The 70,507-nt window shown below is 40.5% G+C and overlaps 4 protein-coding genes, 1 long non-coding RNA gene and 2 pseudogenes across 8 annotated transcripts; 4 read left to right on the top strand and 3 right to left on the bottom strand.

The window, feature by feature from the left end:
• Window positions 1-1,298: 1,298 nt before the first annotated feature.
• Window positions 1,299-5,385, bottom strand: LOC115752463 (protein SCARECROW-like). Its single transcript, XM_030690662.2, has 3 exons — window positions 3,224-5,385; window positions 2,680-3,098; window positions 1,299-2,024 (listed from the first exon to the last, which is right to left on the bottom strand). The coding sequence occupies exons 1-3, from the start codon at window positions 4,769-4,771 to the stop codon at window positions 1,553-1,555; spliced, it is 2,439 nt and encodes an 812-aa protein (XP_030546522.1). The 5' UTR covers window positions 4,772-5,385; the 3' UTR covers window positions 1,299-1,552.
• A 12,855-nt stretch (window positions 5,386-18,240) lies between these two features.
• On the top strand, window positions 18,241-22,872 carry LOC115752466 (bifunctional protein FolD 1, mitochondrial-like). 4 transcript variants are annotated; one of them, XM_048283170.1, is made up of 6 exons: window positions 18,241-19,025; window positions 19,218-19,222; window positions 20,769-21,085; window positions 21,849-22,085; window positions 22,180-22,347; window positions 22,509-22,872. In XM_048283170.1, the coding sequence occupies exons 1-6, from the start codon at window positions 18,823-18,825 to the stop codon at window positions 22,677-22,679; spliced, it is 1,101 nt and encodes a 366-aa protein (XP_048139127.1). In that variant the 5' UTR covers window positions 18,241-18,822; the 3' UTR covers window positions 22,680-22,872. The 4 variants fall into 4 exon arrangements, with proteins under 4 accessions (XP_048139127.1, XP_048139126.1, XP_048139125.1 ...); XM_048283169.1 differs by lacking the exon at window positions 19,218-19,222 and having other exon boundaries at window positions 18,241-19,021; window positions 20,735-21,108; window positions 21,830-22,085; XM_048283168.1 differs by lacking the exon at window positions 19,218-19,222 and having other exon boundaries at window positions 18,241-19,037.
• An 860-nt stretch (window positions 22,873-23,732) lies between these two features.
• On the bottom strand, window positions 23,733-32,831 carry LOC115752464. Its single transcript, XM_030690663.2, has 15 exons — window positions 32,489-32,831; window positions 32,163-32,290; window positions 31,878-32,010; window positions 30,550-30,706; window positions 30,388-30,466; window positions 29,741-29,781; window positions 29,502-29,618; window positions 29,272-29,352; window positions 27,263-27,325; window positions 27,128-27,179; window positions 25,640-25,714; window positions 24,579-24,626; window positions 24,397-24,432; window positions 24,228-24,302; window positions 23,733-24,035 (listed from the first exon to the last, which is right to left on the bottom strand). The coding sequence occupies exons 1-15, from the start codon at window positions 32,646-32,648 to the stop codon at window positions 23,961-23,963; spliced, it is 1,320 nt and encodes a 439-aa protein (XP_030546523.2). The 5' UTR covers window positions 32,649-32,831; the 3' UTR covers window positions 23,733-23,960.
• A 4,299-nt stretch (window positions 32,832-37,130) lies between these two features.
• On the top strand, window positions 37,131-45,751 carry LOC115752516 (ethanolamine-phosphate cytidylyltransferase). The gene is made up of 8 exons (XM_030690733.2): window positions 37,131-37,952; window positions 38,521-38,702; window positions 39,025-39,096; window positions 40,889-40,956; window positions 44,184-44,304; window positions 44,679-44,744; window positions 44,846-44,968; window positions 45,483-45,751. Exons 1-8 carry the CDS (start codon window positions 37,379-37,381, stop codon window positions 45,552-45,554), a joined length of 1,278 nt encoding a protein of 425 aa, XP_030546593.1. The 5' UTR covers window positions 37,131-37,378; the 3' UTR covers window positions 45,555-45,751.
• A 6,365-nt stretch (window positions 45,752-52,116) lies between these two features.
• Window positions 52,117-56,414, top strand: LOC115752515 (annotated as a pseudogene).
• A 1,527-nt stretch (window positions 56,415-57,941) lies between these two features.
• On the top strand, window positions 57,942-59,102 carry LOC125316084. Its single transcript, XR_007199403.1, has 3 exons — window positions 57,942-58,337; window positions 58,492-58,712; window positions 58,745-59,102. It is a non-coding gene; the product is annotated as an uncharacterized LOC125316084 (long non-coding RNA).
• Window positions 59,103-61,492: 2,390 nt separating this feature from the next.
• Window positions 61,493-63,395, bottom strand: LOC115752518 (annotated as a pseudogene).
• Between the last annotated feature and the right edge of the window lie 7,112 nt (window positions 63,396-70,507).

Here is a 70,507-nt window from a genome sequence, read left to right as displayed (position 1 = left end):
GGGGAACCGGACCGAAACCTAAAACCGGACCCGAGGGATTGGTCTCAAATTTCCTGAATCGGAGATCGGATTGGAGTTGCCCAAAATCGGACCGAACCAAAGAGACCGGCTCCCAGTTTCCCGAACCAGGGATTGGGCCGAAGGTACTTCAAATCGAACGCAAGACGGTCTAGTTATCGGGCGATTCATTGAAACCGATTGCATGTGTTTGAAACATATATTCACATTTTAAATGTGTAGAAGTACCCCCAAAAATTAAGAGTTGAAATAATTTCTTTAAAGATTTTTAAGAAATAAAATTAAAATTTAAAAAAATAATTTGTCCTGGTCCGAGCTGTCCGGTGGGTGGGTCCATCCTTAGAACCAGACCAACAATTATCGGTTCCGATTTTATGGAGCCAAGCTAGCGCTTCCTGGATTCGGACCGAACCGGCCAATTCAGTCCGGTCTACGCAGTTGTTTTTACTCACCCTAATTCATTTTCGGTTTATAGAGTCTCAGTGCAATTGCCCTAATTTGTGTGGTCACTATGCATCTATGTGTATATGAGATTAAACGAGAGACACGAAAGTAGAAATTGAAGTGAATGCGGAGCTTGAATATTGGTATCAATGTTGAAGCACGATGAAGGACGCAAAGGCGCAAGGAACAAGAAGATGAGAAGAAATTTGGGGTTCTGGACAAAATGTCCCTCTTCCCGTCGTCGGAAAAATCACTTACTTGTCGACCAGTAAGCTCATACCCTTATTTGAAACAATATCTACTCTATATCATTTTTTGAGAAATTAGTCTCCCTTCATGTCGTTATTTGAAATTTCTCCTGTTTCATTTGAGAGCATTAGTAAATTTTATCTTTATAAGTAATTTACACAATGTTAATCTCCTCTTGAATATTTGTTGTTTAAATTTAAAAGCTCATCAAGTTCATGGAAGTAACTCGAGGTTAAAACATGAAGATAAAATGACAAATGTACATACATGCAAGACAAATTGACATAAGATCTCCATTTCAAAAGATAAATGGGCATTTTAACGAAATCGAAAACTATCAAGGCAAGCTAAAATAGTTGAAATGTAGAAAAACCTAGTTGATTTCCTCTCTCTCCTTGAGTGCTTGGGATCATCTCTGCTTTCTTATACATAAATCTTCAAAGGAATGTCCAGTCACAAAACTCTTGCCAACATAATAAGTCTCTAACAATGTCGATGCAGTGACGGTCCTGAATTTGCTATGAGATTAACGGCCTATTCTAAATTCAAGTCTAGACAACAAAATTTAAGGTGAATGAGACGAAAAATGTAACAAGCATGCAGAAAATTTTTAGAAGGCCAAAAGGAGAGAACTCGTATTCGGTGCAACCCATTTTCCTAGCACATGATATCGCCTGGCTCACCTAAATCACATGGTCAACCATAGTCCCAGAAACTAGAAAATCCTCGCTAAACCCATGATAGTTCGATTTCCCACATCACCACCAGAATCATCATCATCCTCGTAATCATGGTCCACATCGGCGCCGCCGGCATCGTTTGCCCAAGCAAAGTCTCCGGCCTAGCGAGCGAAATGACGAATGAGCCCTGCCGAGGTGGCGTGCAGATTCAGCGGACTCCATGCCGATGCGGTGAGCAAGCACAGGTCCTTCCACCCGAGCTTGAGAGCCCCGTTGTCCTCCACCAGTGTGTACCCGTCGCAGGAGAACATCCCGAGGAGCAGCGACGCCTGCGTCGCAGCATTCCCAGCGAGGGAGACGCCCCTGAACCCTGCTTGCTGCAGCTTCTCCCTCCAGCTGGTGAACTTCGGCTCCCCGCTCCTCGATGGTCCGCCGCATGCCAGCACGTTCCGGATCTCTCTGGAGAGCAGCTGCTGCTCGACGGCATGCCTCTCCTCGCTCTCCTCCCCATAGCTCGCCCCTAGCGAGTCGAACAGGGCCGAGTAGTAGTGGATCGCCTCCACGAAGCGGCCGAGGAACGAGCCCGCATGGCTCAGGTCCTGCTCCACCACCGTGACCACCTTCGGCGCCAATCTAGATTTACAGGAAAAAGACGGTAAATGGTCAATGTTACGACCCAAATAATGCAGGAATTGAATCTCCAATGCCACCGCTTCTAACCATGACGCAAAAGATCAGACAATCAAACGTGGAGGACAACTTTACAGCTCCTTCAATGGAGAAAAACTAGGACCAAGTGGGCAATGATTTTTCGCTCCTCCTATGGAAGCGACTTTGGACATGCCTAATGGGAACAAAAAGGAACTTCCTTTTGTGGGGAAAAAGATGGTGCAACTATCTAAGCTGGGCTCGCTTCAGCCATTGCTTTCCTTTCACTGAATCCAGAAAAGGTGCGATCTTTCATCGCTCAGCCACCCTTTATCTCTTTGGAAAACAAAGGGAAAAAACAACTGGGTAATCAAAATCACACGTCCACTTCTAAATCTCGAATGATCGCCAGCCAAAACCCAGAATGTGAATAGTCAAAAGGCAAAAACCAACACAGCACATGAAATGGCGATGGCATGGCATGGTTACTTATGCAACTTCGATAGCAGAAAAGAGAAGCTACCCTACTTGCTAGACGTCTTCAGCTATATCTACGAAAGATAAAAAATTGAACTTGGGAGCAGATCCGTATGGGGATTGTGAAAAAGATCATTCACGCTTTTTTCCCTTCTTTTTTTACCTCTGCAAAAGCCAAAGCGTGTTGGTATCAGAACCCGTGACGTCGTACAGCGAGTGCTGCAGCAGGTGAACCGCCACGGCCTCCCTCTTGCTCACGTTCAGCCGCTCCGGATCCAAGTTCCCGACCTTCTCCGCCACCGCGATGAACTCGAACGGCAAGCCCAGCTTGTCGGCGAAGTCGGCCAGCCGCTTCCCCGTGGCCTCCAGGGCCTCCACGGACGTGCCCAGCCCCGTGAGCCGGACGTGCGGCGGGCCGCCGGGCCGCGACGCCAGAATGTGGAAAAGCCCCGGCCACTGCAGACCCTGCATGATGTCGAGGTCGATGATGTGGACCCTCTCCTCGCGCTCGAACGCCTCCTGGATCGCCTGGTTTGCCGTGAAGTGGGAGAACTTGACGAATGGGCTGATCCCATTGAAGACCTAAAGAGCAGCAACAAGACAAAGCAAGAGAACACGATTTAAACGCGACCGACCGAATCAAACACAGTGCAGACATTATGACTATCTCACGTTATGGATAATGCGACATGAATTGACGACTCTACCTGGAAGGCGGAGGAGATCTTGTGGCTGTACGGCACGGAGGGGAGCGTCGCGTAGATCCCCAGGCACGAGTTCACGAGCCGGGCCGAGATGGCCTCCGAGAAGTAGGCCGCGACACGCTGCGCCGAGGTGCCGTACGGCGTTGAGAGCTCGGAAATCTCCAGCAGCATCCGGTTCGCCTCCTCGAGGTTGTCCGCCGACACGGCCTCCGCGCACTGAAGCAGCAGGGTCAGCAGGTGCAGGCCTTCCTCGTCCTTCTTCTGGTTCCGCATCTCCTCCTTCCTCTCCCTCGCCAGGGCCGCGGCTGCGGCGGCGGAGGCAGCCGTGGCCGTCGGAGTCGGCGCCGTCTCGCCGGAGGTGGACGATTTCTCGTTCTCCCCCTCGCTGCGCTGCTGCTGCTGAGGTGGCGGTTGTTGCAGCGGCTCCGGCGGCTGAAGCTGCGGCGGATTATTAGGCGGCTGCTGCTGCTGCACCTGGTTCATCGTCAGAACCGGAGCCCTCGCGGACGAAGCGCTCGCCTCGTGCTCCTGCAAGCGGCGGCTGCTCCCTTGGCCGACGGCCGCCGGTAGCGATGCGAGGCCATAGTTCGAGTACTGAGTATGATGGATCGTCGAATCGGGGAGAGAGAAATGCTGGTTATTATACTGCCTCTGTAACTGCAAATCCACCGCCGGAACCGGCTCCTTCATGAGCGAGCGTAGCCGGTACTCGAGAACGGCGGCGAGGTTAGGGTTACAGGGGTAGATAATATCCCTCACGTTATGGATGAGCTGAGGGATCGAGACGGACGTGGAGTTCTGGATGAGATCCTTGATGATGCCGTCGACCCACGCCGTCGCCGAGCTGTCCTCCATGGGAATGCCACTAGCACCGATGCTAGGGTTTATCGCCGTTGGAGGAGGCGGTGCGAAACCGGAGGCGGTGCGTGGTTTCTCCGGCGGGAACAAGGGCAAGCCGGAGAAGACGCAGAGCGCGGGGGGTTGTGGCTGGGGCTGAGACGGGAGGAGAGGCGAGAGGGCGGTCTCGGCAGCGTAAGGCGAGGTCGTCGTCGTGGCAATGGTGGTGCATGGAGTGGGGGATAAAAACCCTGGCCCGAGTGACGTCATGGTCAAGTTCGTGGAAGAAGGTAACATGGTCATGGTGGAGTGGTTGGGGACGATAATATCTCTCGAGGGCACGAAGCAGTTCGCGTCAGATAGAGGGTTACTCATCAAAGAAGCGTTGGCGATGGCGGCGGAGGAGGAGGTGTTTCGCCGGGAAAGCCTGAGGTAATCAGCGGCGGGAGGCGCCTGCACCTCGAGCTCCGAAGCCATCCTCTTCCTAACCATCCTGTTACCGCTCTCCAAGAGCCGACGTTGCTCTTCTAGCAGGGGTTGCTGCTGGTGGTGCTGACGGCGGCGGTTGTGGTGGTGGTGGAGGGTGTTAAGGAGGTGGTCGCCGGCGCCGCCGACGTTGGAGGAGCTCATGAAGCTCGGGCTCTCGCGGCGGCCGTTGCTGTCCTCGTTGTTGCTGCCATTGTCGCCGCCACTCATCAAAGCGCAAGCAGCCATGAACACCAATTCTTCATAACAGGGAGAGAAAAGCGAGGGCGAGGGCGAGGGCGAAGTGATGGGGAGAGAGCGGAGGGCTGGCGGCGGGTGTAATTATATGCGAGGCGGAGAGGGAGAGTGCACATGAGGTGCTCGACGAAAAGGCAAAAACAATTACTCAAAATACTGCTTTGGGATTCTACTACCTTTTTCCCCTCCTCCCTCGTCGCTCGATCTCTCGATTGTGCAAGAGACCCAACACGGCCTTCAAGGACCCTTTTCTGCCGGCGGGGGGGATTAAGATAATGAGGGAAGCAGGTCGCAGCTATGGCTTTTGGATGGTTCCTTGCTGTAGTACGCAGAGACCAAGAAAAAGAAAAGGAAAGAGGAGGCGAGGAGGGGGAAAGGGGAGAGAGCAGGTGGTGGTTGAGGGTGACGGTGGCGGGTAGCGAGACGTCGGTATCCGGGTGGAGGAATGGGGAACTGAGCGTGGGAGGGGTGGTGGCAGATTTCAGACAGCTCGGTTGAATCAAATGTATTTATCAAGCGGACATCGGAGCACAGCCACGAGAAAGAGAGAAGGAGAGAAAGAGGGAGGGGTCGTGGAGGTGGTGGTGGTGGGCTGGCAAATGGGGTGGGGGAGTGGGGAGATGTGTGAAGCTGCAGGGGAGGGGATGCGGGGGGAGTGGTGGGAATTGATGGTTGGTTTTGCGATTCGTCGCCGAGCGTTTGACTTCTTCGCTGGGTTCCAGCGGCAACGGCCATTTACTGTCCCTCGAGTGGCGCTCCCGAGCTCTCGTTCCGTTTCGTCGAGCAATGCAAACATTGCAAAATGACAAGGGACAAACGAAAGCCCACCTCCCCTAATCTTGGTTTAAGTTCGATTAATCCGCCATTTGTTCCAATTAAGCCCCTAAGTGTAAGATTAACTATCTTTTAGGACCAATAAAAACTCAATAATAATTAACGAAAATTATTATGGGACCCGCTCTTTTAAGAATTTGTGGCTAGTAACGCACTTTTATTCTTACAGTTATCCAAAGGCGGTTATACACTAAACAAAAAGTCTAATGCTACTTGGATTAGAGAGGAGGACAGCACATCGCGCCTTGCGTATGCATTCCAATGCCGTGTGAAGCATATCGTTAAACCACATGCCATGAAAGCGAATAGCCGTGTTAGGGGCCACTGCTAAGATTAGTTTTGCTTTTGATTCATTCACGGACCTGACATCTTTTGCTTAATTATATAGATCTCTAAATTCGTTTAGATCGTTCTTAGCATATAGCGCCTAAGGGTGAGCATTTCCAAGTTCCTTGCGGGCTCCAATGGAATCCGAAACTTATCCGTTGTAACGGGTTCTTCACTTTTTGAAACTTGAAACCTACCATGTATATCTTGAAACTCGAAACTTACAATGGAACCCGAAACCTACCTTTTATATCCTATAACCTGGAATTTACCATGTTACAGATTGTAGGATCTACCCAAATTCCACTTGTATTCTTAATTAAATGATTGGAGTGAATCATCGCATTTAATGACCACCACTTTTTATTACAATCTATCGACCACAACTCATATTCACATACACGAATAAATATGAAACATAAATAAGGTAAAAATCCCAGTCATAAATATAGCTGAAAATAAAAATGTAAACTGGTGGTTCCAGATTACATACTCACCATATAACGTCATGAAATACCGCAAATCTCCATTTTTTAGAATCTGAAACCTACCGTGCAAACTTCGAAACCCGAAACCGGACAAATTCCCTATCGGTTCGATTCTAGATTTTAAGCTCTACCATAGAATCATGCTCACCCTTAATAGCATTGTTCGAGAAGAAAAACCGATAAATGGGTATTTGAGTTTCGGCCTTTTTCATATTCTAATCGACGATGCTTGACGTGCTGTGTATGCAAAATGTTTCTCTCCTGGAAATGAAGTCGACACAAGCATTCCGGATGCCTAATTTGATCGCGTTCATGCGGTCATCACAAGCTCGCCAAAGATAAAGAGTGCTTTTTCATCCTTTTCTTTTTTCAGAAAACACGTTCATCGCTACCGACTTCATAAAGTTCTGACCGATTGCGTAAAATTGTATAGGAAGTCTAATGAGATTCTCTTTTTTGCATCAAGGATATCATTTGAGAATAGCAGTCGCGCTAAGTTGGATACACACCTTTTTTCCAATACCAAATTCTCTTATATGTATAATACGAGCTATTCAAAGTTCGAATTCCTTTTGAAGAATCTACACGACTCGAGACAGGTCTAGAATTGATTATTAGAACACATTACTCGGATATCGTAACCAAAAAAATCCGTGGATTGTTGAAATACATATCATCGCTTACTTGAAAACTTTCCATGATAACCTCTAATCAATAATAGCTTCAATTAGTACCAAACAAATCGTAGCTTAACAATATTCGAATTACGTGCATTACATTCGTACATTGCATATTATAGTTGATCAAATCATAGCAGATTTTTGTAACGGTATACATTGCGCGAATAATTACGTCTCCTCGAGTGGCTCGACGCGTAAATTACGTGCATTACCTTGGTACCATTAATCTAAATATCCCGACCGGATGTTGCATTTGACTTAAACTGCCAAAAACCCTTTCTAGACATTTATTTATATAGGCCTGGTAGGGGGGCTGCACATTTCCACACATGGGAAAAAGGCTAATAATTAAAAAAAAACCCTGATTAATAATTTCTGAGTAGTTCATGCTTATGGTTCCGAGACACGTCACCTCATCGATAATCGCGAGGAACTTGGACATTCCTATTTAAGGATTATTTTATTTTTATTATTAACGTTGTCTCTAATAATTTTTGGACGAGGTTGTAAAAAAAATAAAAAATAAAAAAAATTCATGCAGGCCATGACAGCTCGAACGATGTTCGAAAGTCCTCGATTCTTGTTTTTTGGGGGGCGGGGGGGAGACTTGGGAGTTCATCTCGAGATAAAAATCCAGAATGGTGAGCATGATTTTTTTTTTTTTTTGGGTTGGATTTAGTCAATTTTGTTGATCGAGAGTTTCGTCTCTTGCCCGCCTGGTTGTACTGAGATTGGAATGAAGACGACCTTCTTTTGGTCTCCAATTTGTTGGCGGATCTCGACAACCATTTTATCGCGTTAATGTCTTTAGTGGGAAATTGAGAGGAAAATGGTGGTTTGGTTGGTTTGATTACCATTAATGTAGTTTTTCGTCTAATGACATAGTTCTTGATGATGGTAATGACTCCACATTTGGCCAAGACGATCCCCACCCGTTAACTTACATGGACTAGACAATGGTTGCACGAAACATCCGGGTGCTGTTCGATAGAATAGGATCCATATGAGTTTCACCGATCAAATGGTTTTATGTGCTTACTGCGAGTCCATCCGACTGTTCTGCGTTATGTTCTACATAGGACCGCTCTTAAGCTAAGATGGTCAAACTGTACTTGGATTTTTTACCATTTCAATGTTCTGCTTAAACTGGAAAAAAATGATGACAATTTAGATAATCTCTCAAAGGAATCTATAATTCTCTTCTTCTTCTTTTTCGTAATCAAAGCATATATATCTAAACATGGTTTGCCTTTTTAAAAAAATGACGATTTGATTACCATTAGCGTAATTTTTCCGTTTAAGAACATAGTCTCCGCCCGTTAACGTATGCAGACTCGGCATTAGGTCCACCGAACATCTTAGCGATATTTAATAGAACATAATTCATGCTGAGCAAAAAAAAAAAAAAAAATACTTGTATGGACTGCATTAGCTACCCGGAACATAAGAACGATATCCAATGGAACAGAATTCACGTGAGCTCCATTAATGGGACGGTCTTGTGCACGTACTATGGGCCAATCTGACTATTCCGCGTTGGGTTCTAGATAGGATCGCTCTAAGCTAAGAGGGCGAAATTGTATTTGGTTTTCCATTGGACTTTACTAACATAGCAATTTTTGGATGACTATAAGAATAACAATATATCATGGATCACGAATTCTTAAATGAGTTTACCCTACAATGACTTTCAATTATTCATTCTTTAATTTTTGTTGCCCATGTCACTTGTTTGAGCCTTTGAGGATAGGGGTGAGCAAACTGGATTAGATCGGGATCAAACTAGACCAACCGGATTGGTTCGGTCCTCGAGGGGACAGTTCAATCCTTCGAGGGGATAGTCCGGTCTTCGGTCCCAATAAATGAGACCGGTGATTGGGCGGTCTGCTCCTCGATTTCATAATGGATGGGACCGCACCAAATCGCCTAGATTATATATAATTATAACCTAGGTTTAAGTTTGACGAAAATAATTTTCTACAGCTAGCAATTCATTATATATATATATTAATTTATACACAATTAGAAAAAAAAAATAATTTTTTTTTGAAGAACTAGTTAGCATATTTTTCTTATATTGTGCTTGACACTCAATCCTTTCCTTTCTCTCTAAGCTCTCATCTCATCTTTGCAAAGCATCTTTTCTTGGCGCTCGCTTCTCTCGCTTTTGTCTCTCCATTCACTCCTCTCGCAGTCCCACCTCTCCCTTATCGGTGTTGTTGCTCTACTCGCGTCTTGCAGCCACCGGTATCGTCGACTCATCGCTCCTCTTGTTGCTTCCTCTCCTCGTCTCCATCCTCGCTCGATCGCTTTAATCTCATGTGATGGTTGTAAGATGATCATTTGTATGTTTGTTAGTTTAGATCCGAGGATTAGATTTTTATAAGATGCTGGTGTTAACGGTCAAACTGGGACCGGATCGGACCGCCGATCTAATCTGATCCCGGTCCGATTTTCGATCTTTGAAAATTTAAGGATTACCGAGACTACCGATTTGGTCCTCGATTTCATAGTGAGACCGGATAGACCCGGAACACCCCTATTTGAGGGGAGAGAAAAAGGGTAAAAGAGCTCTTTCCAAAAAATGGGCGTGGTCAAAATCCAAGGCAATAAATGAATTTTTATGACATAGGAGGTAAAAAAAAAAAAAAAGAGAGGGGTTGGTCCCATCATAAATTGAGAATCCTTTTTTTGACTTTTCATGCCTGAAGGGGCGCTTTCGAAAGATGCCCCTTCTTCTTCAAGTCCTTGGCCAGAAGAAACAGCAGAGAATCAAATAGAACAACCAAAAGGGGAAAAGAGCTACGAGCTAAGACTAAGACTAAGACAGACAGGCAAAGAGAGTCCAGAACGAAGCCAGCCTCTTCATTACACGACCCCGAGCGCCAACCCCAACACGACATGTTCGATGTCCCGACTAGAGGACACGAGCGACGAACAAAACTCGCAAGTTTGGTCAAGGACAGAGGAGGAGGAGGAGAGCTGTAAAAATTGAGAAATTCAAAAATTAAACTGAATTAAATTTGTATTTTTTTATATTAAAAAAACCCCAAATCGAAGAAGGAAAAAAAAAAAAATAGAGAGAAAGAAAGGAACATCAATTCCCCATGAAAATGCAACCGTAGCGTTTGACATTTTGCATTCAACTGCATCATCATCACCAACTTTTTCTCCCCCCATCCAATTTTTTAATTTTTATTTTTATTTTTTAAAATTTTTTTTTGGGCTCGCCTTTTCAATAGAGGGGGGAGGGGGGGGCCAAGCTTTTTTCTAGCTCCTTGTTTGACTCTGTGGGACAAATAATAAATGCCCACTTTTTCCTCCCCTCATGCGTTTTTGCAGTCTTGCCGAGATCGGACAAGAGACTGGAACCCAAAAAGCAGCACGACCCACGAGGCCCAAAAAAATAAAATAAAATAAAATAAAATAAAATGTCAGTAAAAAAGATTTTGAAATTTCCCATTGTTAATTTTATTAAATCTTTTAGCAATGGACAATAAATTATAGGGGGGCTTCGAGCAGTTCAAGATTTGAAGGACAACAATGTGGGGCTCTTTGTGTATTTTCTTGTTTTCCGAAACTCGATTCCCATTAAAAATGTATATAAGCCGATAATTTCAAATTAGATTGCCGCTAGCGCGTTAAATTAATTTTCATCCCACAAAAATCTCGAATTGGTACCCTCAATCTGAATTTTCTGTTCACGTTGGAGCTCCAACTGCTAATAGCTGGTAGATTTGGATCACTCGAGTGCGATTTTCTTAACAAATGGCCGGCTTGGTATTTTTTTTTTTTTTTTGGTGAGGTGGAAAAAAGTAATTTGGAGTAAATAATTTAGGGTTTTTGACAAAAAAAATAACAATTTTGGGATTTTTTTTTTTTGGTCGAAAATAATTTGGGGTTGGAAATAATAGCTGTGGTAAAAAACAAAAACAAAAACAAAAAAAAGTTGTGTACTTGGCTGAGACACGTGAGGGGCACGATGTCCGAAGCTAAAAGGACGCAGCATGAGTTGCTTTGGGATTGGTTTTGGGGGGGGGACTCCTTAGCGATTGACGTTACTTTTCAATGGGCTTCTGCTCAGGGGGGAGGGAGGGGCTCGTCTACGTATGAACTGGTCCCTCTTTTCTTGTCTCCATCCCCACGTTTCCAATACTTCTCCTCTCTTTCTTTTTCTTTCTTTCTTTCTTTAATTTTAAATGAAAGAGAGAAATTTTCAATGGGCTATTGTGTAATTTATTTATTTATTTATAATATCGGTTAGAAAAAAATTAATCAACAGAAAATATTTTTTACTATGGACGACGATTTATGATTAACTATTTTCATAGGTGACAAAAATATTTTTTTGTTCGTTTATTATTCTAAGCGACACGAGTGACCATTTTTCGGAAGATATTTTTTGAAATCTTGAGTTTTTCACGAAACAAACTCACCATGAATGTCTTGTGCGTGTAATCAGTGATTCCTATGTGCTCTGGAGGTTTTCCTTTATTTGATGAACAAGCCGATATAGAAGGTTGATTGGTTTCGGGATGGATTGGTTGCAGATTTAGAATTGCGAACCGGCCTATTTTAAGTCAAGGTTAATGCCACTAAAAATTCCAAATCGGTGCACTTGTGACGAATTTACTCCAAATTATTTTTTATCATAAAAAATCTCAAACTGGGACACCTATGATAAATTTATCCCAAACTAGTGCGGCAGTGACAAATTTACCCTTCATTAGTTTCCATTAAATTTTACTATCAAATTGTTGTGTTGAATGACACGTGGTAATTATCGGGTATTTACGTTACCCTCTGTTTGTTATATGTGCATCGATTTTGGGTTTTCGTGGTATTAACTCAATTTAACGGAAACTAATATAGGCTAAATCTGTCACATGTGTGTCTGTTTGGGATTTTTTATGGTAAAAAAAATTAATTCGGAGTAAATTTATCATGGTTGTGTTTAGGGTTTTTTGTGATAAAAAAATAGTTTGAATGAATTTGTCACAAGTGTACCGGTTTGGGATTTTTTGTAGTAAAAAAAATAGTTTGGGCTGAATTTATCACGAGTGTACTAGTTTGAATTTTTTTGTAACATTAACCCTTTAAGTTATGGGGAAAAATCAAATTATTTATGATAAGGTTTAAAAGTTACACCATTTTAGTATCGGTTAAACTTGACCTAATGCTTAGAGGTGGTCGATTCTCGATCCGATCCCCGGGCAAGCTGATGGAATTGGTAAACCCTTCATATATGTGCATGCTTTTTTAAGTCATGTAACACGTCATATTTCTCAAAGAGTATTTTTCATGTTTGTGTTACTATGTTTTTCTACTTGCTAGGGTTTGAAAATGTTTTGGGTTTTTAAATTCTCAATAATTGGGACGTACTTAATTATGAGGGTTGAATTCTAATCCCCAAATTGTTACGGATAGTCCGATTTCCATGTGGAACCAAAAATCGAACCGCGCGATTATCGATTTCAATTTTAGGAACCGAAAATCGAACCGATGCTCTCTGAAATAGGACCACATCAACCAATTCGATCGCTTTGCCTTCCTCACCCTAGTAATACTCAGCCCGGAAAAACCAAATAGAGCATTGAAAGAGATCCTCATCCTAGTACAACAATATAACGACAGAATGTACAGAGTCAGTGTCAGTTGGTTTGGCCCCAAAAGAGAATTTGCTTTCTCATTTCATTTTCTGTAGTATTTAAACACTTCCTGAAAATGCTAATATTGTTGAAATGTTCCTATTCCCTGGATCTTTTTCCTCTCTGCCTTTCTGGATCCTCATTCTTTGCACGTCGCTTATTAGTCACTGTCACATGTAGGGAGAGAACCATGTCTCATTCAATCGGGCAATCGGATCGAGTCTATCTAAATCGGTTTTAGGGGGAACCGATTCGGTTCATGATTTCGCGAACCGACCTGCACCGATTTGATTTCTAATTCCAAGTCTTGAAACCGTCAGTTCTATTCGAGAGCCGATTCAATTAGTCCAGTTCCAAGATCGAGCTGGTTATAAATTGATTTTGAATTATCTTTTTTCTTAGGAGAAAATTCACATGAACAAATTTCAACATAACCAGTCAACCAACAAATATTTTTGTAGCGAAACAATGTAACTTCTATGTTTTATCATATAATTATGGTCCAAAGCACAAAATGGGTCGATTCTCGCTTTACGCTCGAAACCGCCCCCCTGAAATCGATTAGTCCTAGTCACGTGGATTTGGACTATAATTCATATAAATCACCTATTCAACTTGCTTTAAGTAAACTATTTGACCAAAAAAAAAAAACATGATGTAAGTAAACCACCGGGCCAAGTAAGGGAATTGAGTGGGGTGGGGACATTTAGCTTCAGTTGCGGTGTTTCATTCTCACACTCTGTAAAGAGGCAGAGCAAAAGTTCGAAAAAGAGGTATGAGAGTTGTTTTTTTCGGTCAAAAAAGCTTACTTTGAGTAAGCACTAAGCATATGTGTAACTTATTACCCCCAATCACATGGATAACTTTAATTCCTATAATCACCCGTTCAACTTGGTTTTATATGTACATATATTCCCATTCCAAACAATTCAAAGGGTTGGGTTGGCTCAAGGCACACATGGCAACACTTGTGCTCTAAAAATTAACTTTTTTTCAGAAGTAACTTTTTCTACTTCTGAAGATGAGTAAATCTTTTTTTAACTTCTTCAAGTAGTTCCAAAAATATACAAACAAAAAATACTCCAAAAGTAGAAATATAATGTTACGTGACCAAACGGAGAAATTCTACTTTAGAAGTGTTGTCATATGCGCCCTAAGCTCATGCCGTTGAATCTTGTATTCAATGGCCATGCCAAGGAATGGTATGGTCATATCTTTTTTGTTTCTAACTATTTTTGAATTTTTTTTTTTTGTATATGAGCCCGCGGATCATTCTTGTGATTACTTTTTGCGTTAAATGATTATTTAGGGAGCATTTATTTCTCGATATGACAATATGGTTTATACAAGCAAGAACTTGGGACATTTAATGATATCGAGTTTTCTTATTACTTAAAAAAACTTCACTAAACCAAAAATTTATTCCCACAACTCTTTTACCATTTATTTTTCTAGTTGAACACATGAAAATACTTTGCATTGAAATTTTTTTATACGAATTTACTATGCAGTGTCAGTGAGCTTTATCATATGTAACCGCAACAATATTAAGCGGAGTACGTTGAGAATTTTCCTTTCCCCTTGAAATTTTTAACCTCATCGCATTTTCTATTTGTCAGTCGTAGGTTTTTTTTTCCCCCTTAATCATGACATTTTAGTTCTGATTTTCTGTATAAAGTTGAATACCCGAAACCTTAAAACACGAATATTACCATGTCGAGTCGTTTAAAATTCTTCCGTAATCTTAGAAAACTTAAAAACTTTTTATTTACGTTTCAAAAATTTCGAAGGAAACATAAAATGTGTCAAATTTTTTAAGACCAATTATCCTCCTGCGTTATTGGGACAGAGAAAAATGTTGCTTAGAAATTAAATGTCAAATTCAAATGGCAAGATTTTTTTTCCCTCTTTTGTATGAAATAGAAAATTGACCATAATTAGTGTAAACGAGATTTGTCTTGTCTCCATCAAATAAAAGCAACTTTCTCAAGTTAGATGGCATTGTTGGCTGGTTTTGTTCCCATCTCTCTCGACATGACTTCACTTCAATTCCCACTTGTGTCAAGACTTTTCTCGAACAACATGAGTGCATGAACATCTATGGTGGTAATAAGACCACATGCGTTAACGAGGGGGAAAAAGAAGAGATCCATCCTAGTTCAATTTGGTCCTTAATTTTTTTGCAAATCAACCTAAATAATGTAAACACTAAGGGCTCCCTATGTTTGCGATCGAAATTACTTCAAACAAAAAAAAAAATTCCGATTTTTTTAAAGATTAGGGTACGAAAAGTAGACAGTTCAAAGAAAATATCGACAAGGTTGATGTCTTCCGCCTATTATTAGTTTTGCTCTCCCCTACATTTTACCTCGTGCAAAGGGCATTGTGGTTTACAAGCATATTTGGAGTCACTCGAAATTTTTTCCGATAAATGTTCCTTCTTCAATTCCATACAATCTAACGGAAATGACCCCATTTAATTTCCCCTAATTTGTGAAGAAAATATGTAATTTTTGTAAATGTTGGCACGCCAAGTAATCAAATGCTCCATGCATAGCATATTTCAAAGGGCGAGGTTTAGCTGCAATCATGCAATATCCACGGCACTTCTCAAACCCGATCACCACCACGGAAGGTGCACAGCCATCGTCCCTCTCTCTTGCTTTGTTTCAGCCACACAGATTCAATGCGTGTCTAGGTGAACCATCGTGGCTGGCCACTGATTCGAGATCGATGGTGATGGCTAGAGCTCGGGGTGACCTTAGATCGACTCAATCCAAGGTCGAGGGACAAAGATTAAAATGGCGTAGCCTATGCCATGGTGGTTGTGGGGCCGCAGCGGCAATGCCTGAAATCATGCTGGTCGGACCGTTCCTAGTCAGCCGGCAACGGAGGCAGAGGGAGGGGAGAGACAGATGGACGGGGGTTAGGGTTTTGTCGACGGGTTAATGTGCTTCTTGTGCTAAACTTGAGTAAGTGCCTGACCAGTATCCCGACATCAACATTAACGCCGTTATCCAGCAGCAGCTGAACTTATTCCTCTGAGGAATGCTCAGACCACTTGATAAAATTGCCATTGTGGCCCCCTTCAAATGTGAACGCGATTTCAATCTTTAAGATTTGGCCCCGTCGAATTCCGCGGGTTAAATCAGAACTCACGGACAAATCATCATGGCGAACAATACGATATCGAATCGAAAACCCAGAGCCCCCCACCCCCCATCGCTAATAATGCACGACCTTTGCTTTTAGCACCATCCATGTGGGAAATCATTCTCATTTGGGTGTCCTCGCTTCGAGGGCGAAAAAGCAAAGGAGAGACGTTGCAAGGGAACAATTTCTTGACCTATAGCAAAGAGCAAGCATTCACCTTTTCCCTGTGGAAAATATTATTTGGATGCCCATTGTTGGGTTACAAGGAGAAAAGAGCTTGACTGATTGGTATAGTTATATGACTGGTTCTGTCCTTTTCCTATCAATTGCATATTATCGTTTGCGAGTGATTATCTCCTCCCAAAACCCTAAAAAAAAAAAAAGAAAATTGAAAATTGTCCCCAAGCTCCTGTTTCCTCTCACGCTTTTTTCACGTGACTTGCCTCCCTCGTCCAGGTGTTTCCAAATCGCTATAGTTTGTGGAAAACATGCATGGCCGATTGGTCGTGCCATGTCCCTTGACTCCTTGCCTGCTTCCATGAGGAACATGAGCAAGAACAGTGATCACCACCATCTAAAGATCTGATGTTTCGCCATCACTCGGATCCGAGTGAGTGATGGGGGGAATCTGAAGTTGTGGATTTTTCTCATTAATTGTCTTCGTGTTGGATGTGACTTGATGTTGGCTTTCAATGGCTCGTTGTGACTTTAGTGGTGATAATTGGTGCATGGCAGGGAAATAGAACTGGGGAGGATGCAGATCTTTTTTAGGCTCGGAAAAGGAAGGATTTGACTCGTGGATTTGGTCCATTTTAAGGAAAAAGGGACCGGGTATAAAATACGGTGTATATACTATTCGGAGTATGTGACAGAATCGGCAACAGATCTGAATCGGGCCGAACCCGCCGGTTCTAAGCGATTCCTTTGGAGACCGATCTAATTCTCATTTATTGGACCTGGTGCGTATCGATCTAATTCCGGATTCCGGATGTGGAACCGCCTATTCCAGACCGCCTGGACCGGACCTGCACACACATAGACATTAATTTTTGTGTTAAAATTTTCAAAAATCCTAATTTGGCAATTTCACTCGGTGAGGGATGCTCACGGACACCCTCGTCTCCCTCTCTTCTCTTTCACGAATCCTCTCAAGTCTCAACTCGATCGCTCTCGCTTGCCTCCCACCTTCGGCCCTCTATCGGTCAATCTCTCCTTCGAGCTGCAATGAAGATGTCCGTATTTTTGGAAATGGAATTGCAAATATATATTTTGTTTTTTTTTTTATAACCGAGGTGTCCGGGGGGCCGACGAGCTTGCGCTTAAACCAGTGGTGAAGCACAACTAGTCCTCGATGAAGCCCGTGTAAGATATTGGCACCACGAATTTTTGAAAAAACCGAAAATGGCCACCCGATGGGTTGCAAATGTATATCTTGTTGATATCTTGCAAATTTAATAGTGCTCATATCTTGCAGGTTGTGGGAACATGCATATTTTCAGGTTTAAAGCATATTTCCAGGTTTTTAGAATATGCATATTTCCAAGTTTAAGGCATACTTATGGTGGGGATTTGGGAGTCTTGGAAGGCATGGCCAGTTCCATGGACCCACCTAGAAATCGGACCACCCAGTCCGGCCCCGAGTAGTTCCCAATTCTCAATTGGTGGAACCGACCCTTCACGGGTGGTTCCCAGTTCCAGGGTGGAAACCAAACCACCATGGAACCGATCATCCACAAATATCATGGTGACCAAGCCGGTCCAGCATTACCCAAGTTTTGGCCCTTCGCTTCACATCTCTCTTTCGATAAATCATCGAAGAAATCAACGTAGCAAGATGAGCGGGTGTTGCGAGAGATGGGTCTCAAGAAGCAATCAGTCCTCGAAAAAAAAAAAAAAAAACAGGATTCACAACAAGAGGGAACTACAAAATAATCAAGATCGATAGATACGGAAGAAAAGTTGGTTAGGAATAAGGATTCAAATGATGAAATCCTACATAAGAGTAAAGTACGCAATATTGAGACCAAGTTGAAGCATTTGATCCACTAATCTCTTGCAAATTTTTCCACAAAGCCTAGCCACCGACACCGCGTTGTTTGATGCTTAATAATCACAAAAGTCGAATCGGGTCCCAGTGACCCATGGAACAGGTCCGGTGTAGGCAAGTCGGGTCGCGGAGTGGTGGAGAAATGCATTGGATATAAAAGTCAATGGGCCTCTTAGCCCACTCCATTGCTCGGCCCAAAAATGGCCCGATCCAAGGAAGGCCCGCGAAGGAAATCCAAGCCCAAGTTCGTCCTACCAGAAAATCTGCGTCGTCAGCTTACAGTGGAGGGAGAGAGAGATGGAGAGAGTGTAGATGACGGAGCTCACGAGAGGATCCCGGAGGCAAACGCCCGACGACTTTCGACGGCGAATCGAACGACGCGGTGAGTCCATCCCCGACCCCTCAGGTGATTTTTGAGTTCCCGATTGGAAATCGCTAGCGAACGGCTCGTTGTGATTATTGAGTCTCCATACACAGCGCCATGGATGTCGTTCGAAGAGTTTGTCGGGTGATGGTTCGGGGTTAGTCTCATCGTGGAATGGCGATGCGCGTGCAGTTTAAATTCTGGGTTCTGGTTGTTTAACCCGAGCACGCATTCCCTCTTGGATAATGGTGACTGAAACTAGCTCGGTAATGTCGAGTTGTAGAAGTAGAGCTTCCATTAAGACCTGAGACTACGAGATGATCGTGGACGGCGTCGTTGTTTTGGCTATCTGGTGAAAGTTAGCTTGTGTTATGAGTCTGTGTGGCCGCTGCCTTACTGTGGAAAACCTGGGTGGTGTTCGGGACACGGGAATGAGAAAAAGGTAAGAGAGGAGGAGGGTTAGAAGGCTTAGAACTTTGGAAGGTGCAAGAGGCAGAAAAAATGGTGGTGCTGATGAGGGTTTTGACTCAAAGGTTGAGAAAGTCAGTCGGGTCAACAGTATCTACACGGCCACGGGCTGTGCATTCTGTTGCGGAGGATAAGCATAGCTCCCAAATTATCATGTCGCCGCCTCTTGTTTCACTTGATCTCCCGGATGTGTGGGCTCCCAATTTTAGCCATTCTGGTCCGCCATTCAACCGTAAGTAGCTTTCCATGTATTTTGTGTTAGTTCTATGTGAGTGAGTTGATGAATCTATGTATATCTTTTGATGCAATTTGTTTTTCTTATGCCTTTTGTAGTAAGTTTAACTACTGCACTGCTTCCCATATCCTGCTGGCTCTCCTGCTTGTAGTCCTTCAATTTTTGTTCCCGTTCTGTTTTGTTTCCATGGAAGCCAATGTACCATCTCTTTTCGATTCAGTTCTTTAGGCATTGACTTTTTGGAACTTAACAATGAGGCTTGCTATCACAAGGTGTTCATTCATGGTTAGACTGCACCACTTTGCGTCTGCCAGCCCATTACACTTCTTGTTCCCGTGCACATACTCTGTCTATTTAATGCGAGGTGGGGGAATTTGAGGGTTGATTGAAGATGAATTGAATGCAGTTCACCTTGCTTAGTTCTTCTGTTGTTTTGGCTTGACTGAAGTTTTGAATTGTTCTAGCTAAATGGTATACTACTAATTTTCTAGTTTCAAGTGTTGTCGTCTTTTACAACGTCGATATTACATAATAGATTTGTTCATACACTGAAAACAATACCATAATAGATGGCAAAACGCAACTTTTCACTGGTAGAGAATTGTATAGCATATTTATTGATAACCAATAAATGTGAAATTTACTAGAATATGAACCTTTGAGTGTTACATGAACTTTACTAGAATACTAATATATTTCCTCAACTACGTGTTTACACTAGTTGAAAAGTTGAATTTGTTAGATTTCTGATTCATTATTAGATTAAATCCCTTTCTGTCAGAACATCAGCCTTTTGGACACTCAGGTTTTAACTTTATAGTCGATTCCTTTCTAGCATACTTTTTCTATAAGATTCTTTTTGTGAACTTGAATTACACAAATATATAAAATTGTTGAAGTATATGTTGTAGTGTTAGGCTGTTAGCCATTAGTTAGCAGGTAGATAGTAAATAATGTGGTGGTGTTTTCTCTACCCCATAGACAGAGCATCTTATGTGCTCTTGTAAGAAGTCCGTTGAGTGAAGATGTAATCGGCTTTGTTTTCCTCTCTTACTGCCTGGTGATCCTAAAATTCACTGAAGTGAATTTTTTTTTCCTATGTTAAGAGATGGCCCCCTTGGAAAAACTGCTCTTTCCTGGTGTTTTACCTCAATTCTATAAGCTTGCTAGGAATATGGTTTTCCCTGACAAGCAGGGAAGTGTTCCCTACCTATAGCTTTGAACCTGAATTATTATCAAAATGAGTAGTAGTATTATTGACGGAAAGGAGTAGTGACTATAATATGCAGCATACGACTTTATGTGTTCTTCCTTAAAGAAAAACAATGGAAATTAATGAACAATTTTTGTAAGTGTACAATCATCTATGTTTTGTATTTGTGGTGAATTGTGAAAGTTTCTCGAGTTCTTTTGACAGTAATTATCTGGTTTATACATCAATGAAACCACAGTCCAATATTTGTTGTTCAACTGTGTTGTCGAGCTTATTTTAGCATGTTTGTTTTTAGTCTCACTTCCAGAAATATGTGTGAGAAGTTGTGATCGAATCTTTTTGTTATTTATCTTGTGATGGTTTGATCAATGAGGTGAGTTTTGGTGAGTAAGAAAGAAATAAAGATTGTTGTGTTCAACCTTACTTTATGAGTTGTATGGGAGAGATAATTTAAGAACTGATTTGTCTCATGTCTTGAAATTGATTTCTACTCTAAGACCCAGCATTGAGTATATTGGATATTCATCACAGCCAATGGACAGACAGCTGCGATGATCGATGGGAAGTTGATTGCTGATGGAATCAGGTCAAGAATAGCGAGTGAAGTTGGAAGGATGAAGAACTCTATTGATAGGATTCCGGGCTTGGCTGTAATTATGGTGGGATGGAGAAAGGATTCTGAAACTTATGTCAGAAACAAGATGAAAGCTTGTGAAGAAGCTGGAATCAAGTCTGTACTGGCACAGTTACCTAACGATTGTTCAGAAGATGACATTCTCAAGGCCTTATTAAGTTTTGAAAACGATCCGTCAATTCATGGTATTCTCGTGCAGCTGCCTTTACCAAATGTAACTACTCAAAGCTGCTCTCTGTGCGTATCTCTTTTTTTCTTTTTCGCAAGGGAGGGAGTGAGCAGGGGTGAACAGTGTACAGATCCTTGTACTTGGGATTATGTGTACATGACCTCCTGAACTTTGATCTATCCACTTTAGTCCCTATATGATTCACTTTGGTGGAAATAGTTCTTCTATTCTATTGTGTTTCTGACTCAATCTTCCTACGTGTTAAGAGGCTGTCACTTAAAACAACAATATTAGATGTCCTAACTAAAGGACTATTTTCACAAGCATGAATAGTAGATAGGACTATAATTATTGAAATTAGGGCACAAAGGGACACGTGAAAATGCAGGAGGCCTTTGGACATTCACCCTGTTTTATACAACTATGATAGCACATAAATTGGCCATCTCTCGTGACCGAAAAATATACCTGCTCTTACTTCTCTCTCTATGGTCCTTAGATTCCCTAGTCCCTTGCTTCATTCCAAAAGCCCATCACATTGCAGTCCATTCTTGAAGTGAGGCTGTACGGTCAGATGCCCTATTTTAAAGAACCATAAAAGTGCATTCTTGAGTGATGCTCTCGTTCAGTAAGGTTTTACAGAGAAAAGATGAGGTTGATTTACCTGATTCTGTCAACTCTGCTATGAACATGATGCAGTACCATGACTGACTTGTGGAATTGCTGCTTTGGGCGGTGCCTGAATCTTGAATATACAGTGTTCTATAAACTATTTGCTCGCTGATGCAGTATATATTCCCTATGGCAGCATTTGAATGAGGAGAGAATTTTGAATGCTCTGAGCCTAGAAAAAGATGTTGATGGCTTCCACCCACTTAATATGGGTAATCTTGCAATGAGAGGAAGGGAGCCTCTGTTCATCCCCTGCACTCCAAAAGGTTGTGTCGAGTTATTGATAAGATCTGGTATTGATATCATGGGGAGAAAAGCTGTGGTTATTGGGAGGAGCAACATTGTTGGGTTGCCCACATTCTTGCTGTTGCAGGTATTAAGATTTAATTTTTCAGAAAAAGGGGGATCGCGCATGTTTTTTTCTTCTGCAAGATCAGAGATTTTTACTCACTAGCATTATCGGGCAGAGGCACCATGCGACGGTGAGTGTTGTGCATGCTTTCACTAAGAACCCTGAAGAGATCACACGGGAAGCTGACATCGTGGTCACGGCTGCCGGAGTACCAAATTTGGTCCGTGGCAGTTGGCTTAAACCAGGAGCTGTCATTATTGATGTTGGAACTCATCCAATCGAGGTGAGAATTCTGTCATATGGTGCAGTGTATAGTATGACATTACAATGATGGTCGGCAGCCTTGATATGCATGCACTTATTGTAGTTGACACGGAAGGCGCTCTTTCCCTTTTGCTATATTTGTGACAAATCTGTAAGATCATTATGGACTGTGTGGGACAGGATCCAAACCATGAGCATGGGTACCGTCTTCTGGGAGATGTTTGCTATGAGGAAGCCGTGCAGGTGGCGAGTGCTTTAACCCCTGTACCTGGAGGAGTAGGTCCCATGACAATTGCCATGCTTCTGTCCAATACTCTTGATGCCGCTAAGCGGGCATATGATTTTTCTTGACTTACAGGATACATGGAAAGACTTTTGTATTTCTTGCCCAGAATATTTCTGATAGCTTTCCTATGGTGGGTAGCTTTTTTGTAGAGTCATAATGCACAGTAGCTGTATATGTTACGGTTAGGGATCTCTTGAAGTTGTCATATCTTAAGAGAAAGGAGTAAAGAAATAGTTTATGTAGGTTTTTATCCAACCATTGTTAAGATTGTCGACTGCCTTGCTCGGGCAGCATTTACTAACTGAACGGGAGGTTCGTAAAAATATGGGCTTTTTACAAGCCTTTGGCTGAAAAAGGGATACATTTATGCCCCAAGTGTGTGGTAATAATAGCCAGTGGACCAGTTACGCTATACGTAAAAAGCCACTGACTACAGATTTTGTGACGGTTACTATTCATTAGAAAAGGTCTACTGTATAAATTGTTGTCAAATGAAGCAAAGCCTGTTACATATTAATGTCCAAACCAAGTTGCTCTTACTTTTATCACCTAGAACAATGTATATTAACTCCCCAGGAGGAAAAGAAAGAAAAGAAGCATACTACTTAGATATTAGCTCTCCTGTCGGATGGTTGGTCAGACTATATTAGCTCTCAGGTTAGGTGTTTGGCCATTAGAAATCTAACCGGTGCGCAATTTAGATGCTAGTTCAAATATTTCATCTCATGCCATCATTTTAAGAGGCAACGAGTACCGTTTAAGATCAAATTCATTATCCTGAATCATCGGGTATGTGGCTAAGAAAGGAAGAGAGGTTTTGACCAGAGAGCACGCCAATGCAAAGAAACTCAGGTTCTTGAAATTTGCATTAGTCGATAGGACGACTACCTCGACCCAACTCCAAGCGGGCCCTCTCTCTCGTCTCATTCCTTCCTCTTTCCTTCATTGGTCGCCTCGATTAGCAGAATCTGAGGTTCTGGCGTGACCCTTCTCTTCCAAGGCATTACTGCTTTCCTAAATTGACCCACTTTCATATTCGCTGTTTCAATTAACTCAGTCCTACGCTTATCCGAGAGAGCATTTTCCCTTCCAGACAGTAAGAAAACTGCGTTGATGACTGAAGGGACTAATCATCTTTCAATAATCATAAAGAAGAATTGGTTACATTGGGTCGTGGAGTATGTACAGAAAAGTTACAACTTAGGAACAATTTAACACTTGGATCACATTCTCAATGAGAAAGGATTACCCAGGCAAGATATCCATCCCAGCAAATATTCTGGGGGGCAGAGACTAAAACAAAATGTGACAAACAAAATGCAAATAAACCGACAAAGAGGCCCTCCTCATGCTTCCTCCTCAGACATGGACTGAACTGGCTCCACAACTGGAGGGATGCAGTCTACCTTGTAACGAAGGGCCTATTCGCGAAATTCAACCTCTATATCATGAGCATAGTGTACTAATTCCTTCTCGTAATGAAAGTCACAAAACTCAAAATACTTCGATTCTCTCTTTGAAAAAGCAATGATCGTACTACTTCTGAAAAATACCCATAAAGCAATAAAATGTTGAAGCAACATGATGTATCCCCAAAAGAAAAGAGCATATACCTTCTTAAAGAATGTGGAATATGAATTATCCCAGACTAGCTTGTAATTTCCAGCAACGCATGTGCAAAAGTTCCCCTGCCCAGAAAGCAATTGAAAGCCGAGAATTAATTTGCTTCTCATAGAAATCAAGCTATTGAGGATATGAACGAATAAAAAATGCAGCACTCACTTGGTCAGAATCATAACGACGGTAGGGTAATATCAACTGCAAAACAGCCAACGAGATGCAGTCAAAGATCAGCAGTTTCAGAGGAAAAATAAAAGGTCTACAAAAAGGTCCCAAAAAAACAAGAATTTAGATAATTCGTAGTTGAGTATGTAGCTGGCGGATGCTAAAATATTGTAACTCACAGTTTTTTCTCCGGAAGGATTTATACACTCCACGCTAAATCCAATGTCCTGAAAGATGGAAGAACATATGTCAAAAGATATTCTTGCAATTTTCTCTAGCTTGCATAGCAAAAAACTAACAATCCAGACCATGCGTTCACTTTAATTCTTCTAATTCAACTGCCAAATTACGTCCTGCCTGATGTCTATAAAAGAGGCACTCATTTCAACTACCATCATCAAATTGTAAAAAAGATACTCAAGCTCAAAAAATTCAACCCACAACCAAATTCAAGAAAGTGTTTGTTTGACTCGAGATCAAACTATAATCTAAGACTTGAAGAACTTGTCCATAAAGTCAAGCCAAATGCAATTTAAGATCAAGCTAACCAAGCTATGGACATGGAAGCAATGGGTAAGAGAGATGGTAGTGGGTAATCTCTCTGTAAACAAGGCTGGTTTGGTCAGTCTTGGGTCTACAATTGACATCACAAATTAGAGGACATGTTGAGGTCATGCACGAGAATTATTGCTTTCAGTCAAAGCTAAATGGCTGCAGCTACTTCTCAATGAATAGGAAAGTTTCAGGCATGTTTGAGAATACTGGGGCAATTGGCCTTCCACTTCGAGATTTTGGTTTACAAATCCCAATAGTTTCCACAGGAATGATTTATTCAAGTTAGTGAAATAACCCCATGTTTTCATGGCATTATAAAGGGAGGATGGTGCCGCAGGAAAACACTTCTTTCTCTCTTAAAAATTTATTAAATGGTTCAGCATGAACTATTCAAGCTAATACTTTTAACTCTTATACCAACATATCCCTCTATCTTCTTTCAGCAGCATCGAGCAATTGTGGTCAAAGGACGGTTGATTCTAAGAGAGGACGAAAGATATGAAAAATCATGAAGAAATGGCAAACATAAACAGCTTGCCACCTCCCTTAGATGATGGGCCACCCAGTACATAGTCTTAAATGTAAGATGTCAAGTTAAAAAAAATCCTATTACAGTGAGAAGCAAAAATTTCTTACAGAGTACAGGTGATTCAACAACCACGGGAAAGAAAGCCTCGCGACTTACTAGGTTAATCTTGCTTTGTACCAGTGCAAAATCCCATGCAATGTATGAGTTCAAGGAATCCACCATCAAGGAAACCTAGCATAGAGTTCATTATGAAGCATCAGAAATTTGGAACCACAACACCCATCAAGGTTACAGCAGGAGCAAAAAGTTACTAATAGACAAGATGGGTTCCGTGACCCATAACCAGATATTTTGAGACATCAATTAACCCAGTTGACTTGTGATTCTGAAGCACAGCAATCCCATTGTTTTATGCAATATACATGGACTTGGACAAAGTGCAAACCATAAGTATCACATACTTAACTTTCGTGCGAGGATGGCAGGGCGCAGCAAGCAGAATCCAAACTTTCATCAGGAGGATGGACTTATTAACTAGGAGGGCTTGGACCAAAAAAAAAAAAAAAACTAGGAGGGAACAGCAAAGGAAGCTAGAAGACTTTGTTTTGGCTTGTGTTAGGGAAGAAACCACAAAGGATAAAAACTTTTAAATGGATACAAATATTGATTCCAACCATCAACATAAAGTCTTTGGACCAATCAGGTCTTTAGCTATTGAATCTCATCATTCTCTGGAGTTTCTAAACTTCTGAACCAACAAAATATATCCAGCGCAGGAGTTAGATCCACAACATATTTTTTACCATAGTAAATGACAAAAATGGTCCCCGAGCTTTAGCCCAATGCGTAATGTGGTCCCTGAACTTTAAATTTGTTCAATGCGGTCCCTAAACTTTAGCCCAATGGACAATGTCATTCCCGATCTTTATTAATTTGTTCAATGTGGTCCTTGAACTTTTGGTACATGTTCAATTTAGTACCTGAACCGTATAAAAATGTCTGATTTGTCCCGAACTTGAAATGTACCAAAAGTCCAGGGACCACATTGAACAAATTAAAATCTCATGGATGACATTGTACATTGGGCTAAAGTTCATGAACTACATTGAACAAATTTAAAGTCCAAGGATATCCCTTATATCTCATGGTTGGCACCATTCTGGTAGGACCCATGATTAGGAAATCAAGGAGAAGACCAAAAACAGAATTCTAGACTATAAGTCATCTAAGAACATGCTACCCAATTATAAAAATTCAGAAGAAACAGTAATCGATTATTTCCCAGCTCATAATTGTCAGAATCGACACCTCTTAGTCATCTGCATTTTTTACCCATAAAAAAAAATTTCATCTGCATTCATAGTCTAAATTCTTAATTGAAGACCACTAGCTATTCGACCAATGAAGAATGATATTCCATATATCTGTGCATAAGTAGAGATATGACGATCGTATCAATCTATTAATGCAGAAAATCTCATCTCTAATACAAATTCATCTCTAATCTACGAGCGGATTCAACTGCTTATAACCATCAGTTATGCAGTCAAGATCGACTCAGTGATGCCAGAAGAGAAAAAATTGGTACAAAGGAATATGTAGCTTGCTTCAAATGCAGTTATTTGACTAAGGTTAAAAACGTACCTCATGAGTTTTACCAGCTGGTATACTTATCTCTTTATAGTCATCATTTTGCCTGCAGAAAAAAAACCGGATGCTTGAGAAGACATATCAGAGTTATGTCAGAGAAAGGCAAGAATGAAATTACGACAAAATTACCCTGCTTCTAGGGCGCCTGCTTCCTCTGCTGATATGAAGAAGGGGGAATTCACAAATACTTCACTAGAAGAAGGAAGATATACTGGTCAATACAAAAAAAAAAAAAAAATGTCGAGTAGAAGTAACACCATGATGCCTAAGGTGCCTAAGTATGGCGTAGGGATGAAAAGAAACACATGCATAACAACGAAGAACCTCTAAACAGTTTCTATTCGTTGCCGGCATAAAATTTCACCACGTGACACAAAGTCAGCAAACTTATAAAAGCAACAGATTTGACATATTCTTGTTAGAGGACCCATGCTTTAAAGTTCAAAAGATAGGATTATCATCTGATTCAGTTTATCATACTGCTACTTAAAATGCATGTTGCTTTCCTTAATATCTTTCAGACACCATAAGCTGAGTCTTTGTGTGCTTAGGATGTTCTATCATTGATTATACAATATATCTTGATTGAATAAAGTAACTTGACAGAACTACTGTGTGCCGTCTTCCAATTCATTGTTTGCCTAGCCTCTAAAAGACGATGTAATTGCAATGACCCTCTTCTGGAGGCCCACTGACCCTCAAGTAGAGAACTTCAATCTAATTTCTAGTAGAGAACTTTAATGGCAACTAAAATTTTTTTTAACCATCCCACCAGCAGTAGGCCAGTAGCTACAGGATAACAAAGGCTTTGCAGCACGAGACACTATGATTGTGGAATCTGAGTCAAAATAACGGCTATTCAGCATTGATGTGGCAGACTGCTATATGGATCAGCAAGCTAAAGTGTGCTATACCTGTGTCGAAAATGGGCTGATAAGGATTACAGATAAAAAGTTTTCTGAAAAACACATTGTTGCATTCCAAACCAAGGCTTTAAGCATACTAGTCAATTTGTTAAGAATATCTTACAACCCAGCTTAACTTTCAAGTTTCAGCCAGCTGCAACATAGGCTGTGTATCGTAATAGCTCAAGGGGTCCAGCACTAAGCCTCTGATAACGAACTGAACCATAACTCAATCAGTTAATCGTTTCCAAATAGAAGCCACAAATGTGCAGTCATTTCGTACAAATGTGACATTTTCAATTGACCAATATCAATTCCACTACCTGACTGTTCAAAAGTGACATTCCACGGTAACTACTTAATCAGTACTAACTACATCTAGTCAACAACACATTTGTCAAAGCCTCTCAAGAAAAATCTCTGGTTTTGGAGTTGAGTGGTTTCTAGGAGAGCAGCCTGTTCAGGATTTGGGATTTGCAACTATCACACTAGCACTACAGTAGTGCATTCATGCATCTTTCCTTTTGAACTTATTTTTTTGAAGCATCTATGCCTTAACAGATTCTTCACTATTCAAGAGTTAAAATTTTTCATTGCTGGCAATATTTAAAACCTATTTTCTCTTTCAGATAAGAAAAAAGTTACTATGACAGATTTGTTTATCGTGTTAATATTCTCGTGAAAGTTCTTTCAAGCAAAATAATAGTTTTTATATCATCTGGTTATAGGAGCTTATATGTATGGATACTCTTAATTTTAAAAAACATACCAACCTTACAAGAAACATAAATATGGACACATTTTGCACCTCCAATTTCTGTTTTTCATCAAGATATCACGACCTCCTTTTCATATATATTCTCGCAGTTACAACATGTCAGGGATGATTTTAGATTAAATATCAGTAGATTTAGTGTTATTATGCTCATGAGAAATCCAGAACTATATTACTCCCAAAACATAAATCAGTTTTCATACTCCAGGAAGCCTTAGAAAACCAAGAGACAGCTAGAAAAAATTCAACTGTTCTTAGCTGCCTATCCCATTAAAGAGAAACAAGAAATGGAAAAGAAAAGGATGTTCAGCAAAAAAGAAGAAGAAAGAGAGAAAAATCATCAACATAAGAAAATGAAAAATGAACTAAGTATGCATAACTATGAGTTGTAGTAATGGGCGCATTTTTTGTCATCTATATTTCTTAATGTAATCATCCTCATCACATGATATAAGTACCTGAGAAATTGGATGAATCTCTGGAATTCGGAGGCGTAGACATTCACCGCTTGCTCCAATGCAGCTAACTCTTCTCCTTTTCTGCTCATTTCATGATGACGAGTGCATAAATAGATGCAAAAGAACAAAATGCAAGTGTCGTTTTTCAAGAATCTAGATACATAGGTTTCCTTATGGAAGGTTTACTAAGATGAAATAAAGAAAAATTAGAAAAAGATGAGCCATCTCACAATTTCCGAGTCTCAAAGCGTCCCCAAGATAGTGAAAGAAAAAGATGAATGAACAGAACCAGCGACGTCAGGCTGTACAAAGGAGGTCCATATCGTTGTCTTTGCTCTTCCATGGGCCTGTCAGTTATTAATTAGAAACAATCAGAACTTAGTATTTGTAGGAATCACTTGCTCACAGGTGGTGAGTTCAACACAAGCAGACAAGACATCGGTAACAAGAAAACTTCCCTGGAACTTACCCATCGTCATCATTTATTTGCTTAATGAAGTCCAGTAAAACCTGTACCAGAAACATCAGGAAAATATTAAGGAGCTTAGCAAAAGGAAGGAAATAATAATGAAAGATACAAGCACATTTTGCACAAAACCGAATCGAGTGCAGATGCTTAAAAGTATTTATCCAATCTGTGGAATAAGAGTTAATTTATTGTGGTTGTAGAGCTTGCAAAAGGAGCAATAGTAAAAAATCCAGCTCGAACAAGTTTTCTAGTGAATCAGAAGTCCACAAGCCTATCCCCTTGGCTGGAATACCAAAGGAGAGGACAATGTACTGGTCCAGATTTGGAATAAGGAGGCTACTCAGGAACAGGCTACAGAATTTCTAGAGCTTATAAAACAGCACGCACCACCACAGCCCACGGGCAGAAAAATAATGGTAAACTATGACCAAGCATACAGCAATTACCATGTAGACTCAAATATTCAAAATGGTGTAAAACTAAACAATAGTCTCTTTATTAAATACACTCAATCTAAAGATGGCAAGGCAACTAAACTATTATGAGAATAATTGACAGAATTACAAAAGGAGAGCACAAGTGCAGTTCCAAAAGCAGGGTGCAAATAAAAGTAGACAAGGCAAGAGGTAGCAAAAAGGAATACATACTTGTGGAACCCCTACTAAGTACTTCACAAGGGTTTTGTAGACACCTGTAGCAGAACCAAGCTGAGCTAACTGTCTTCTCCTGAGAGGTCATTCAAAGTTACACCATAAGATCACTCCCAGAAACGGCATCGCAACCAGCAGTTTGAGAAGCAAAGATCTCACCTATCCATTTGCTGCTTCCATAGCAGTGCATATCTGTCTCGTATACTTCCACCAGAATTAATTAAAGTATCAACCTCTGCTTGCTTGTTCCTCTCAGAGCGTTCCCTTTGCTGTCTAATAAGTGTCCCCCGGAAGTCTTGAGGCAGGTAAGTCATGACTGCGGATATTGATATTCCTCGTTTAAAAGTTCTTTATGAGATTGGCAGCATCCTATGCTACTTAAGTTACAACACAGTGATCACAACCAAAAAGATGCATCCACAAGCGAAAAAAAAGCCCATTTAGCATATAGACCTAAATTGTATAAGCTATGACAGAGGCAACAGCAAACATGCACAGCCCACTTATGATAAAGATTTAGATAAATCACAATGATGTTGCACTGTTATGCTAGATTTCTCATAGATTTGCAGCAATTAGAAATGGAAATGCATTATGGTATAAGCTTAAGAAAGTCGTATTTATGAAGCAACACGAAACAGAAAGACCTTTTGGCGATTTCATAAAGACATTTGAAATTTTGAATCGCAAAGCTTCACCTATGCACAATAACATAAATCCATTACAAAGGGCCTTTTAACTATTAGGTCCCAAAACCTAAAAAATATTCTGCAAGCATTGTCATGTATTTTTTGCAAACCATCTCTCAGGATCTAATGCAAGTGATTTTAGCGCGGTAGTAGTCCAGATGATACTCAAGCATACTCTTAGAGCTGAAGGACAGCCAATAATCAAATTTACTTTGAATCCACTGTCTTCCTCTGAGTTCAACAATGAAACAAGACACAGATAAATAATAGGAGAAGATGCAATGAACACATAGCCCCTCCTTTAAGTTAAGAAAACCAAAACCCCAGCTTCAATTTTTGTGACAACTAGGTCCTTGGAATCAACTTCTCATGACAGGACAACAATTTCCCATCAGATTTATTGAAAAATAAAGCCACTCTTTACCACGCTCAAATTCTTCATTTCTCACAGATTGATCATCAACTCATCCCACAAGATGAATGAAACAAAGTTCAGCCACTAATGGTGGGTAGTGACAGCTAAATAGAAACTGCATCAATCGGATAGGGGTGCGAATTTCCATTCATAGCTTAGCACCGGCTTGTAATAGCGAGACCTGTTGCCATGTGCGAACACTTAAAGCTATGTCCGCAAATCTACATGTCGAAAGCTATTAATCCCAAACATGATGGTGCTTTTTTAAGCTTAAAAGTGATGAAAAAGAAGTGTGCTAGCGTTCGTTATGTGAATGAAAAGCATTGGTTATACAAGCACTAACACATAAAGAGAGAGAGAGAGAGAGAGAGAGAGAGAGAAACCTGTGTTGAATACACGTTCAGAATTTCTAGCCTGGAAAGACGTCAACAAACTCAAAGTTTCTTGAATTTTATCTTTGATCTGGCTGAGAAAGGTAGCAAGCTCAGTGTTCTCTGTGGTTGATTGCTGCTGAAGCTGCAATCACCGTGTGAAAGCAAAACAACCAATTAAAAATGAAAAAACCTGACCCTTTGACTAGAAAACACCCATAAGACTCGAGATCATCGCACATTCGACATTACGTAAACATTTGTATTCGCAAACTCCTAGACACATGAATATCTTACCGCCATTGGCCAATGTGACTTGTCGAGCAGAAAAACAATCTCTTCCATCTGCTCTCGATTCTTCCACATGTTCTCGTCAATTTTATGGGGAGGCGTCCCATCTGCCTCCTCTATCAACAATTGCTCACCTAAAACCACAACAGACTAAACCAGCGTGACTCCCACGTATTGTTATGCCCATAACACGTTCAAAATCGTCTAAGAAACGGCAAATTAAAGCTCGGGCAGACATCACATTGAACCATTACAACGAGACAGACACGCGCACGATCCAGCATCAACCTCCTGCGATCCTCCCAAACAAGAGTAAAGACGGAGAGCCGTACCTTCGGTAGGAGGGAAATCCTCGAGCAGGCCGTTGGAGAGAGAACGAAGCTGGGAGGAGATCCGAGCGACGTCCTCGGAGAGAGGAGGGAACGGGTACTTGTCGTAGTAGGAGGCGAGAAAGGATCTAGATATCGGCACCAGACCATCCATCGACGCCATGTTCAAGGTCGACGGTTCCCGGCGAGACCAACAGCTCCGCCGATCCGCGGGGGTGGAGGGATCCAAACCGAGCTACGAACTGTAGCTCCGTCGCGCGCGGCGGCTCTTCCGGCGGGGGATTCGTCGCCGCAACGGAGGTCAGGAGGAGGAGGGAGGAAGAAGAAGAAGAAGAAGAAGATCGCTCCGGTATTAAAAGTCCACAGGAAAACGCAATCAAGTCCCCGTCGCGGTCGGTGCGCGTTTGTGAAGCGGGCCCCTTTTTTGTTTTTTGTTGTTTGTTTTTTGTTTTTTTTTCTGTTTTTTTTTCCTTTTTTTCCTGCTAATAGAGAATTTAAATGGAAAAAAATACATACGTACGTGCGGCGTTACGGCGGAAAAACAAAAATTGGAATAATTTCCCGTATATTGAGTAGCATAATTTCCGAATTGCGATTTATAATTTTCACGAATTTTACGAAAAGGCAAAAGAAAAAAAATGGTGACGTGGAAAATGGAAAGCATATTCTGACTGAAGGAAGGAATAATTCCGTCTGGATGCCTCCCTCATTAGCTCTTCCTTTGGCGGGGGCGGGAATAAAATGGGCGCGCGTTCGGCAATTTTAATTAATGCGAAATTAAATTGAAATGAAGAGACGAAATTCAAGGAAAATTCGCTCGAAAATAGGAAGTAACTTAGTTCGGAAAAGCTAAATGACATTTTTATCCCTCGGCAAAGACTCTCTTCTTCAAATTCATCGCAATGGCAAAATTAGGGAACATGTTTTATTTTTTATTTTTATTTTGGCTAAGAAAACTAGGAAGATTAGGAAATCAAACGTGTAACGAATTCTTGTATTTTACATCGAACCCCTACTATTTATAGGACAAAATATCAACCGAGGGAAAAAATTAAATGCTCCACAACGAGCGATAGATAGAAGGATTTACATATAGGTTCTTAGGGGTGAGCAGCTTCAAGTTCCTTACAAGTTCCACTTTGAACCTATGAATCTACATGTCGGAATGGATTCCTCATTTTTTGAAACTTGAAACCTACATGTCATACCCTAAAACCCGAAACCTACCATGTCACAAGTTTTAGGGTCGGTTCTAAGGTACTCGAAAACCTATTAATTTCTTTTATTTTATTTTATTTTATTTTTTCATTTTTAGTTAAGGAAAATGAGGGTGAACACTACAAAATCAAAGAGAAAGTAGAGGTGAATGGTTTTAAGTTCCATACAGGTTACATTTTGAACCTGAAATCAATCAATTGGAACAAATTTATCATTTTTTGGAACCCGAAATATAAAAATTTGTTTGACTCTAAATTATACACTTATTATCGGATGCCATAGAATATTGTAGGACCGTGTAAACACATATACCAAGAAAAATATAAAAATTTATTTTAGGATATAGGATCCAGATTCTAAGTTTCAAGTAGTGGAACTTGAAACCTACCCATTGAAACATGTTTCTCAAATTTTAAAACCCGAAACCTACCATACATACCTTTGAACTTGGAATTGGATCGGATCTTATAGGTTTCGGTTCCTAGGTTCTCGGTTCTATTCTGGAACCATGCTCACCCTTATAGGTTCTTACGGATTCAAATGAGTGTCTATTACGGAATAAACATTTACACATCTCATTAATGGAAGGCTCGTGTAAAATTGTACGATCTCGCCACCATCCACACCAATGTATAACGGTGAACTATAGCTCGAATGGACGTTCACATGTCCAAATCTACATGGCAATATCCATCTATCTCGAGTTAAAAACTCTCGACCCAAAAAAAAAAAGTTAAAAACCCCAAAAAAAAAAATCCATTAAGTTTGGCAAATATCAGAGTTAAAGCTTTGAATAGAGGAGCAATATTTAGATGAGCTTGGATGCCCGGTACTTCGGTGTGCAGTTGTATCTATCTTTGTCCTCGTTCCGCATTGTAAAGTAAAATAAACAGCATTTTCCAAAACGAAAGAAATGAACTTTCACGCCTCTCGGTACATCTCTAAATTGGTAAATTGATCCGGGTTTTTTTTTTTAAATATCATTCGTCGTATTCCTCGTACACTATTTAGATAATTATAGCATTAATTATCACAAAAAATCCAAAACCAATACACATATGACAAATTCATCTCAAATTAATTTTTCGACCGTAAAAAATTCCAAACTTATACACATGTGACAAACTTACCCTCCATTAATAAAGATCCCAAACCGATACACCCGTGACAAATTTACTCTCTAATGGTTTCTGTTAAATTGGGTTAATGCTACGAAAGATCTCAACTAGTACACATGTGATAAATAAAACTAAAAATCCCAAATTGATGCACCCGTTTATTGTCACGTGTCATCTAATTTAGTAATTTAACAGCAAAATTTTATAGAAACTAACGAAGGGTAAATTTATTACATTGTGTACTAATTTTGGGTTATTAATTTGGGGTAAATTTTTTGACAAAAAAAATTTGAGATAAATTTATCACGATTATACTGATTTGAGTTTTTTTATGGTATGAGCCCATAATTATAACAAAACGCTAAAACATACCAATGGAACGGCATAAAACTGCCAAAAACAAAATCAGGTGCTTAGAGATCGTGGGGGAGTAGCTGATGAAAGATTTTTTCATCGTGCAAAGGTGGAGTCGAAATAAAATTTGCAAGAAAAAAAAATGGTGTAAAAACAAAAATGGGCTAATTCCCTAAAAATTCACCAACTTGACGTCTAGCATCAAATTTGGGAAAATGAAAAAAGCATACTTATTTCCTCAATTAAGCCGACGCCAAAAAATTTTTCGTTCAAACAAGGCCTAAGTAGGGACACTTTCTTTTTACATTTTGAGATTTTTTTTTCCTTTTTCTTTCTTTTTCCTTTGTTCCTTTCCTCGTTGGTGAGCCTCACGGCGTTTTTTAGAGATTTGTCCTATAAAAGATGGATAGAGAGATTTCACTAACTCCGCTTTTTTTTTTCTTTTTTTTTTTTTTTTTTTTCCCTTTTTTCTTTTTTTTCTTCTCTCTTCCTTTCTAAACATAAGAGACGGAGGAAGAAAAGAAAAACAAAATCAGGTGTAGATTTGGAGTCGGTGGAGAAAATGCATCATCGATTTGGACGTAGATTGGGTGTTCTTCTGACGGACTCAGCATGCTAAGGGTTTTGATCCTGAAAGTTGGGGGGAGAAAATCTTTTTCCTAGGGGGGGAGTTCATCTTGATCCTTCCGCGCGGAGTTGTTTTCATCGGCAAAGGATTTTCCGTCGGAGAAGAGCTCGTCAAGAAGCATCTTTGACTCCGGGGGGGGGGGGGACCCCGCACCGCGCGGACAAGGTGGGGAGGCGATCGGCGAGGAAAGCTGAAAAAGGTGGGGGGTTGAGCCATCCGTACGCCTAGGGAAAGAGGAAAGAAAAAAAGAAAAAAATCAAAAAAAAAACGAAAGTGTCCCTATTCAGGCCCTTGTTTGAACTGAAAAAAATACCTTTCGTTATTTTTTTTCTTTTTTTAAAAAATATTTTGTTGGGGCCCTTTCTGGCATTTTCCCATCAAATTTTATCTGAACTTTTTATTACTTCATAAAAAGTCACCGACTTATGCTCGAGTTCTAAATCTGACTTCAGTTAATTACGCGGCAATTTTACTACAGCAACAATTGCACCTCAGTTTTTTTTTTTTTTTTGACTTGGACTTTTTATTATTTCTAGTTTTTTGGATTTTCTATCCTAAAGCTTCTTCTACCTAGGCAACGCCAGCAGCTCGCTCTGCTGTTGGCGTTGCTAGTGTCCGCCATGCGGTGGCAGGTGACTCTGCTCTTTGGTTCGGTGGCGACGTGAGATTTCAACTCCCTCGCCTCCTTTTGTATATGCACGTTGGTGGTTGACCACGGATGGCGAACCGATGCGATGTGATCAACTAAAGATTTTCAAATTAACGGATGTTAGATTTGGAAGTCAAGTAAAAATTGATATTTTTTACGAGATGAAATAAAACTTGGGCCAAAATCGGCTTTATACCTAAAATTTGGGCTTTTTATGAGCTTTATTACCGATGGGCAAGGATGTGCCACTTTCATGGAAATAGCTTCCGTTGTCTAAGTCTTATGCTTGATCATCTCTATTCGAGGTGATAATTCGAGTTAATTTGCAGAGTCGAAAGTTTGCTCAAGCTCAAGCCACCTGGCCAAGATTCTTACCACTCATGACGGATCATGCAGACACAAGTCACTCGAAATCAATTCAAGTATCATCATCGAGGATATTGTTTACACAGCTTTAGAATGTCTCCGTCCACGGTGGTTCTAACACGAGTCTATGTAACTCAAATCTTTCATGCAGCGGCGGTAATGCAAATTAGATATTTAGATGACAAGGTTTCGCAAGACGTTGATCAATTCTTCATCCACCTCCGATGGCGACCGCTGGGAGGATGTTTGCCGCCAACGTTGGTTGGTTCTCGTCGCTGGTGGTCCCTGTTGGGCGGCGACCGATGATTTAAGGCTCAATTTTAAACAAATGAAGGACGAAATTGAAGGACAACATAAAATTCGAGGGTCGAAAAGCAAAATGGAAGCAACGCGGCCAACGCCACCGTGAAAAAGGAAGCAAGAAAGAACTAATATGCGAACGCGAATCCCGTACCTCAACCCCAGCCAACGCAACCTCCGCACTGCTCGCAATCGCACCCAATTCGCTGCTGCCGTCTCTCCGTGAGCTCTCATTCCTCCCCTAGCGACCCCGCCGAGAAATGGCAGGTCCGGACGCGCTCTCGCCGCTGGAGCCGCAGAGCAAGGCCAGGCTCATCGCAACCTTCCTCGTCGGCGGCGTCGTCGTCGGGGCCTCGCTGCTCGGCCTCTACCTCACCGGAACTCCGCTTGGGATCGGTGCCGGGCTGGGCTGCCGGAGTAGGAGGAAGAAGAGGCCGGTGAGGGTCTACATGGACGGCTGCTTCGACATGATGCACTACGGCCACTGCAACGCTCTCCGGCAGGCCCGCGCCCTGGGGGACCAGCTCGTCGTCGGAGTAGTCAGCGACGCGGAGATTGTCGTGAACAAGGGGCCGCCTGTGACGCCCCTGAAGGAGAGGATGATAATGGTGCGCGCCGTCAAGTGGGTGGACGAGGTGATCCCCGATGCGCCGTACGCGATTACCGAGGAATTCATGAAGAAGCTATTCGATGAGTACCACATCGATTATATCATCCACGGCGACGATCCCTGCGTTCTTCCCGACGGCACCGACGCTTACGAGCTTGCAAAGAAGGCCGGGAAGTACAAGCAGATCAAGCGTACGGAAGGTGTTTCAAGCACTGATATCGTTGGTACGGTCTTGTTCTTGTCCTTTTTTCGCAGTTTTCTTCTCTTTCTCTTCCTTTTCTAGTGTAGGCATTTGCAGTATGGGGGAAATTTCTTGAATATGGATCGTTAATCTTCCTTTGTTCTGCAATGTGTCTCACTGTTTATTCTAGCTTGTAAATTAAGCTTCCTATGAGGGATCCCGCGAAGGAAAACTTTCTTGTGCTTTTATAGTTTCACTCATTATGATGAATTCTGGTGGCATTGGTCCTCTCGATGGACTCGTGGTAGCGAAAGATTTGGCAACCCTTTCTTGGAGATGCTGATGTGCTGCCAGGCGGTGTGAGTTTTTATGATGGTGGTAATGAGAGTTTGAGCTTCGAAAGCTGCTAATGGGATAACTCTTTTACCTCAGTGGATTAAATGTTCCAATTGATCCTTTATTTTTTTTTCCATAGGGGTTTGTAGGAAGTGCATGTTCAATAATGTTTTAGCATGTACTGAGTTATTCAGGATGTGCTGGTAATTATTTTGGGTTCTTCCTGTGATCAATTTGGAATTTCTGTTCTTATGGAATTTCTCTCACTGAAACAGGTCGGATGCTGCTTTGTGTAAGGGAAAGAACTATTAGTGACACTCAAAATCATTCTACCCTGCAAAGACAATTCAGCCATGGTCGGAGTCCAAAAGTTGAAGATGGTGGATCTGGTGCGGGGACTCGTATATCTCATTTTCTTCCTACATCTCGAAGAATTGTCCAATTTTCCAATGGAGTGGTGAGCTTATCTATGATCAGCATGATCTTAAAACATAGATTTGGGATTTGAAGATTCTGGTAGATCACCAAAAAGAACAATCTCTATTTCGGTTGTCAACAAGATGAAGTTGCGTGTTACACTTTTGGAGTACAACATGATTTAGAAATGTCATCCTTGAAAATATGAAATGGATGACTAGGGTCAGTTGGCTATTAGAAATCTGATGTTGTAAAAAGCTGTCAACGCCCCTCCCCTTTTTCTTTTCTTTTTTGTCCTTCTCTCCTTTAGACTTTGCCTCTTCTTTAGTCTAACCCTCGTTTGCTGTTCTCTGTTTGTGTAGAGCCCGGGACCAGATGCTCGTATAATCTATATAGATGGTGCATTTGATCTATTTCATGCTGGACATGTGGAGGTACTTTTATTGCCTTTTTGCCTTTGCATACCCACCATAGGCTGCAACATACCATGAGAGTGTTTGTAGTTACCATCCACCCAAGTATTCTCTCTTTTTGCATTTTGATATATCTTACCATTTCAGCTCTGCTCGGTGCGAAGTGTTAACATATGCTTTTGGGGAGGAATTATTTGGGAGGAGGACAATTGAACAGCTATTTGGCATTAATAACAGAGGAAGTAGTTAATGGTGACAAATACAATGCTGGACAGCTCGTGTCCCCTGTTGACAACTCAAGTGTAGTAAATACCAAGATCTGGTGATTAGGCTCCAGCTTAAGCTTCCATTAATTAGCCGTCTCTCTTGGATATTAAATGATGTCATTGGCCTTTTCAAGAGTATAGGACTAGTCACTAGCCTTTGTGTCGGCTCATGATATTTTTCGTAAGTCACTCAGGCCACGTAGATTATTGGTGGGTGTACCCTTCTGTTCTGTATTTTCTTGCTGATAGATGAGCTGCAATATGCACCTTATCTATCATTTGTACACCTGATAAATCATTAGAGACCTTGATACTATTTTCAACTTCACGTAGATGCAAATTGCACTCTTGTCTTGTCTTTCTTATTTTTCTCTTTTGATGTTCTAATTTTAGGTTTGTGTCGTTCTCCACATATTCATTCTTAGCGCAGTTAAATGCAGCAGTTCTTGTACCCTTTCAAAAGCTGAGTCAGGCAGATGAAGCCAATGGTTAGTATAAATGAGAAATGTTGAGATATCTGCAGAGTACCAAGATCTGTGGTTTTGATGTCTACTTTGTGTCAGGAGTTAGAAACCTGTTTTTGCAGTATATGGTTATAGAGATTTAGTAGGAACATGATTGCGAAGGCACAAGAGCCTGAACTGGTGAACTGAAGTCACTTTCGGAACCATCTATAACTATAAAGGAGTGAAACCGCTAGAATTTTTTTTTTTCAATGGACATAGTGTAAAGAGTAAAGACGCCGCCGAGATTCAAGTTAATATTCCAGCGGAGAGTTTCCACAGGAGTCTCTACTTTCAGGTACTAGCTAAAGCCTTGCGTATGTCTGTTGGAGATCATACATAGACCTGCCAACCTGTTAAGTGACTATTTATATACTATGCACAGACATATACATACACGTCCTTTGATAATTGACATTTCAGACTTAAGCAACAAGTTCAGTTTAAGAGAACTTGGTCCCATTGGAAAACTGTCTATAGTGTGAGCTAGTTTTATAGAAGATGATGTTAGCTTAGCATTTCAATAAACAGTGGTTAATTTGGTACGTTCACTGCCTACTATGTCTTAAACTAGCCTTACTCCAAGAGGTCATAAGGTGATAGAGAAGTAAACCATGAATGCGGAGACAATAGGAGGAAATGAAGAAAAACAGAGGGTCTCCTTTGTTTTTCTTTTTTCTGCATAACAAACTGATTCCACTCAAATGGCTTTTGAGTGGATCCCACTAAAAAATTACCCAGGAGATTCTATTGGTGTTACTGAAAGAGAGAGATATTGGATGAAAGCCTCTCCAAGACATGCCTCTTTTGTTTCCTACGCCCTTCGTTTCTCATGCATTTCAGGGACTATTTGGTTTCAGGCTTTCAGCTATAGCTGTTGTACACATTTTGTTTTGTGATGATAGTTCTTATTGTAGTTTCAATGGATCTCTATTGCCAATTGCTTGTTTTTAGCGAAGATAATGAAGTTTAGTGTTTATACTGGTAAGTATGAGCTTGTTGAGAAGCTTGTGTATATTATCACTAACTTTGGTGTTTGTGCAGATTTTGAGGGTTGCACGTGGGCTTGGAGATTTTCTTCTTGTGGGGATACACACTGACCAGACCATCAGGTTGTAAACTCTTTCCTTTTCTTTATTCACTTGTTCAAGGTTTTGTTTGGTGCATGTCAATTACATGAAATTGTAGAGTTGAATGTTCACTTTGCTCTATGTCTTATTGTCGGGTGGTTTTAGTGCCAGTTCACGTGGCTGTCACAGTTAGTCACTGTAATCTTGCAAATGCTGAACAGTCGGGATTCTAGCCTGAAGACAGAATTAGTCTACCATTTTGAAGTTGTGTTAATTCGCGTTTATTCTCTTTCAGCCATGTCGCACAGTCCTGATCTTATTCCAAAAAAGGCAATGCCAATCACTACATGTGCTTCCCATTATAGAGCATTGATAGACCACTATTTTAAAGGTGACTAACTAGAAAGATCGCTAGTTTATAGGTGAACTTGTTAGGTCAACGCTAATATGTTTATTTTGCTCTTTTCTGAGATTTTGCATCCATCCAAAAGCTGCTGCCCCACTCCCTAACCATGCCCTCACCACTGTTAAGTGGTTTTTTGAATGGATTTATTAGGTCGGGGACTGGCAAGTTGGCCATCAAACCTCTATAATTTTTTTTTCAGGCTATATAAAGTTTAATGTGTCCTTAGGTTCAGATGCTGTCAGCGGTTGAACCCGAGTCCTCAAACTGACCACCCAAACCCTTAACACACTGCCCTGTGTCGAGTGGCTCTCTATAAAATACTTGGAGAACTTCTGGACTAAAGTATGTCATTATTAACAAAAAAGGAAAATAGTTATCAAAATTTGACTTAATGTGTCAGAGTTCATGAATAGTTATGATCAAGGATAATGTCTAACAGATCAACTTTAATAGGCAATAAAAATCACATCTTTACAGATTTGTTTCTTCTATATAGTTCTTCCAGCAACACGTATGCAGCAGTTTACAGTAAATATCTGTTCTTTGCCAGCGTTATTTGCAACTGGTACCTGAAATATGTTATCTCATGATCTGTGAACGACTCTGTATGCAATTGATCATATTGACAATGTTTGTATCCTCTCTTAATTCAGAAAATCAATGACATGACAGATAGAACTCGTCTAGAGGCATATGTGAGCATCTTGACCTGTCATCATATTCATATTATCACATTCACTTCTGGATATCTTCAGTATTTCTCAATGCTTTGATTTTCTCCTGTTTTCTAATGGAGTTAGATGCTTTCCCATCCTTTTACTTCTCTTTCTCTCACTTCTTTCTGGGATTTTCTTTTCCTTCCTCTCCTTCCCTCCCTTCCTCCCAATTCCAGTGCGTGTTGTCAATCCATGGCTTGAGTTTTTAGATTCAGTTCTCCTGCAGAACATCAGAGGATATCTCTAGTGTAGGATTTTTATAGCATCAGCAGGTTAAATGGACAGTAGGATGTTTGGTGCTGGGGAATGCTTTTGTCTTTCAGCAATAATTTTTGAGACAAGAAAGTATGAAAACTGGTGCTCTGTGCAGGTTTGTTAGGTCCCAATCATGAGGCACCACTGACTAATGATGGAGATTAGATTCCCTTGATTTGCTTCTAAATATTCTGTGAGCCATGGATAATATTTGGTTGCGTAGTTGTCATGAGTGTTGACTAGAGGAGTATAAGTTCTGGATGGCCAAGGACTTCTGAGTGCTGAAACTTAAGTGCTCTTGCATGATGGTCATGGATGTGACATTGAATCTAAGCATGGAAGCCAGTAAGTCTGGTCACTGGGGATCAATTGAGTAAGAAATACAGTATGTGTCCTTTGTAAATCCTTTATCCTTTTACTAGCCTCATTCTCACTGCACCTGATGCTGTGATCATTAAATTCTAAGAAACTTCAACTCTTTGTGAATATGATGTCCATCATAGGATTTTTTTTCTTCCTGTAGATAAGTTGCTATTTGAACAATATATTTACTTGGGTTTTCAGGGAATTTTTTGAACTATTGGTTCATGAAGGTCAAACTAATAGGCTGTTTCTACTCTGAACTTGCATTATACGTTTTTATTGTTGTTACCTTACTTACTGATCACTATTGCTTTGACTCCTCAAAATGGCGGTGCTGTTCTAGGATATTTTTGCTGATGCTTTCTCATAAAGATGAGTGATGCAAACTTAACTTGTGTGAGAGCACAGTTTAAAATGATTAATACTAGAGGAAGTCCAATTCTGAAGAGAAAATGCGAGATTTTGTGAGACTGTTGCCAACTGTTCTAAAAGCTTAAGCCGTTAAATGAAGGTGCGGTCTAATATTTAATTATTCTATCACTTCCTCTTACGCCTAGTTTGGTTTTTTTGCTTAGTACTAAGCGTGGACCTATTTAATTAGAGAGGCAAACGGTGCTTGGGATTTGAACCCAAGACCTCCTGCTCCGAACCATGTGAGATTTTGTGAGACTGCTACCAACTATTCTAAAAGCGTAACCCGAAATTTAGCAGTAAGAAGTAGGAGAGAATACATGAGTGATATTGAAATCAGCAACTCGATCAGGATAATTTATTCTTCCAATAATCAATGCTTCAAATTTCTTTGGATAGATGCCATGGGAGTTTATTGCAAAGACTGTTCTTTGTGATTACATGGTTATGGATTGACCAGTAAGTTGCGTACACCATCTTAAGTTGCTTGCTTTTCTTTGATGTTATATGGGAATATACATTTGAAAAGTAAGCTAGGATTGCGTGGCAATGGCTATTTGAATTGTTGCTAGCAAAGTACATTCCTTAAATATTCTTCTGTGAGGAAGTGTTCTTTTGTCAACCTTTTTGTTCGAGATTGATAAGATATGTTGATTATGACAGTGGAATAATGTCTCTGATCTGGAATTACTGAAAGCCCTGCTGCTTATTGATGTTGAACTTCACCCATTTGTGTTAATTTCTTCTGAAAGTTACCAAAGACGACTTCTCGTCCTGTGTTATCTCTAGCGCTTGCTTTGTTTAGTAGTTTTGGGAGTTTTGTGGAGTCAGACCATGCATACATACAAATCTGCCTCTGATATGATTTATATAGTATTCTCTTACTTCTAGTCTAATATTAGCAGCAACTCCATGTAATTGTTCGTGGTGATTGGGTTATTGTTGCTAATTTTTGTGGATATTTTTGCTTGAATAGCGTCTTCAGTAAGCATTCACTCATAGATTATATGTGATAACAACTGTAGTTCACATTAATGACTTTGATAGGTCCAAGCTTGCTTTTGGTTTGAATTTCTCAGACTTAACACATTTGTGGTTTGTTGACAATGGCTTTGCAGTGCTAAAAGAGGACCACATCGGCCAATCATGAATCTTCATGAAAGAAGCTTAAGTGTTTTGGCATGCCGGTATGTGGATGAGGTGATAATTGGAGCCCCATGGGAAGTGTCCAGAGACATGGTTGGTATTCTCTCTGAAGCTGTGCAGCTCAATACATTGTATTATGCGTTGCTTTCATCAAATCTTTTAGCAATCTCCTTTCTGAATTTTGAGGGTGTGGAAATGAAATTTGTTAAAATGTTATGTATGGTGAATGATTGTTAAACTTGAGGTGGATGTTGCAATTTGTCTACAAATCACTGAGATTTATCCTTAGGACACAATCTCAGGGGCAGAGAGAGGAAGGGATCGACGGATTCTGAGGCCATCTTTGTGAAAAGCACTTGTCTACTAAAAAGATTATCTAATACTTCCCTTTGATATCTCATTTGCATTATCTCAGCAAGACATCCATTTCTCACTTTATATCATCACTAACTTGAGTTCTTGTGCAGATTACAACATTCAACATTTCCTTAGTTGCCCATGGAACGATAGCAGAAAACGACGATTTTCGGAAGGTGAACCATAGCAAATGGCTAGTCGTTATACATTTGCTTATCTTTTTGAAGTACTATTGTGCTTTTGTTTGTTCATTGCCCACATCAATGCATATTGACAGGATGAAGGGAATCCGTATGCTGTTCCAATCAGTATGGGCATCTTCAAAGTCCTGGAGAGTCCACTGGATATTACAACTACAACAATAATTCGGAGGATTGTAGGGAATCATGAAGCTTTCCAGGTAGGTCCTTCCTGACATGTGATTTCAGCTCTCTGTATTCTCTAGGTGATCTATGGATTATGCCATCTTCTTACTTTTCGACGACGATCAAAGTGCTCTACGTATAAGAAAATAACTTCTTGTCGGCCATTGCATATGAAACCATGTGACTATACTTGATCCTCTCTGCCAGAGAGGTGTTTTACCAAGGGAAGTTGACCTTATTTGATTTCCAATGAATATTGTGTATCCAAAATTTGTCAAGGAACGTTAAGGCTTGGACTTGAGGTCGTTCACCCTTACTAACATCCATGAAACCTCCTAGCCTTGTCTGAGGCATAGTTCCCTGTGTGCTATATTTGCATTGTACGATGCCAGAATTACCTGCCCTGCGGCAAAAGATGTCAGTTTGTGGAAGTTCAAGGGGTGCTTGTTGTCTAAGATATATAGTTCTTTTGTTGATTCATGCAAAACTAGATAAATGGTGTACGCAAGCACACTATCTCTACTACTAATGACTTTTCCTGTCCTGCAGAAACGCAATGAAAAGAAGTCAGCAAGTGAGAAGAGGTACTATGAAGATAAGACTTATGTTAAAGGGGATTGATGTTAAAACATCTGGGGCACCTCCATGGTTTATTGCACCAGCAATTTACCTTCTTTTTTTATTGCAAAGTAGATACAGATGCAGATTATTCTAGGATAAAGCTCGTGTCTTATAGGGATGCGGCATTGTATACGGCTCAATCGGGATACTGAACATGTGATCATCACATGTACTTGGTGCGTTTTGGCTTGCCATTACCCCTCTCTGTCTCTGTCTAAGCTTGATTAGTGTCTTGCAGTTAAGTCCACCGTCGTGGTAGAGTTGTAGAGGCGAAGAAATTAGGTGGGCGATTCATCAGACTGGGGGTAATCACAGTCATTCATTCTTGTGTCACTTGGGTCATTCATTGTTGTTGCCCAGCACCTATATCGGAGAAACGCTATTTTGGATTTTGTCGATGGCATATGGTTGACCTCTTCCGCCTAATTACAGTAGCGCTGCAAATGCATGAAAGAAACGGAGAGTTTGTCATAAAGCATGAAAGGGAATGAGAGCCAAAATAATTATGGTGCTATGTCAACATGACCTTGGACATCCGAAGCAATTTGATTCACATGCTGTTGGAGGAGACTGGGAACGGAACCCAAGTCAAGTGGAATGCAAGTTTAAGCAATGGAGGAAAAGGGCAGTAGTTTAGTGGTTGTGTAAAGGAATGATGAAGGCGGAAAGTGCACGACCGAGAGTAAATTTGAATGAGGATGGCGTTGGCGAGGTATTGTGTTTGGTAGCGATGGTTGAGGCGGGTTATAAAATTTATAGCAAGTTTGGTCATTTCTGTCAGGGTGTTCGCGTTCGAGAACTACCATTGTCAATTACCGGTTCTTATGCAGCTTGACGTCATCGACCTTATATCTCAGGTTTTAGAAACTACCAGGAGTGAAGATCGCCATCCTAGTCGTTATATGGATCAACCAAATAAGTCAAATCTCATTATATATGTTGTTGCTTGGTCAATCCGGAGGGCGGGCGAATGACGAATATCCATACACATAATCGAAACTGGAATGAATTGATGAACATGGTGATGGCCCCCGGTCACTTCCTAGCGACTTGAAAATGAAAACGGGTGGGAATTGGAAATGGTAGAATTGAAGGGGATGCGATCGCTGAAATAGATATGTTGATTTCGTATGATGGATGGCAAGTTAGGTTCCTCCTTAAGTTAAAGCCATAGCATTACGAGTATCAAACCTTGTCAGGACTATACAGTACAAGGCTTCTGCGAACAACATAAGATTGAACAATAAGAATTCTATGAATGTGGCTGACCGTACCACATGTGCCTCTCTCTTCGCCCTTCGAATATTCATCCACGGTCGTCATGTAAGAACACAAAATTGGCAGGAAAAACAGTGCAAAAAGTTTTAAATTTGTTGCGCTTTTGCTAGTTCAATACTAAATTTTTTAATTTTGCCAATTGAGTCTTAATAGTTTCGCGTTTTGTCATTTGAGTCTATGGCTAATTTAGCTGAAAAATTGCCGTCATGGATGCCCTAGCCGATGCGTTTTATATTTGGAATTTTGGGGTCAATAGGAAGTGCTTGGAGAGAGGGGGGGGGGCGCCCTTGGTTTTGGATAGTTGTATCGCTTAGTCACTAAGAGGTAGTTTGCTTCAGCTTTTCCAAGAGGTGTTTGGCAATTGTTTGGGACTCTATTGTCTAAATACTGGCACTGAGAAAGTTGAAAGCCCAAGACAGGCGGGGACTTGCCTTGAGCTTTCAGCATTTTCAGAATGCTAAAGCATCATTAGTGAAATTTCCCCAATTGCATGTTTTTGCCCTCGAAGTTGTATTAAAAGTCCATATTTGCCCTTTTTAAAAAACCCTAAACTTCTCTCGGCACAACCCTCTCTTTTTCGCCTCTGCTCAAACTTATGGAACTTACCAGCGGAAGGAAACAGTTGCGGTTCCCGTTTCTGAGTGAAGGCTCATCCGGAACCGGACCGATTTTGAAACCCGTTTCGAAACCGGCTCATTAAGCAAAAATGAACGGTATTTTCTAACCTCACCACGAAGACTTCACCGAAACAAAACATACTGATATCTTCATTATTGCGTCCTCATGTTAAGTCAGAGGAAAAACTCAAGATGGCGCACTTCTTCTTTACCCTGCCTCTAATTGCAATAGAAAAATCCCAAAACACTCCATAAAATTGTCGATGCGTGTGCTCAAAACAATCTCTTTTAGACTAAGTGAATATGCACAAGCGTTGCGCACGTCGAAAAACACACGATATCGAGAAATGACATAAATGTTCTTGGACAGATTAAAACATGTCAAGATCGAAACTTTCCTTTGAAGGTTGTTTTGTGTTTAAAAATCAAAATTTGATATCGGAATACGCGATAAATTAGACAAAAACTATTACGCATTCTCTCTTATATTTGATATTTGTAAAATAATTAGTTCCAGATATTCTGAAAAATAAAGAAACAAAAAAAGATCGAAATCCGTTCAGCGGTTCTCTTTGCCAAAGAGCACCTTCCATGTAACAACTATCGTTACTAAAATTGAATTATTTTAATGAGAAGCAAACAGCATTTAACCTCCATTTCTTAAATGGAAAATTAATATTTTGGGGAATTTTTTTTTCCTAATTCTGATAATTTATATCTCTTGAGAAACGAGATAACGGAAAATATTCTCATCAGTCGATAAGAATGTTTAGTCACGAGTTGTTGTTAATAGCGAAAGTATTTTTCATTGACTTTATTTACTTTGTGAACAATAACGATGATTCTCTACCCTACTTGATGCCCCCGTCGTGTGTCAATTTCCAACCATTATTACATTACATGCTAGTTTTATGATCGCCTCACATTAGTATAGGCTAATGATTCGATCGATGAGGCATCGAATGGAAACACTGACCACAGTAAAAGACCTCGTCCCCTTATTAGAGATGGTAAAATGGATTTAGTTCCATATTTTAACTCATACATTACTGTGCATGTCATAAATATGTTACCTTAAGTTTTAAAAACAAGCATAAAGAGTTACCCAACAAGTTAATGGGTTTTAAAAAGATTACCTAACAATCTTAAGTGGATGGTCATTTTTTTTTTCTTGTTTTTTTATAATATTTTATTTTTTTATTTTTGTATCTTTATTTTCTTTTCTTTTTTCTCGGACGTAATCCAGCGAGGGTCGCCGAACAACCCTCGCTGCCCATTGGGCGAGTGCCGCATCCTCGCGCCATGACCCGAGAGAGCTTCGCGGCTCTCGCTCGATTTGGGAACTCGTTGGGACCTTCACTTGCGATCAACAAGAGATTCTCGGCCATCGTTAGATCTGGCCAAGTGTTCGGCCCACACCAGTCGCCTCGGGTGGGCAAGGGTTGGCCACTATCCTTGCCAGACTTAGGAGAGAAAAAAAAAAAAAAGAAAAAAAGAAAGAAAGAAAGAAAGAATTGGAAATTAAAAAAAAAAAAACTATACGAAATTTGTCCATAGAGTTTTAGCCTTCAAATGCCCTGTTGGCAGACCGTTGCACATTATGTGTAGTAAAAACTGTTTCCATTACAGTGAAAAGCTCAGTCACATGAACTCAATTTATCTGATGAAGAAGCAAAACAATTGATTCCGACTCTTAAACGGCATAAATTCGAAGGACTGCTATGCATCACGTCAGCTCAAGCTACATCTCTTAGCAAAGTAAGCCGATTGCTTGCCCTTATGACAAGGTCGCAGAAAAAATCCTGCCAGTAACCCCTTTCCGTCTCGCTGCTCTGTTTCCTCTTCACTAGTTTCCTCGCTGCAGCAGGAACCCTTCTCAGCCGCGCCATCGTCGGTGCTCTCTCGTAGCCGCTTCGCTAGTATCCTCGGCCGCACCCGATCTGCTCTGTTTTCTCTCCGCCCGCGCCCGCAGCAACCCATCCCCGAAGCGACCGACAACCAAGCTCCATCTCTCTCATTTTAACCTCTCTCTTTCTTTTGCGGCTTGGGGACTGCGATTTGCGGCCTATCTTTGCCGTCAACGTGCCTAGCCGGCCGATTCTCCGTTGGAAACAAGGTGTGTCTAATGGTGACCGATGGCCGTAGGATTGAGATCCGTCGTTAAGGGTCCGCATGAAATCACTTCAGAAATTCCATTTCTCTCGCCGAGGCCCATCTGGCAGAGAAATGTGTTTTATAAAAACATGATGGAAGTAGAAATTCGTTTGGTAAAAAAATTGACTTATAGTAGGATTTTTCACTTATGGTAAGATTTTTCACTTATGATAGGATTTTTGGCCAATTTTGAGAAGTAAAAAATTTTAACTTCTAGGCTCCGAAATCACTTGGATGCCCCCGTCCGGACCAATTGCCGGACCATTAGGACACCACAGCTCGCCCACGACCGCCACCACTACCGTTGACCATCTCGTTTGAAAATTTTGTTAATAATGTTTCAAAAATAGAAATTTTCAACAGCTACCTAACGAATTTTTTTGATCAAAAGTCAACGGGGAGCAGAAGTAGAAAAATCAACTTCTTCTTTTGAGGAGAAGGAGAGAAACCAACTTCTAATTAGAAGTTGATTTCTCGGAAAGAAGTGTTACCATGCGCGCCCCAAGCTTGTGCGAAAATCGATTAACTGAAGCTGCTTTTGACGACTGACGTTGGTATTGTTGTTGAGGTTAATGATCTTAAAATGGAATATTTCTTCCAAATTATGTCTAGGCCCCTTGACCTTAGGGCGTGTTACTCGTTCGAAATGCCTAAATGATATCAGAATGTATCTTCATCAAAAGAGAGGAAAAAATAAAATAAAAAACGAGTTCAGGAGTCATCTCGTTCGATGCTAATCCTTACACGATTGCCATTGGATCATTGTTATTTGAGACGCTCATGCTTCCTCTTAATGTTAGGTCCAAGAATCGCTATGTGCAAATATAAAAGGAAAAGAAAAAACAGGTTCTCGGTAGATCTTGGAGCGGGACGGGAAAAATAGGGTAGGTTGCAGATTTCAAAATTCGAAATCAGCTAACCCGTGATATGCCTCCGTCTTCTGCCATTGCAACATAGGCTTCTAAAAGGGCTTTCTTGTGTCGTATCCGCGTTATATGTAAGTCCACCTGATTCATAAGTTATACCATGTTGAAGTCAGGGTGGCGCAAATTAGTGATGTTTTTATATCTCATGGAGCTGTTATTGTGTTAATGGTTAATACAACGAAAAATTTAAAACAAATGTACTTGTGACAAATTTGCCCCAAATTATTTTTTTGACCCCAAAAAAATCTCAAACTTGTACACATGTGGTAAATTTACCCCAATCTATTTTTTCGAATACCAAAAATTTTAAATTGGTACATCTGTGATAAATTTTTTCCCAAACAAATTATTTTCACCATAAAAAATCCTAAATTGGTACACACGTGATAAATTTATCCTTCGTTAGTTTTCGTTAAATTGGATTGATACCACAAAGAATTTGAAATTGATACAATAGAGGGTAAAAATTCAAAAGCGTACATTTAACAATTATTACGTATCATCCAACTCAGCAATTTGACGTTATAATTTAACAAAAACTAACGGCAGGTAAATTTATTACGGACGTACTAGTTTAGGTAAATTTGTCAAAGACGTCCCGATTTAGAGTTTTTGGTCGTTAAAAAAATTTTTAAGATAAATTTATCAATTTGGAGATTTTTGTGGTATTAATCCCACTTGTGTTAATTGGTAGGCAACTGCATGTTGAAAATTTTTCATAAGTGTGATATATATATATATATATATACACGACACAAGGCTAGGCCTGAATTGGGCCGGACTGAACTGGGTTGACTGGATCTGGGCCGATTTTTGTAGATCGGGCTCTGCCTGATTACCACCTTCCTAATGTAAGCAATAGCTTGTTTGGATCAGACCCTAGTCCAAGTTTTAGTGCATTATGTAAATCGTTTGTTCTTTGTCCTTATTTGGGTTAATAATGGGGTATTCAAAACTCTCTTTGTTCGACCAAAAAAAAGAAAAATCTCTTTGAATACCCGACTAATCTCTCTCTTTTGATCGAATACAATAGTTCACTTGAGTTGAGACCCTTTCGGGCTGTGGTTATAAGGGGCCTAGTTAAAAACACAAGGGTTATTGTTAATGGCGATCATATTCTAAAACCTTAATAATCAACCTAATGGATGGGCTCTTAAACCCTCGTTACCAAGCTTAGCGTCTTGTAATCTATCACTATACCAATATAAATAACTTGTGCATGGCTTATGTGTTAATTTGACGTGGTATTCTTGGTAACAAGTATACATATTATCGAATGGGAATTCCTCCTTGTTTATTTGCGATTATCCAATGGTCTCTTTTCTACTCCTCGCATGTAGAATTTTTCCTAGATTATGGTTCTCTCTCTTTGTTATTGTGATTCATCACTAATTTCGTTTGTTGGATTTCTAACTAGTATCGACTTCACGGAATCATGAATTAATCTTGCTTATGTGCTCGGAAGACTCCCGTGAGATTTTTCTTTGTCACCGACCCGTGACGGGATCGCCCCACCAGAGACTGATCACCCTGCTGCTCCAAATTCCAAACTTTGGCGCTCGAAAAGAAGCCCTAACTTCTCCAGCTCAGCTCTCTTCTTCCCAATCAGACATCAGGGAAAGAAAGCTTCTAGCTTCGAGCTTTTGCACTTCGAAATTGGCCAGGAATGCCTGGCCGGGCCCGATTCAACCTCTGACGATTCCCAAAGACTCCGGTTAGGGTTTCGTAATGGATGCCAAAGACATTCTAGGGCTGCCCAAAAGTCAGCTTCCGATCCCCCATGAGAAGAAGTCTAGGCCTCCGAAGGAACCTCAGAGAAAGCCCGATGGCATTTCGCGGGAGGTAATGGGTCGTTTCGGTCAGCCTGTCCTCTGTTTTTCTTTGTTGTCTCTGTTACCATATTTGCATATGTGTGAGTTTCAGCAGGTACAGCGAGTTATGTATCTGCTAAAATTTTGTAGGTTTATGCGCTTACTGGCGGTTTGGCGCCTCTCATGCCGTCAATTGATGTTTCTCAATTGAAACGACGGCCTCCTTCGGATGAGAAGGTTTGTTGAATTTCAGTTTAAGGTAGTGTAGTGAGGTTGGATTTGGGGTTCAAGCTCATGATCAGGTCTAGAGTAGTTAAAGGATTCTAGCTGTGGTATGTTTGTAATTAAGTATTGGTTAAAGAGAAGAGTTTGATGTAGCTATCTTGGTTTGTGTCATGAATCGTGATGTTAACACTCTCGGTAGGATATAACGAATGATGTATTAGATAATATAGAGGTTTTGTAGTATCTGCACGGGTTACTCTCCCAAATGAAAGAGCTTTCTGGTATATAGATGACACTTTCAGTTAATCCACATATCACCCATTGCTTTTATAGAAAAGAATGACCAATCATTCTATTCATTATTTTGAGTTCCAGGCTTCTTTTATGGGCAATATCTTGTATGAAAATCGCTTCAGAGAATTCTTCCCTTTGCTCAGATTACTTGGCAGTGGCTACCTTTCACAAATTCTGCTAGAAAGGATGATTTGCAGCTCTTCCATTGGGTAAATCTTCCTGCCTTGCACAGTTGAGAACTTTATATCGGGGTGTTGTTAGCACTAAAAGTCCCTCTGTTTCTTAAAAATCTGCAGGTCAGAGTCGTGAATGGCGTTCCACCATCCGGTGATTATGCTTTTGCCAAATATAACAAGGTAAAGCTTGTGTTGTTTATAAATTTTCTGTATGTTCCCTGATGAGAGAAGGTTTTTGTGTTTATGTGCCTATGCTAATGTGAAAGTTTATCAATCTGTTTTTGATGTGATGCAGTCTATCAACATTGTTATGTATACCGATGAGGAGTATGAGAAGTACTTGACTGATACTGTAGGTACCATCTCAAGTTTTGTCTTCGTAACCTCGGAATAGATAAAGTTTTTGTTTGGTTTTTTCCGTTGGAAGAGAATACACTTGATGCTTGTTGCACATGACTTTATCTGTTGGCTAGCTTTTCAAATTCTCCTTTCCTGACCAAGTTGTTCTACATGTTTTTAGACATGGACCAAAGAAGAGACGGATCAATTGTTTGACTTGTGTGAAAGGTTTGATCTCCGCTTTATTGTGATAGCTGACAGGTTTTCCTCATCTCACACAGTGGAGGAACTGAAGGATCGCTATTATAGTGGTAAGTGTCTGATTTTGAGGTTGAGTGAAGGTCCGTTGACACAAACTTTCTTGTTTTATATATTCTGCTGCATATGTTTAGTATCTCGTGCTCTTCTGAGTGCTAGAGCTCCTCCTGGAGATATCACCAGTCACCCTCTTGTAAAGGTTGGTATTGGGGCATTTCCCTGAGTCCATGTTGTACCCAAGTTACATAATGCCATGCTCATCTGTTTCTTCACGGCACAGGAACCTTACAACATGTCACAGGAAGTAGAGCGCAAGCGTGCCCTGTCAATGGTCCTCTCTCAATCAAAACATCAAGAGAGAAAAGATGCTGAGGTCATTATTTTACTATGCTTTTCGCCAGAAGAATCGAGCATTTCTTGACTGGTAGATCCATTGACGAGCAAATATCAACCTTTTCTTTTATTTCTCATTTATTTGTTGTTTTCTTAGGTTCTGGCTGAAGCAAAAAGGATAACAGAGTCCGGCATGGCTTCTAAGGTAGGTCTTATTACCCTATTGCATATCTTTCTAGTTTTGCTTGTTTTCAGGAAGAGGGCATTATAGCTCTTCAGAAAGAATGTACTTAATGAATAACGCAGCTCTGGTATCCAGAGGAGTATCCATTCTTACTCCAATTCTGATAGTGTGATTGTGCGATTTTTCTGTTGATGTTTCTGGTAATGTTTCTGGAGATTGTAGTTCTTAAGTTTTTTTACCTCATTTCCAGGGCCCTGAAGAGTCTGAGTCGCCTGTAGCATCAAATATTGGTCCAGAAAATAGTCAGAGAGCTGCGGTCACTGGTGACGCTGCAACTCCTTTAAATGCTACACTTCCCTCTGCTATCACTGGATCATCAACATTAATGGCAGACAATGCATCTACTCTTGCTTCTCTTCGTATGGTAGGCATTGTTTGCGTCTAAGATGACCTTCTTTTCCCCTTAAAAGTTCCTTTGGATTCTTTCCTATTATTTTGGTAAGTCTGCCCCAGTGAGTGTCACTATTTCCAATATTTACTTTTAACGCCTTCCCACAACTCTCTGTGAAAATTTCAGCTCCGTGTGTACTTGAGAACATATGCTCTTGATCAAATGGTGCAAGCTGCAAGTGCATCTGCTGGACTTCAGACAATCAAGCAGGTTGAGCTAACGTTGCAAGAACTTGGGGTATGCTTATTTCCTCTTTCATGGAATGGTGTCAGGAACCTTTCTTGGCAAGGGAATTTCATGTAGTCGTTATCACATAATTTCTTATTAGGATTTGAGAAGAGGTACTTCCTGCTCTATGTTTTTTTTTTTTTTGGATCGAACCTTGCTCTATGTTATGTGAATGGTCTGTCGTTCACTTTTTCTGTTGCAGTTAGGCCTTTGCTAGGTTTTAATTCTCCTGTGACTTGTTAATAAATTTCTAAGCTTTTTGTCAGCAAGTGTACATGATTATTTCAATTCCCTCTATTTTTCAGGTGAATTTAAAACCAAAAGTCCCAACCAAAGCTGTTTGTGCTGAGCATCTTGAATTAAGGAAAGAGATATTGACTCTTCTAAATCTTCAGAAGCAGGTAATTTCTTGCGCAACCATAATTATATTCGTCTCTTTGTCTAATCTTTTGATCTCTGAAATTTTCATGAACACATTACGTATCTCTAAGCTTTTAAATTTTCTTTCGATCTAAAGGTCTTGCATTTTTGTTTATATCTCAGTAAAAACGACATTTACTGATTGTGTCATCATATTTATGTATCATCTGCTGTCATGACATTTGAATTAATACAAGTAACCATGATGGCCTGGTGCAGCTGATATTTAGTTTCTGGCAGTAATTGCATTTTGAATTTTCTTGATATGCCTGCTAATAGTACCTGGTCGCTCATATAAAGAATAGTTAGATTTGTTTAGTTGGAAACTTACAAATTTGAAATTTTCATTAATGAGCATGCCCACTCTCAAATTTCAGCTTCAATATAAGGAAACAGAAGGCACATCTTTTCATGACAGTCCTTACTCAGAAACACCAGGCACCCCAAAGGTCTGTATTCCGAGACTTTACTGGACTGAGATGATATGTAGTTGGGCCACTGCAATCATTGCTCTGCATTTGCTACTATTTTTCTGGACTGTATACTTTATCCCACAAAAATGCTGCTCTCTAGTTTTCTTGTATGATTAAAAGTCAAATGTCTCTTGTGATAACAGCACACGCCCCGTGGGGACCAGGATCGGCCATTTATTCTGGACCCTCTTAGTTTTGGAGGTATCTATTGGTGGTTACTGTCAATTTCCAATTTTTCACTCCGTGGAACTTTTTGTTGTTTCCTGTTAATAGTCTCCTGAGATCAACCTCTGCAAGTGAACCCTAGACCTGTTGCTTGAAATGATTGAATTTGGATACATGAACGAATTGCAGGTGATAGATTTGGCAAAAGGGACCAGAAACGCAAGGTAACCAGGTTCTCCAATCGAGTTAAAGATGTACTCGTTCTTGTACGAGGTCCAGTGCCCAATGTCATGATTCTTTCCCCTTCTACAATAAATTTGGCATCTTTAGGCACCAGGAAGAACATGAGATGCTGCACAATCCCCATCTCAATCTAAAAGGCCTCGCAAGATGAAGGCTTCTGACGTCTAGTTGTGGGACGATTGAGTTTTGGGCTGTTGGTGACAGTGGCTTGCGTCATGATGGTCTGACGCAAAATTTATGCTTCCCCAGATGCTTGGTCAACGATTAAGCATGGAAAGCATATGCTACTCCCTCAAGATTGCTTCTTTTTGTCAGATTTGGAGTTGAGCAGAAGCTCAGACACCAATGGCTGAGCTTTTCCTTGGAATGAGATGGGTACATATAACAATTACTCATCAACGTTCGGGTGCCTGTCCTGAGCATGAAAATTCTGCGTCCTTAGCTGACATTACGTGTATATATATAGAGTGACTATGGTGGTGATCTTTTGTGGATGAGGGGTTTTTCCCGTTAGCATCATCTTTCTCTGGAATAGATGAAGCAGGCTTGGATTTCAATAGGCGAAGGCTTCTTAGTATTGGGAGATGCCTGTTGCTTTTTGCTTCGAAGCTGAGGGATCTCGAAATGGAGGAACTGATGTGTACGTATAAGATGCAATGTGAACTTTGCTGGTCCAAATCAGGTAATCTGATTTGAACCCAGTCAAGCATTTCGTAAGGCCCCGTCGAACCAATTAATGTAGACTACCGATGGTTTCTTTTATAGTGATCGACACCATGACGGGGGCATGTGGAGTAGAGTTGGCAAAATGGATTAGGAATTTATATTTTAACTCATATGTAAAAGTGTGGGTCATAAATGAGTTGCATAACAAATTTAAATAGGACATTAATAACTTAATGGATTTTAAATGGATTAGCTAATTATCTTTAATTTTTTTATTTTTTTATTATAAAATTGTCCATGATATTTTAGTAATACAATTTTCTCAATAATTCATAAGTTTTGTTAAACTAAATTAAATATGCAAGTATTTTAGTAATATGTATATGAGTTAGGTTGGGAATGGGTTGCTGAATTTGTAGTATATGAAAATGGATCAAAATAGATTCAATTAATCAATATGGTTCGAGTCATATTTGACTAGATTGAATCCATTCATTTGACACCTCGTGGAGTGACAAAAGAGACGGAGCCGAAGTTGGCCAATTTTTCGTTAGATGCATGATCTATCCTAATAGTAAAAGAGAGCTAGCCCAAATTGTCATTGATTCATAAGTAAGAAGGAACCATTGTGTTCAATTTAACCGAACACGTAATTCTTTATACGGTGATGCTGCGAGTTCTTAATAAATTTATAATTAGAGTCCATTGATTTAGATTAGATAGTCTTATGGCATTTGTTCACATATCATTTAGATAAGTCAGCATTTATAAAACATATATATATATTTTTGCCACTGCCAAAAAGGCTTGGAAAAAAGGATAGTTCATCTTAAAATGTCCCAAAGTGCGGCTATTTAGGACCATTGACATTTGATTGCATTCGGGTTTTAAAATTCCTTTAGCCAAATGCAAATGACATTTGATTTGTCTTTTAGGACTTTGAAGAAATGCAATTATATTTCGAAATGCCTTTAACCAAAGACAGAGGTGTTTTAAAAAAATAGAATTCTCGGATTTCAAATATATTTTTTTTTTTGTTTCAACTTTGGTCACGATTGACTTTCATAATTTCTTCGACAAAAAAAAAAAAAGGACAATCATAATTTCGAAAATATGATCTTAAAAAAAAAAAATTGCTAACGAAGGCCTCAGCTAACGGCGAGTGGCCCGTCGAGCCGCCGGCACCCTGGCCTGACCCAGCCACCATCGCCGATATGGCAATCTCTCATTGCTTTAGGTTCCTCTCGGCTCCCTCCCTCTCCATCTCCTGAACTCAGCTGCAAAATCTCAGACATTCTGTACCCAGAACTCAACTCGCTGCACCTTGAGGCTTCAACAAAGACCGAAGCACTGTGACCCCAAGCAAACTCAGCAATCACTTGGCTACTCGCACTCTCCCTTTTTCGGTTCAGGCTTCTTGCTGGGGTACTCTCATCGATGGACTCCACTCGAGGGTCAATCTCGTCGTCTACGAAAATGGGTCAATCGATCTCGGCCCTCTCCACACAAACATCTGACTAAAAAAAAGCTCAATCTTTACATGTTTTGCTCTACATTCAACTCATCAGCATTTGTCAAATTCTCTCCCTCTCTCTCTCTCTCTCTCTCTCACACACACACACACACACACACACACACACACACTTACTTCGGCATAGATTTTGGACTTTATGACTTGAGGGGTTTGTAATTTTAGGTCCCTCCATTGCTGGGGTTGTTTTATTGCACTGTTGGGTTGCTTCAACTGTACTTGGATCAGAGAACTTATTCAAAAGCTTCCCAAGGGAGTCTGGAGAAAACAGCGGCTTCACTGTGTAAGTATCCACCACGAAAATTTGATTTCAATTTTGCCAAAGATGAGGGGAGAATGAAAAATTGTTGGTCCTGACATGATGATTGGTGACTGGAGAGGTTTCTGTTTTTTTTTTTTTTTGGGTGGGGGGGGAGAGAGATTGGGGTGGGGGTGGTTTCTTTCATGATGTTGATGAATTTGGAGTACTGGTGGGTTTCATTGAATTGAGCGCTAACTGTACAAAGCTGGAGTGGCAGACATCGTTGAGGCATACATTCTGTTTGCAGTGGCTGAGTTTATGTGGTTGTCCCTGGACAGAAGTTGGTTTGGTTGTGCCTTTGCTTGCGTTGTTGGTCTTGCCTGCCCATTGGCTGAGATTCCTCTCATGAAGTACTGGTCCTGTAGTTTTCATATAATATGTTGGAATCGTTTAATTTGCTTTGGATGCTTTACTTGTTAACCTTCACAGTAAAAATTTATGATATTCTTAAATGATTGTGCATTAATTAGTATTTTTCTTGGCTAAGGCCTTGTTTGATTCAGCATTTGGCCAAGGGACTTTGAGAAAATGCAAATACCTTTGGGCTAAAGGCCTTTTTCAAAATGCAAGTAGTGTTTGGTAAAATGTATTTTAAAAACACATTTAAAAAGCAACTTTGACAAAAATGTTGTTTGGTGAAAAATGAACTTTGTACAATATTTTTTCTTTTTGAAAAAAAGGCGGCGGCGATCGGCGGCGGCAAGCAAAGGTGAAAAAATTAAAATAATAAAAAAATTAGTTGCATTTCGCCAAAGGGACTTTGTAGAGCATTTGAGATGCAATTGCATCTTCCCAAAGTGAGTCAAAAAATGAACCAAACACCATTTGTATTTGGCCAAGGGACTTTAGAGCCCCAATGCTCATTTGCAATGCTGAACCAAACAGGGCCTAAATCTCTCGGGTTCTTTAACCTCTGGTATTACCCTTAAGAGATTGTTGAAATCCATGGTCAGGTAATCTTGTAGACACCCTCAGTCACCTGCTATCCGCATATATGACCAATGAAAGCATAAATGAACGAATGACGACTGTAACAGAGAGGTGTCTGGTCTTACTTCCTGTGTTGTTTTTGCACACTTTGCATTGCAGGGGTTAGTGACTTGGACAATCACTTGCTACTTCTCTCACTCACTGTTTCTGGTGAATCTGTCTTGTTGGTTGAGGTCTATGGTTTCTTGTCGTTATTCGATGGACAAGTCTTCCTAGAGGAAACTCATTTTTCTTCACTTGCAAGCATCAAAGAGAACATTTGATTATGCCAAATGACCAGTGAACTTCAGCTTGGTGGGTTGGTTAAGGCCATTTCCATGGCTGTCATCCCAAAAGCCATGGGGATTTGGAGCGCTGATCTGAGAGGAGTATTATTTACTTCTTTATCTTGTCTACCTGTATATGTTAATCAAACCGAGAACTGATGCTACATTGCATAAGCTCTATAAATTTCAGAATTGAATGAGGTCAATCTTGTTCTGTTTTTATGCCTTTTAATTCCTGAACATAGTAATCTCTAAGACTTTTAAGAAGGTGAGATTTTTTACTCTGTGTCAATGACTGCCATAAACTCCAGAGCAAAGGATTGTCTAATAGTTATAGGGGGCCGATTTTGCTCATGATAGGTGTTTCTGAATTGTTGGTTCTTGGAGAGTAGACAGGTAAACTGATATACAATGTCAGGTCAATTATTTGACTTTGTTATGTGATATTTGCCCGATGGTTCAAGATCTCTAACATAAGAGACATCATGGCCGTATTAGTATCCACCTTGTCTAGTAGCATGAAGATTGCTAGCTTCAATCGTCACATTCTCCTTACCCAATTGCCAGTTTCCTTTAGTTGGTTTTCACCGTGCTTTCATCTACCTATATTAGGTTGGCACGCATCAAGCTTTCGAATCATTATTCTCATGAAGTTTGTTGAAGTACAGAACATGAAAGATTACAAAGATCCTCCTAAGTTTTCCTCCATTTCGAAACCCTAAACCTTATGGTGTTTCAGAAGGCATCCTATGTTTACTGTAGTTTCTTAGACTTTAAGGTGTAGAGTGGAGGTTTTCTGAAAAGGGTGCGCAAAGCTCATTTTTTCGAAGTACTAGTTGCAAAAGGTAGGATAAGAAAAACTTAAGGATGGTTTATGGTATTTTTTTTTCTGAAAAATATAGATCCCATCATCTTCTAATAGCTTTTAGATTTAAGAACTTACGGTCGTACACATCACAAGTGAAAACCATTAGCAGGTTAAGGAACAAAAATCATTCAAATTGGAAGTACGATAGCAATGCATATCTAAATATCATGTGAAATCTAATGGAGTAACAATACCAATAGTCTGTACTTTCACCTGACAAACGATGTTGTATTTGAACTTTATTCTAGCTCAATGGGGTTCTCAACATTTTTTTTATGAAAATTACTTGGTATGGCTTGCATTTGAACATGTTGAACTATCACTAGGCCTTTATCTAATGTAGACTGAACCAATTGATCCTCTCTCTTGTAGAAGCACACTCTGGACTCAAGTGGATCCAATTGTTTCAGGCTAACAGGTTGGTCCTGGGGACAATGATCCCACAGACATCACCAACATGCTGCAATGTACGTCATTTGTACGATGCACCGAGTCTATATGTCGGCAAAACCTACTGAATCGTGACCACTGATTATGCAGACTCGATGGCCACTTTTTAACAGCCTGAACATGGTAATGATCCTTTGATCCTCCCTTCATGCACTTGCACTTGCAGACTCAGAGACAACCAGCAGAAAAGTTGGACTACAGAGCGTCAGCGATGCATCAAGGTCAAGAGGATGCTCATTCTGAATTTATAGAATGTGGAGAACATGGAATTTGGGCATTGGTAGCTCCAGATTTCATTTAAATACACTACAGATAAAATGCTTGCCCGTGCATGGCCATTGTCAATATTGATTCTTATGCAGCTTGACATCATTGACCTTACGTCTCAGGTTGTAGAAACTACCAGGAGTGAAGATCGCCATCCTAGTTGTTATATGGATCAACCAAGTAAGTCAAATCTGCATTATATATGTTGCTTGGTCAACCCCGACAGCGGGCGAAGGATGAATACCCAAACACGAAATCGAAACTGGAATGAATCGGCGAACATGGCGATGCCCCCCCTGCCCCGACACTTCCTAGCGACTTGCGTGGGAATTGGAATTGGTAGAATGGAAAGGGATGCGATCGCTGTAATGTAAAATGCTGATCTCCTATGATGGATGGCGAGTGAGGTTCCTCCTTAAGTTAAAGCCATGGAAATTTCCAGTTTACAGACCTTATGAGGAATATACAGTACAAGGCTTCTGCGAACGAGATGGGATTGAACAATAAGAATTCTATGAATGTGGCTGTCTGTACTATGTGCGTCTCTCTCTTCGCCCTCCGAATATTCATCCACCGTCGTCTAAGAACACAAAACCGGTGTGTAGGGTTTCCTACAGATCCGATCCAAGATCACAACAAACGCCATGGCGAGCTCCAGGTCGAACCCCGGTTGCACCACCAGGCTGAACACGTCGTCCCCGAGCAGGACTGCCGTGTTCGCTCTCTTCCTTGTTATCTTTGCTGCGAGCTCCCCCGTGGAGCTCCTGATGACGCAGTTTCGCCTCGTGAACGAGCCTTCAATTGCGAAATCCGGTGCCTGACCGTGCTTCGCGCACCCTCCCCCCAAGAACACCTCAGCTTCAATGTTGCTGTTCTTGTGAAAGAGCAGTGAACTCCTCCTCATGGAAAATACTCTCATATTGGGAGTCCTCTTTCCATAGTCGCTCTCTCCCTTATAGGCGTGCCACTGGCATTGCATGCTCAGAGCCTGTGAGACAACACAACACTAACATTAAGTTTCACAGAAGAAATTGGACAAAATTTCTCAGAGGAAATTGTGGTTTTTTTTGCAGATTTTTGTAGCTAGAGCCAATTCAAATCTCAAAACAATCTTGATTACTCCAAATCCGAAGGGACATTAATATTATGCATTAATTGGAGAGTGTATATATTTATTATATTTCGGAAATTGTGTAACATAGCCCTCTTTTGAAAGCCTAGACTCCTTGGAATGATCGGCCCGTATAACCCGAGCGATCGCTCTTGGCGGCGAGGCGATAAACAAGAGAAACTGTGAATGGCACGAGTCTACCTCCAATTTTTTCCGGTCGTTCTATGCAATCTAATATGAAAACGAAGGTGGAATGTAATTTCTCCTAAAGTTACAGCTGCATAGAAGCAAATTATTGTGGCATCAAAGCTAGCTGCTTCATGAGGCAGGGTGAAACATAAAGAGAATCGATCACCTGAGGTCTCAGAGTTAGAAGGGCATTTCCAACTCCATCCATCAGCACAAGCCCTCCTCCGCCGTGCGCGCACTGGCCTTTCCTCGAGTAGTTATCGACCCGGAAGACCAGCCCCCGCGCTGATCGAACACCGTGAACCCATCGGTCCCTTGGAAGCTCATGCTCGACTTCTTCCAGACGGTGAGCCTCGACGGGCTAATGGCGTCGCCGGAGCCCCCGTTCCTCTCCTGGCGAGACCGGTACTCGCACCGGGTCTCGTCCGGGTGAACCCTCCACATGGCGATGGCTTCTCCAATGACCACAAGTCCGTGTGGTGGGAGAGAGAGAGAGAGAAAGAACGTGGGGTTTGGCTCTTGAGTGCGAGATTTCAAGTTTCTCGTGGGATGGATACGTTTTATATTTGGAAGTTTGGAGTCAATAGGAAGTGTTTGGAGAGAGAGAGAGAGATGGAGAAGACCTTGGTTTCGGATGGTTGTATCGCTTAGTGGCTAACACTACTCAATTACGTAGGACCTTCGCTTTATGCCCCCATCAATGACCCTCTTGATTATTATTATTATTATTATTTTTAGCCAATAGGGTTTGCCATCTCTGCCTTTGTGATTCCCTACCACCATTTGCTTTTCATACTTCCAAGAAGCGGCGTTGGATAATGCCCTAATAATCTCGTGATTCATTTTAGAAACGAGAGAACATTTTATGCCTGGGACTCTTTGGGATAGTCTCTTATTTAGAGATATTTCTGTTAATTTTTCGTATTTTTAAAGATTGTGCGTATCTTTATTGATATATTGCTTTAGATAGTGATCTAATGAAGCCTATAAATAGGCCGATAGGATCTTCATTATGATATATCTAAATATACAAGAATACCCTCAATTCTTCTATCCTAGTTTTGTCGTTCTTAACTATAATAATCAACTCAATTAGCTCTCAAATTAGAGGAGAAATCAAATCTCCTTTTGGGGGTGGAGGGACGAAAAGTTGTAGTAACAAATGAGTTGATATATTCATTCAGCTTTATAACCCGGAAGAAAAAAAAAGAAAAACGATACAACAAGCGACATTTGGTAAGGCTCATGAAAAATAGAATTCTCCTATTATTGAACTATCCATTGAAATCGAAATTTCCACTTAAGCTGGAAGAGATGAAATTAGTAAATGAAAAGGGAGTTTTAAAGATAAAGCGAGAGGGTATAAATACATATTATATAAATGGGAGATTATCTCATCTTTATAAGACGTGGGTCACTTCGTACTGTAAGTGTTATAAAAATTTGAGATGATTGAAGTAGAGAATTTGGTCCCGGGAATTAAGTGAAGTCATCATTTTGTCTTGGCTTCGAGTTCCAACATGGGCACGACTCATCTCCAACATCCTAAAACAAATTACATCAACTTTTTTTTTTTTGTCTTCATAAAGTCTTGCTGACATCAAACCAAGTAGTTCCCCCTCTTCCTCTTGCCCCCCATGTGAAAAAAAAATTTAATACATTTCTTTAATTTTGTAGAATAAATTCCCCCCCCCTTTTTTTTGTCAAGCTCGTTGTTTTTCGAAATTAGCAGCGGAAGGCATCCAAATCACCATCGGAAGGCAGACCGGGTCCGAGATGCCGTGGCGCGTGTGGCTGTGTTGGGGGTTTGTTGGTGACGCAATTTCAAGGTTTCGCTCGTCTGATGGCGGTGCCAGTTTCCCAAGATGAGCAGCGGAAGTATACCGAATAGCAACCAAAGGTTTCGATCTTGGTTGGAGAACCAAGGAAGATGCGAGTGTCGTGAACGCCACCCCATGTATCGGACTCGATGTAGGCATCAATGGCTCCGATACCAAGTTGAGAAAAATAATGACGGAAGAATATAATATTATGTACATTGACTAATGAAGAGTACGTGAACTTGTTTATAAACTTTATAGGATGATTATCTAACCTAGCAAAATATCAATCAGAACCAATTAAGAGATCTATGTGTATAACAAAAAGAAAAAGGAAAGAAAAGCAAGTCTCTCTCTCTCTCTCTCTTTATTTATATTTTTCTATGTGGATCAATGGATTAGAAGCCGGCATTGTCTACGAGGAAATGCGCCAAGGGACGTGGACGAGGACCCCGTTGGATCCTTATTAGTCCCCACAGAAGAATGTGGCCACCTAACAATTCGTACGTTTTCTTGTAATCTTCTTTAGGGGATTAATTAATCAAATTAATTAAATTAAATTAATTTCCTTTGGTCACATCAAAACCTATCGAAAGGTTTAGTGGGGAGAATCCCAAGTTTGTCTAAACTAGTGTCCTCGTTGGCATCGTCTCTTCGGTGCACAAACCTAGGACGACCTTCTTAGCCGCTCCAAAACCGGCTCGAGCTGTTACTCCTTTCCATTTCAAACGTTTGAACGGTGGGAGAAACGAGTTTTAACTTTGCTCGCTTGCCTCGTCTATGACGTGTTTCATTTTAAACTAGATTCAATCTCTAATCTTTTAATTTGCGGTTCTCAAATCTTAGAGTTTACTTTCTATTCTATATCTTTAAGGATTACGATATATGACACAATGTGACATTTCACTTCACGCGTAAATCTATATACCAAACAAAATTGGATGTTTGATGATGTAGTTACATAATCTTATTGCATAATCCAAGGGATTGTTGAGATTATAAATAAATACGATTACGTCCTAGCATATCATGAAATCCCTATTTCCGACTTCAGCTGATTTCATTCTGCTAAACCAAAGAGCTGAACTTTGTAGCCATTTAGGACTATGACTGAACTACATACCTACTTTATTGAGAAATGATGTTACTTGTGTGTTGCAATCTCTTGGACCCAAGAGGTTAGGGTGATTCGTTTCAAGGTGGGGGGTTCCCACCTTGAAAACGGGGATCGCCCGCTAGGGGCAGGTTCCACAAAATGGGAATCGGGATCTATCCACTGGTTCCATGAATGCACTCGGAAACCAGTTCATGGTCCCTTCCAATTCCTGATTGGGTCTATGAAATCTGTCCCACCAAACACCAACGTCACTCGAAAAAGACTCACGCGCGAGAAAGATCTCATGAGCACCATCATCATACGTGCAAGAAATGGTTGGGATTTTCTATTTAAGCCAACTAGCCCCCTCATCAGCTCACCCGGATCAAGCACCAATGACCATCCAACCACCATCAGGAGGCCGATGAGATCAAGAGCTCAGCCGGTGCAAGGAGAGGCGAGATGAAGACGGAGTGTGAAAGGCGAGAGGAAAGGCTAGGGACGAGAGTCGAGACGGAGAGTTGACAGGCGAGAGGACAGGCTAGGGTTTTTTTGGGCTATCGTGAGGTGAGTCACATTAGTGTGAGTTTGTGATTGTGTGAGACCGAGAGAGCTTGAATTTATATGTATATGTAAACTGATTCAGTCCGATTGGTCTGAGTGGATGGTTCCCACTTGGAACAGGGAACCAGACCTATTCCCATGAGAACAAACAAGAATCGGTCGGTTCGGTTCTATTTAGTCTGGGCGATTCCCGATTCTTTTGCACACTCCTACTAGGAGGAGTAGTTTACTAAAAGCAGCTAGAGCCACAGAAATATTGCTATTGTGAGGCGTGCCGCATCACATTCTTTTCACGATCGAAACTGCTACAAGAAGGCCATACCAAATAATCAACCTACATTCGTAATCAAAATCGTTGCGAAAAAAGTTATGCTGAATCGTCGTTCCGTAAATGCCACGCGAAAGCTAACCAAGACACCATCCGACGAGGAAGAAAATTTCGTAAGCGAGAACGAAAAAAAATGTCCCGAGAAACCTCGATGTTCTTGAAGAATCTCTCCAAAACGAGTTTGTTCGAGGAATCATGATAATCGAAAAACTTTGTTTCTTTCCCTCGTATCGTACTAATGTGCAACTTGATCATCACGCGAGGCTAAAAACCCTTAACAGCCAAAATCGATTGGAATAAGATCTCTTTGTTGTCCTCTTTGTTCTCTCTATCTCGATGTCGTGATTCAGAAAAAGCTCGCACGAAATCTCCTGCGCGATCACAGCTACGAATGGTCACATTTCCCCCATTTTCTATTCACATTGGAGAAATGATTTAGTCCGCGAAGCTGAACAAACGACAAGTTGGGTCAATCGGTGCCGTTCAAGGTCACCACCAGAACAACTTTGTACCTACGTAAACAAAATTCGAATCTAATTAGGACTAAAACCTTAGTAAAATATGGGACGAGCACCCAACATTTTCAACGAAATGGACACCCAAATGAGAGATTCATCGATAATTAAGTAGGGCCAAGTAAGGAAAAAAGAGAGAGAGTAGGTAATGTGAGCACGCACACGTCCAAATTGAGAGAGCTTTGGCTTCTTTTGCAGCCACCATATAATGTCCAAATTTCCTAATTTTAATTTTCTGGATAATTTGTGAGAGGAAAAATTATCAAAAAAATCCTAAACCTATTGCAGTTGTGTTAATTCAGTATTAAACCCTTTACATTTATGTCAATTCAGTCCATCTAGCCAATTTTGATCGAAAATCGCTGACGTGGAGCTGTCGGCGTTGACGTGACAATTTTTAGTAATATTTTAATATTTTAAAAAGATTCTATTATTTATGTATTTCTTTTCCTACTTTCTTCGTCTTCCCATCGGCGATTTTCGGTCAAAATTGGCTGGATGGACTGAATTGACACAAATACAAAAGTTTTAGCTTGAAATGACAAAAAAAAAAAAGGTTTATGGCTGAATCGACATAATTACAGGTAATTTTCCCCTTAGCCTGATGTTATAAGTACACTTGCAAGGAAAAATCTAGGGGCGGCGTTGCTGATCCTAATGTCAGGTAATTAGGAATCGAAATGGGAGATTCTTGAAGTGACTAAAGAGGGTGTTTATGCATTAAATAATATGGCGAGAAAACAACTGAAGTGGATGCTCGTGAGCGGTCGTAATACAATTATTGTTGACGACATTCTTGATTTTGTTCCTTTAGTTCGTGGTGGACGATCCGTGCGATGTCACGCGAAGATCTTTACGAGTCATGCCAGCGACATCAGCCAAAAAAAAAAATAAATAAAATTGGGGAAAGAAGGACGTGCAATGTCTTTTTAAATTTCTCATTGTACATCCTGTTATATCGAGGAACGAAGCTGATGTTTATGTCTCACGTAAGGTTTCTCCAAACCGCCTTCGAGTTGGTATGGGTGGTTTGGTCCTTGGGGGATTTCCACCTCATGAATTGGAGTGCTTCCAAAAAAGAAGACAACCGATGGTTGGATAATTCGGAAATTTTCAGCTCAAGAATTGCATATCGTTCGTTTAGATCCCACCTAGTGAGTGCGCAAACTGTTCTGGGTCGGGGCCAAACACCTAGACCTAGGCTGCGTTTGGTTCGACTTTAAAAATGGGTCTTAGAAAAATGCAAAGACTTTTAGTTTAAGAGGTTTTAAATGGTGTTTGGTAAATAACCCTTTTATAGCAATTTCTGTTAAATAGTGCTTCCCAAAAAAATTTTGCAAAGGGCTTTTAACTGCAATTTTTTTATTAAAAAAAAATCAAATCATTTGCCGATCGGAGAATGGCTTAGGCTGCTGGCGAGCCAAAAAATGGATAGTAACAACAAGGGGAAAAATAAAAAATTGAGGTAATTTTGGAAGAATTATTAAGCCCAATTTTAGCATTCCGCGAATCTTGAAAGCCCAAGGCGGCGGGACTTGTGTTTTTAGCTCTTCCAAAGCTAGTGTTTGGCCTAAAGCCCCTTGGGAAAACTTGTCAAATACCCTAAATTTTCCCCAAGGGGCTTTAGGCATCTAAAGTCCATTGAAAAATCTAAATCAAACGTAGCCTAACCGGCTCATTAAGCTTACAGGGCATTTCATGGGTTTTTAGGTAACAAGATCTCCATTCCCGTGAACCCTTGAATTATTAAAAAGGGAATTGCTTTCCCGACTATACTGTCGTGGGTCTGTACAATATCAGTTATAAATTCACACATCATCACTGTGTGTTTTGCATAAAGTATTAATTGTTTGAAAGATCGTATAGTCAGAAATAATTAACAGTGCTATCAGACTGTCAAGCCGGCAGCTTCTTATAAAAGTTGGAATTCCTTGGTAGATCATGACCTGACATTTCAGTTTTCGTTTTCATTCTAATGAGAGGTTTTTATTGCTTCGACTCCTTGAAAAAGAGAAAAACAAAAGGAAGAATTGAGGTGATCTAGTTGAGTTGCGCAATCCATGAATTATTGGAATGAAAATATATGCATTCATGAGATGTTATCATACGTTCGGTATTGGTCTAAAATATTCATCAGTAATAACATTTACATCAAATTCACATAAAAGCAAGGAATTGGATCAAATCGTATGAAATGGAGGCATCATAACCACCCTGTCCTGTACATTAATCTAGAATACAGAATATAGATACACAGGCATCGAAAATTTGATATTCCTGAGTGCCTTGACGTCATTGCTTTGGCAAGGGATTTGCCTGGCTGACGCAAGAAATGGGAAAGAAGTAGACCACGTACACCTTCTTGAACAAATGGAAAAATTCTGGACAAAAATATGAAGTGCTCTTATTTTTTTCAAATAAGAGTTTAAAGTGAACATTATTTCAAATAATTTTTCAAATAAGGGTTTAAAGTGGACATTATTTCAAATAATTTTCTCAAATAAAGATTTAAAGTGAATATTGTTTCAAATAAAAGTTTAAAGTACCTTCGTTGTTTCAAATAAGGGCCCGACCAAGGGCATTTTTGTCATTTATCTGTTTTCTATTGTTTTCTTTTTTCCCATTTATTATTTTTTCTTTTTTTTCCCTTCTTTCTCACCGATGGCCGGTCTCAAGCAAGGGCCTCGCTTGGGCGAGCCGAGGCCTGCCCTCGCCCGGCCTTGCCGATGGCAGGCCATTAGAGAGGTCAATACGGGTCCATGACCCATTTTTTTACTCATTTTATCCAAATGGGTTAGATATGGGTTATAAGTTTTTAAGGATCAAATGAAAATGGGTCTAGTTGAATCAGATGAGTCAAAATTGGGTCACACATTGGAACCCATTTTCAACTCATTAAGTCATCAATTGGGTTGGGTCACACAATGACAAGAACTCCAGTTATAAATAGACCTCAAGTATGTTAGTTTATATTTTTTAATTTTTACTTTTTATAAGTAAAAGAAAGAAAGAAATATAATATTAAGAAATATAAAAAATGTTCAAGAGGTAGAACACCGCCCCTATCGGTCGACTGCCGGATTTCAGAGGGAAAAAGGAAAAGAAATTAGAAAATAATTTTTCAAATAAATATAAAATATAAAATAATTTGCTAAAAAATTGTAAAAATTCTCACTAGATTTGTATCACATGAAAGTGTTTTAGTGATATCATTTTTTAATAAATTATAAGAAACGAGTATTCCGGGTTAAATATATAAGTGTTTAAGTAATACGGGTCGGGTCGGTATGGGTCGAATCAGGTATAAGTCGTTATATTTGTAATGTATAAAAATGGGTTAAATGGATTAAATGGGTCGATATGTATCAAACCATTTTCGATTGGACCCACAAGTTTGACACCTCTATCGGCCATTG

Source organism: Rhodamnia argentea, chromosome 7, assembly GCF_020921035.1.
Source record: "Rhodamnia argentea isolate NSW1041297 chromosome 7, ASM2092103v1, whole genome shotgun sequence".
In the NCBI taxonomy this organism is placed as follows: Eukaryota; Viridiplantae; Streptophyta; class Magnoliopsida; order Myrtales; family Myrtaceae; genus Rhodamnia; species Rhodamnia argentea.
Note: the sequence above shows the minus strand (reverse complement) of the source record. Positions and strands in the feature narration are given on the sequence as shown.

Bases quoted from the DNA above. Each gene is read 5' to 3' on its own strand.
- LOC115752463 (XM_030690662.2), bottom strand. From the start codon at position 4,771: ATGGCTGCTTGCGCTTTGATGAGTGGCGGCGACAATGGCAGCAACAAC. The intron at 3,099-3,223 runs GTAGAGTCGTCA...GCTGCTCTTTAG, and splicing joins AGATCTCCTCCGCCTTCCAG to GTCTTCAATGGGATCAGCCC. The intron at 2,025-2,679 runs GTAAAAAAAGAA...CTGTAAATCTAG, and splicing joins ACGCTTTGGCTTTTGCAGAG to ATTGGCGCCGAAGGTGGTCA.
- LOC115752466 (XM_048283170.1), top strand. From the start codon at position 18,823: ATGGTGGTGCTGATGAGGGTTTTGACTCAAAGGTTGAGAAAGTCAGTC. The intron at 22,086-22,179 runs GTATTAAGATTT...ATTATCGGGCAG, and splicing joins CCACATTCTTGCTGTTGCAG to AGGCACCATGCGACGGTGAG. The intron at 22,348-22,508 runs GTGAGAATTCTG...TGTGTGGGACAG, and splicing joins TTGGAACTCATCCAATCGAG to GATCCAAACCATGAGCATGG.
- LOC115752464 (XM_030690663.2), bottom strand. From the start codon at position 32,648: ATGGCGTCGATGGATGGTCTGGTGCCGATATCTAGATCCTTTCTCGCC. The intron at 30,467-30,549 runs GTGAGATCTTTG...ATGACCTCTCAG, and splicing joins TGGAAGCAGCAAATGGATAG to GAGAAGACAGTTAGCTCAGC. The intron at 25,715-27,127 runs GTACGTTTTTAA...ACTCTATGCTAG, and splicing joins CAGCTGGTAAAACTCATGAG to GTTTCCTTGATGGTGGATTC.
- LOC115752516 (XM_030690733.2), top strand. From the start codon at position 37,379: ATGGCAGGTCCGGACGCGCTCTCGCCGCTGGAGCCGCAGAGCAAGGCC. The intron at 38,703-39,024 runs GTGAGCTTATCT...CTGTTTGTGTAG, and splicing joins TCCAATTTTCCAATGGAGTG to AGCCCGGGACCAGATGCTCG. The intron at 44,305-44,678 runs GTTGGTATTCTC...GTTCTTGTGCAG, and splicing joins GGGAAGTGTCCAGAGACATG to ATTACAACATTCAACATTTC.